This window comes from Elephantulus edwardii, unplaced genomic scaffold, assembly GCF_000299155.1.
Source record: "Elephantulus edwardii isolate Elephantulus edwardi_28Jun2011 unplaced genomic scaffold, EleEdw1.0 scaffold00176, whole genome shotgun sequence".
Classification (NCBI taxonomy): domain Eukaryota; kingdom Metazoa; phylum Chordata; class Mammalia; order Macroscelidea; family Macroscelididae; genus Elephantulus; species Elephantulus edwardii.
In genome coordinates this window covers 308530-368227 of record NW_006399926.1, presented here as the reverse complement: position 1 = coordinate 368227, position 59698 = coordinate 308530, and the positions used below count along the sequence as shown (strand labels likewise).

Genomic DNA, 59698 nt, shown 5'->3' with positions numbered 1-59698 from the left:
TTTCTGTATTAAGGAGCCTTGTGTCAGGCTGATAGGAAAAAACAAGAGGGAGAGAGAAGGGGAAGCCAGAAGAATGCAGAGCTCAAATGAGAACCGAGATAAAGCAATTACCTGATCAATACGGATGAAATTGAGTAATCTAGCAGATCAATACCATGGGCAGGAGACTGGAGGGGTGTACTCCCACTCTCAGAGCCTCTCCCCCACCTCTGCTGGTTCCTCCTCCTCTGCTCACACCAGCTCACCCCTCCTCCTAGAAGAATTAATCTCTAGATCTGTCTTCTACCTCAGCCTCCTTTGTGGCTCCCAAAAGTATCACCTGTTTCCCTTCTAGTCCCCAGTCTGCGCTCAGGCTGTCACCCCACCAGAGACTCCTTCTTTATCCCCTCTTCATTCATCCACTTCTGGCTGTTCCCTTCCCAGACTGATCTCACTGTCATACATCCTGTTTCTCTCTTTCTCCAGCTCCCAGCGTCCCTACTGGGGACTGCAGCATATGCCAGTTAAGACACCCGACTGCCCACATCCCCATCCTGGGGACACAGGAATGTGTATGTGAAGGTGGCTTCTTACCTTCCCTCCCTATCAGGCAAGAAAGAACTCCTTGAGGACAAGAATTAAGCTGGAGGGACCAAATCTTCCCATGCTGGAGGTAGGAGCTGTAGCTTTCATCTTACTCTGCTTTTGTTAATAAAAGGAGGCCTTGTAGTATACAGTGGTTAAAGCCATTCACCTGCTAACAGAAAATTAGGCAGTTCAAACCTAGTAGCCACTTGGTAGAAGTTGTGGCATTCTGCTTCTGTGAGATTTACAGCCTTGGGGATTCTACAGGGTCACTGTGAGTCATAACTCACTGAGGGCAATGAGTTTGATCTTTTGTTTATTGGTAATAAAACATAATCATTCCCTTTGTAGAGCATTTGCTAGGTAGTAGTCTCTGGGTGGTACAAATGGTTACGTGCAGGCTAATAACCAAAAGACTGACAGTCTGAATCCAGCTAGAATTACATGAAAATAAATGTGTGGCTATCTGCCTGCAAGTATAGGTTTCACATGAGCACAATTAAGTGTTCTGGGATTCCCATTCTTCGCAAGGTTAGCAATAAATTGTGATCCACACAGCCAAATGCCTTTGCATATGCCAATGAGACACAGACAGACATTCCTCTGGTGCCTCTGCTTTCACCCAAGACCCATCTAACTTTGGCTAGTGCCATGGCCCCTCCTAAACCCAGCCTGCACATCTGGCAGTTCTCTGCTAAGGTACTGTTCCAGTCATTTCTGGATAATCCTCAGCAGCATTTTGCTTGCCTGTGATATTAGTGATATCATTCAATGATTTCCAAACTCTACTGGGTCACCTGTTTTTGAAACTGGAATACAGATCTCTTCCAGTCAGTTGGCCAGTTGTTTGTCATCCAGATTTCTTGGCATAACCTGGTAAGCGTGTCTAAGGCAGCATCTGTTTGCTGAAGTATGTCAACTGGTATTTCATCAATTCCTGGGCCTTTTTCCCCCCAAGTCCTTCAGAGCAGCTTGAACTTCCTCCTTCATCACCATAGGTGATCATTAATATATGTGGTTCCATGAAATTCTTCTGTGTCACCCAATTCCTTTTGGTATAGTGACTCTGTGTATTCCTTCCATCTCTTTTTGATGCTTCCTGGGTCATTCAACATTCTATCTTTAGCATCCTTAAGTATTCCAACGCAAGGCTTGGATTTGTTCTTCAGTTCCTTCAGCTTAAGAAATTCCAACTGAGTTCATTCCACAAACAACACTCTCTACTCCAGCAGTCAGGAAATCAAAAGATGGATTGCACTGGCAAAGTCTGCTTTCAGGGACCTCTCTAGAGTACTGAAGAACAATGATGTCAGTCTGGTGACTAAGGTGCACCTGTTCCATGCCATGGTCTTCGCAATTACTTGCTATGCATCCAAGAGCTGGACAATAACTAAGGATGATAGAAGAAGGATCAATGCCTTTGAATTGTGGTGCTGGAGAAGTGTTGAACATACCAGGACAATAAACAGGTCTTTCCTGGAGAGGGTTAAACCAGGCTGCTCCTTGGAGGCAAGGATTTTGAGGTTCTGTCGACTTGAAGCAATAGAAATAGGTCTGTTGGAGATGAGATTGGATAGGATAGGTTAAGTTTCAGGGCTAATGTACATAGGGTCGCTATGAGTTGCAGGCAACTCGATGGCACATAACAACAATAACAACAATCGGCCTCCAAAGCCCTGTGGAGCAATTCTACCCTGAAGCATGTGGGGGTAAGGAGTTAACATGATTTGGAATTGACTTCACAGCTAACAACTACTGGTGACACAGTGACGGAGTACGTGCTGTGTGCCGGGCATTGATAGGGTACGGGGAGCCGGGAAGAGGACGCCGGGTCCGGATGGCCTACATCTGGGTCCTGAAGGTCCATTTGAGAATAGCTGAGGGTGATGGGAAAGGGGTGGTGACTTTTTCCATAGAAAAAAACCAGAAAGAGAATGAAAGTGGGTGAGAATATCTCCAGTGTTGTGGAAACACCTGAATTCCTGCCTGCCCAAGTCAGCACGGAAAATTCCATACTCAAAAGCTCAAACTTCTCTTGAGTCGGAACCAACTCAGAGCTGACCCTCCAGCAGATTTTTCAAGGCTAGAAATCGTATATGAAGATAATGTCTGTCTTTCTCCCTTGGAGCCACTGGTGGATTTGAATCACCAGGGAGGTGTGGCTTTTAGGCTAGCAGCACAATCCCCTAGGGACTAGGCCACCAGAGCTCCCTGAAAAGCCCATGGCAACAGGAAAAGTGACAGCTTTCTGAGCAGCTCTGTTGGCTTAGTGAGAAGGAGTTGTGCTGACAACCCAAAGCCAGATGGTTTGAATCCACCAGTTGCTCCAAGGGAGAAAGATGGGCAGTCTCCTTTGGTACAATTTACAGCTTCTGAAAACCCACTGGAGCTATGAGCTAGAGCTGACTCCACAGGACATTATAACAAGGGGAGGAAAGACGTGAAACTATGGAAAGAAGTTCATCCATCATCCAGTTTCCAGCTGGTTAAGACTTCATGATCAAGACAAGACCAGCATCTTGTAGTCACGTGGGAAATATTGGTTGAATAAATGAATGACTATTATACCTGTTACATCCGATGTCTGAGTTAATGATACTGGCTTGTTTCCCCCACTCATCTGTGAGCCCCTAGTGAGCTGAACCTCTTCAGTCTCCAAGCAAATGACTTGGCATTCAGAAGTCATTGGGTAAGTGTTTATTTAAAAATGAGGGACTGAGTAGGCAGATATATGACTTGGGCCCTTGCACCCCCAATTTTAGACTGCTCTACTTTCACCTTGAGGTTGTACAAAGGGTTCTATCACTGGTTCCACCAGGAGGCCTTTAGAAAAACCAGTGACCTCTTCAGAGCAACTCAACCTTGTCCCTTTTCCATCTAGACTTTGTATATCATCACTGGTAAACAGCGAGATGTTGGGAAAAATACAGACTTTGGAGTTAGCCTTTGTAGGTGAGTCCTAGCTTGGCTATTGCAGTGCAGTGAATTACTTGATGTGGCTTTTCTAGCCGTGGCCTTTGTAACTCTCATCAAATGATTAGGGGGAAAATTAGACCGGACTATGAAAATGTGAGATGTTTATGGCCCACCAAGGAGATGAGGCTTTGCCTCACATACTTTGGGTATGTTGCTAGGAAGGGTGGAGGGTCAGCGAAGGAGAGGAAGACCTCAACCAGGTGGAATGACAGGTGACTGCCACAATGGGCTCTAGGAAGTGTTAAGATGGTACAGGATAGGATGGGGTTCAGATCTGTTGTTCACAGGGTCCTTATGAGTCATACTCGACCCAATGGCACCTAATAACAAGAAGGAGATTGGATAGCTGGGGGTTGGGCCATGCAAATAAGGTATATGCAAATAAGGGACCATGCAAATAAGGTGTATGGAACCCTAATGTGGGGATTAGTAAATTTTGCCATGTCATTAATTTTTAAATAAGCCACCCCTGAGGTGTAAAAGGGGCTCTGCCATCAAGAAACAGGGGGAAAAGGAAAAGAAACAGGAGTAAAGCATGCCCTTTGAATTCAAGATTCCTGCTCTGAATTTTTTCAACCCAGGAGATAAAGAGCTGTAACACCTGAGAGACAATGAGAGATGAGGAGTATTGGAGGCAGAGATATGGTGGCACCAGAACCTAGAGATCAGTGTAAGATAGAGAAATAACAGCCTAGTTCAGAGAGAAAGTGAGAGTCTATAGGCAGGATGCTTACTGGTGGAGCCAGGGTGTCATGAGGCACTTGTGGGGGGTAGATATGTATGCAGACCCACAGACCTAAAGCCAAATTTCTTCAGACTGAAATTCACTACCAAAAAAAAAAGAAAGGTGGGTACTTTGAGGCTTATATCCGCAGAGCTAAACCAGCTTTGTAACACTTGCTGGCAGAGCTTAAAAGAGTTGTGACACTTGCCTGTGCAGGGCAGAGGTCAGGTTAAGGGGTCAAGGGCCAGAGAAAAGCCTGCCTACAGGCATGGCTGAGAGGCTATCCTGATCAAAGAACAACCCGTTACTTCCCTAATAAACTCCACAATCATGCATATGCACTGTGAGTTCTATGTGGCCATTGCAATGAATTAGTCATTCCAGATGAGTAGAGTGTGCTATGGAAGAAACAGCTGGTGCCAGATTTGGTAAAAAATGTTGGAAATCTGAGGCATATTTGACCTCACTGGAATCAACCTTGGAATGCTGATGCCAATGATGGCAATACTTTTTCTGCCCCTTTGAGAAGTCAAATGCCATTGCTACCATGCTGCCATTTTTATAGACTCTCACTGTGTTGGCCCTGGACAAATCACTGTTAAGGTTTGTTTCCTTTGTAAAATGGGAATAAAAGCATCTTCGGCAGAAAGTACCTTTGTGGACCAAGTGAGTTAATGTTAAGAGTGACAAGAACATGTAAGTGCTAGCTGTATTTTTTCAACAGAGTTGGAAAGAGCTGGTTAGCAGAGGGAAAAAAATGTCAACCTATGCAGAAGTCCACCCCCAACACCCCAAATGTGTTAGCTGAACTGATTTGACTTTGGATAGTGGACAAGGAGTGGGGTTAAAAAAACAAAACAGAACAACAAAAAAAACCAAAAATTTTTTTTTACCTGTTATTGACTGACATTCACTTGCCTCAGTTTCCCTTCCTTCTTCCTTCCTGTTAGTTAATGAGAGGGAAAGTGCGATACAAAGAAGACACTTAAATCTCAAATCACTCACAACATCAGATGACCTGCTTCCTCACTCTCTCACTTGTTGCTGCTACACTTTTGAGGACTCTGAAGAAAAAGAGAATGAAGTCTTGACTGTACACTGACTGGAACTACCCTTGCAGCCAGAATCTTGACTTCAAAATGCATCTTTCCTTCCCGGAGAGCTCTTCCTTCCTGCTGCCTCCTCCTCTCCCAGGCGAGAGGTCATTGATAGTGTCCCTCGAGCTCTTTCCAACTCAAGTTGAGCCTTGATTCTGCTGCCTCAGGTTGGGGTGGGGCACTGATCCTCAGCTGAGAGACATGACATCACTTCAGTACTTGGCTTGTGTTCTGCTTGTGCTGCATGCTGAATTTATGGCTTCCTCTTCATTGTCTGCTAGACTAGATGCTGAGAACCTGGAGAAAGGAGGCTGGAAGATAGTAGGGCCCTACCTCCTAGACAGGTTGGAGGAAGACTCATCAGCAACTTGTGCTATGCACATCAAACAATTTTGGGTTTTTTTGAAAGAGAAGACTTGAAGCCCTCACGGAACAAGATCAATGACTACAGCTTTCAATATAGATTACTTCTCAATATTAAGGAGATAAAACAATAGGAGGGAGCTCTTATGGCCTAGTGGTAAGGAGCTGAACTGTAATCCTGAAGGTACATGGTTTGAATCACAAGCTGCTCTGTGGGAGAAGGACAAGGAGTGGGGTTAAAAAAAATTTCCTCTTGTGAGATTAAGTGCCTCTGAAAAACCGCTGGAGGGTCTGCGATGGGTCATTCCAACTAGATGGTACATAACAACAAGGCCAATAGGTAACAACATGATAGATGGAAAAAAGTCTGAAGTTGCATAAACAATTAATAACCAAGGTAGCAGCAGTCAAGAAATCAAAGACGTGCTGAATTTAGAAAATCAACTGTCAGGACCTCAAGTACTAAAGAGCAACAATATCATTTTAAAGACCAAGGTGCACCTAATCCAAGCCATGGTATTTCCAGTTGCTTCCTATGCACCTGAAATTTGACAATGAGAAAGGACTGACGCCTTTGAATTCTGGTGTTGGTGAAGGGGCACAGAATACATTATGGGCTGCCAAAATGGACTCTGAAAATTGCACTAGGGCATTGTGAAGTCAAAACAAAGGGGAGAAATGACTAAGTAAAAGAATTAACAGAAGACTTCATAGGGCACTTCTAGAAGGCAAAATATCATAAAAAAATGTGCAAAGAGCTGGAGTCAGAAGAGCAAAAGGGAAGGACTTGCTCAGCATTTCTCAAGCTGAAAGAAATAAACAAATGAAACTGAAACCATGAGTTGCAATATTGAAAGCTGCTATGGGCAAAATCATGAATGATCTGGAAAGCATGGAAAGAAGAGACATGAATTAACACAATGACCCTAACAATGGGCTTGAACATGTAGTAGGTATAGTGAGGATGGCCCAGGATAGGGCAAGCTTCACGTCTGTTGTTTAGAGTAGTAGATCCAATGGCACACAACCATCATCACTACCTCCCAGCAACCTAATCCAAGCTTTGGTCCAGATTGAATAGGTCACGTCTTCTCAAAACGTTCTGCATACTGGAAGATTCCTTTAGAGTCTTTGATCTTTGTCAGCCTCTGCAGCCCTATCTCCTGGAGCTCATTTGAACAAGAGCTCCTTTGCCCAGGCCTGCCCACCGACTGGTGCTTACTCCTCTTGTCCTGAGTGCCTATAGTGTTCTCAACATTCTGAACTGAGATAGGTGGCCAAACACCTCGAGAAACACTTAAGGATGGGCTAGTTCCCCTGGCGGCACACCTCCCCTATTCTGCACATTTGATTTGTAGAGGTTGCAAAGAAGGGTTTCACCCTTGTCTCAGAGATTCTAAGCAGTGGTGGAAAGTGTGGGATTTGGAGTTGGACTTTATTTTCAATCACTGTCATTTATCCATTCTGGGTCTCTTCTCACTTGTAAAACAGGAATCAACAGTACCTCCTCCTATGAGGGGTTCAAGAAACAGACTTGAAGGCACAAAATCCCTCTTGGTCACTTCATTAAAATTGTTAGTGGTGTTATATGCCATCGAGTTGGAATAGCAGTGGATTAAAAACATGAGCCTTTCGGACTGCAGCACAGCTTCCTACTAGGAGGCCACCAGCGCTCCAAATGCTTTTAAGTGCGTCACCTCATTTACTACTGACAACCCTACAAACTAAGGAAACTGAAGCAGCGGGATTCTGGTACCTGTCCAAGATCTAATAGTAAAATGACAAGGGTGGGACTACGGGGTTAGAACTAGTTCAGGCTTCTTCCTTCCTTAGGGAGTTAATACTCTAGTTCAGAGGTCAAAAAGGCAGAGTGGAAGAGCAGGGATGGGAGGTTTGCTGAGCTTGCTTCTCTGGCATTTTCAACTACTCTCCTTCACCTTTTTGCATGATAAAAGGCGAAGTCAGTAACATGGAAAACTCTGGCAGGATCAGGTCCTATCAAGAGTTATAGTGCCAAAGTGCAAACTAAGGTATGTTTGAACCAAACTATAGTATTTTCAATTGCTTCCCATGCAACTGAAAAGTGGACAATGTAAAAGGCTGAAGAATTATTGATGCCTTTAAGTTGTGGTGTTGGTAAAGAGTACTGAATATACATACCATGGCCTGCCAAAAGAACAAGCTGTTTTACACAAAGTGCAATTAGGGTGCTCCTCAGAGGCAAGATTGGTTAAACTTTGTGTCATGTAGTTTGGCCATGCTGTAAGGAGGGACCAGTCCTTGGAAAGACATCTACCTAGGAAAGGTAGACAATCAGTCAGCAAGAGTAAAACCCTTAAGATAAATTGACAGTGATTGTAACAATGGGCTTGAGTATATCAGAGATGGTAAGTCTGGCACAGGACACGGTAAGGTTCAGATCCATTGTTCATTGGATTGCTAAAGAGTTGGAGTTGACTTGTGGGCACCGAAAAACAGCAGGGAAGGTGAGTGAATCTGGAAACCCAAGCAGGGCCTTAGAGTTCTATCTAGAGGTTTAAGACTTAGGAAATGCAATGCCAGATGAAAATCCCTTAAGGGGAGAATTTCAGTTCATTTTCTTCTTGTCCACATTCTATGTAATTACTCAGCAAACATTACCTGTGTGAACCTAAAAGGGTTTGAAGGATAGAATAGCTGCAGAAAGAGAGGAAGGAGACTGGAGAGGAGAAGGGGTATTGTAATGGCAGTCTGCCAGGGGAGAGGGCTGGTGCTAAAAAAGGCTCTGTCCCCACACCAAGGTTCAGCTCTTTCTTCAAGAAGCTCTACTGTCGGGTCTAGAAGCTTGTTCAGGAAGACCCGATACACAGTAGCAACCCACCACAACCCCTCACCAGGTACTCACATTCCAGACCTGCCACCTCCTTCCTTGGTTCCAACTGACAAGGGGCTTACATTCATTTATTCAATAAACAATTTACTCAGAATCTTTCAAGCTCAGACCAATGGGCTAGGCACTGGAGGAAAGACCAGCCAAACTCTGATAAGCCAGAAAAGCACAACAGTGTCCTGTGTTTCCCTCTGTAAAACAGGGAGCACTGCATCTACTTCATTGTCATGAAGATCAAGTAAGTTACACATAAGCCCTTCAACACACCTGGCACATGGTAACTGTTCTAAGGGTTTATGGATGTATGTATGTGTGTAAGGGTGAGGCTGGGCAGGTAAGCAGGGGCCAGATTATGGAATGTTTTTTTCAGCTATATTAAGGGCTGTCAAGGAGATAATGGGAAGGCTTCTTCCCATTAAGAGCCAAGGCTCTTTCCTCTATGGCATCCTCCACAGTCACAAAGATGTGCTACCATCATTACTTTCTAATTCCAGAACATTCTCATCATTCTAAAAAGCTATCTCATTCCTTCCTCCCAACCATTAACTTAATGTCAATGGATTTGCTTACTTTAGGTATTTCATATGAATGGAATGATACAATAGGTGATATTTTGTGTCTGTCTTGGCCATATGCTCTGAATGAATCATCATAACAGCTTTATAATAAAAGTTTTCCCAACTGATGCCCTTGGCTTTAGCTTTCTGTTATGGCTTTCCTGGAATGTGACAAAGGCCCAAGGAACTTCAAAACTGCTGACATACCATTCTGCAGATGGTACCTGTGAAAAGGATTAAAAAGTATGGGGTGTAGAGAATAGGCATGGGCTTAGAAAGTTGTCTTGCATAACCAATTACTTTCATAGTATGCTGTTTTTTGATGGCAACAAACCCAACACTCAACAAACATTACTTAAAAGTATTTTTTAAAATTTATTTAACTTTAATTTCTGAGGTAAAATACTTTTTTCTTTCAACTTCCATAACAAAATACAGAGCTATCAGATACCCCTGGAAAAAATATGTATATTATACATATATTTCTATAACATTACATCATATATATATATAATATATATATGCAAAAATTTGAAGGACTTTATAGAAAGTAGAACATCTAAAAGGCACTGCACAATGAAGTTTAGATTACTTACATTTTATGTACATATACACACTTTATTCTGCTTAAGTGGGTAACTAATGAAATCATCTTTCACGTGTGAATGTCTCAATCACAAATCCCTGCATCACAATTTCATAACTCAAAGAATGCCTAAATATTTGAAAACAATTAAGTGGAACTGCCCCATCCCCTCAATAAACGAAAACTGGAACAGTTCTTAAAAGATTGAATTAAAGTCTTTTTCTTTTAAACAAAATAAAATTTTGTAAATATTACCATTTACAAAACAAAGCACAAACATAATTATGGAATAAATTAAAAAAAAAAAAAACAACACCAAAAACGAGGGACAAACAATCAACTATCTACTTGGTGAGAAGTGACAGACTTAAATTTTTATTTTAATGCTTCTGAAAGTTTCTTGGCCCATGGAGGACTAGGGTGCAGCAACTGCTTGTAGTAGTTAATGAATTGGGTGTAATGCAATGAAGCTTAAAAGCTGGGGTGAAGGGACTTGAATGGTTTACATTTCATTATTTTTATTTTTTAAAAGAAAAAGGAGTGAGCTCAGTAGGGGTGGATACCATTAAGAGATTGCCATCTCTCCCCCTTGCTAAAGCTAAAAAAGCAAATAGTTTACAAGAACAAGATTTTGACTAGTAAAATTAACAAACTTCTGTTCACAAGTTTTAAAAAATTTGGCACAGCAAAATTTGGGGGAAAAGTAGGGAAGAGATTTGGGAAAAAAGTAGGGAAGAGAATGTAAGTCTGGTTTTGTCCTCCCTTTTCTCCACATGCTGATGGACAGATGATAACAAAATGATAACAAAGAGATGATAACAAAAGAGAAAGGCCCAGCTTTGTGCCACGTTGGTGACACTGCTGCCAGAAGTAGGATGGGGGAGAGAAACTACTCTTTTCCCCCAGGAAACAGCAGAACCTCATTCCCTGGTCTGCCTTCTGAGCAAGCACAAATTCAGCCTGGTGTGAGGATCTGTCCCTTACCCCAGAGTGTGCAGTGCAAACCCACCAACAGTTTACTGGTGGAATGGCAATTAAAGGAAACAAACACCAAATAAGTTCTTAAAAGCCAAAACACATTTTTTCATGGAGTTGAACATTTTCTGAGTGGTTTTGTGGTCCCCCCCCCCCTCAAGTGTAAAAGCAGTGACTTTTTTTTTTTTTCCCAAAACACAAGCAGCATCTAGGAATTCTGGCACTTGGGTTCTATGGGGTTACAGGTATGCATCATGAATTTTTCTCCCTCTTATTTTAAAGGCCTCATGTATCTATTCCTGAGTTCACACACCTGCTGGCCTTCCTTTCCCTGTAGGGGACAGAGGGTGGCCAGCGAGCCTCCCTGGTTAGATCAGGCAATGCCAAGCAGAGATCTCTCCTCCACCTGCCTGGGCCTGCTTTCTGATTCAGAGGTAAGTCAAGGTGCAGAGAAAGAAATCAATAAAAATACAACGACCAAAGGCAGCCTGAAAGCCTGACCAAAGCCTAAGGTGCTAGGGACCACTCTTCCACCCTCTTTCCTGAGGAAAGCCAAGTCACTTATGGGATCTGTCAAAGATGGGGGAGGACACTTCAAAAATTGGCATAATGAATGCAGGCCATCTAAGGACTCACTCACCTGCTTTATAATCTTTCCTTAGCCCCACTCATGCATGCAGTTCAGTTTAAAACCAAAATAGTGCCCTCACCTTTAAAACATAACCTTCAAACACAACTCAGTAGAGTTCACTTAAATTAAGGTAGAGCCAGGAATTTCTCCAATTCCTAGTCACTCTTCCCTTACCATCATCAGATCAGGAGCCTTTTTATCCCCTTTCCTGCTGTTTGGCCAATTAAGGCCACAGTCAACATTTACATACAACTAAATGTGGCGCAAGCACACGTCAAGCCCCCAGCTGGCTGCTGCTCTTTTTTTTTCATCTCTCCTTAGCCTGGGCCCCTTTTATATCACTTAGGATCAGTACTTTCTTGCTACTTTGAACCTCTGGGAGGGATTTATCCTTGAAGAGACAATTCCTGCCTATTGATTGTGAGGATCACAATAGTTTAGGGACATGAGTATGGCAAGAATGGCAACAGAGTAGGACACCAACTCTTACATTCATGTTTGACCGTCCCCCATATAGTTGTCTTCTGTCCACTCTCCCTTCCGTTTCAACAAATGTCTACTTTTACATCTAGCTACCTTCTTTGTTTTTAGATAACAACTGCCATTTAAATTTCATAATCCTATCTTTCAGATTTCCAGCCCAATAACATCAAGAGGGGACAACTAACCACCAGCTAGAAACTAAGGAGTGTCTCAGCATTTCTCGGTTATCTGAAAAGCTCTCCTTGCCTTTTACCACGTTTATGCTGACAGACCGTATCATGTTAAAATGTGTTCAAAGTTAAGGCTTGACTTAAGAAAATGGTAAGAAAACCAGACATGATGGAAAGACATTTTCAACAATGTTGCCACTCCTCTTAGTGAGTTTCCTCACAGTTATGCTTATGTTTGGCTCCCCAACTCACATGGAAAAGGAAAACTTGAAGGTTTTTGTTTTAAAGGCATTGGGTTACTTCCTCCTGCCCTCTTCTTTCTTCCCTGAACTAGAGTTTACAACTCTTCATGGCTTCTTTATAGGTGAAGTAGGTGAAAAGTCCATGAGACTCATACATAGTAGCTGAGAGACAAGCCAGCTTCCGGGCCCTCCTGCCCCATTCTAACTGGCGACACATTTCATGTTTCCAGAAAACATTTTTTTTTTTACAAGGAAAAAAAAATGACAACCAACAACAAAGGAAAAAAAAAGTTAAATAACCTTTCCTTCTCTCTAAGCATGACTAAGATTATCTTAATTTCCCCCCCTGAAATAATTATAAAGAAACATCATTTCAGGCAAAGTACTTATTAATGGTCTTTCACTGCTCAACCTTCTAATGGTGCCCTCTTTCCCTTTATGTATGTCTCTCAGAGCAAAAGTGAGGAACAAGAAATTCATCAATGGCTTTCTATATATAAATATAAAAGACGTTTGAAACCTGAACGATCATGGGACCAAAAAGTATCTTGGCCCTTTAGGAATTTCCTTGTCATAAAATGTAGGCTTCAATAGGAAATGGAGGTTCCTCCTCCTTTTAATTCAATAATCTCCCCATGTCCTCCTACTCACCAGGAAAAAAAAGTGTGTTCATATCCCACCTAATTTACAACAGAAATAACCCTTCCCATCCCCAAAACATAAAAATACAAGTCTATGCCCCTAGAATGATCAACCCAGACTAACTCCCTCCCTCCCCCCGCCCCACCCCTGAAATCTTGCTACATAAATACATGTATGTATCTGATTATAGTATAAACAGCTTTCAATCCACTTCCAGTTTTAGGCATCGGCGGCTGCTGCTGCCAAGCCCCGGGGTCCCGACCCATTCCAGAGGAACTTGCTATTCTTACTTAGCTCTCGGGACTCTGGGTCATCATTCCAGCGCCGCTTCAATCGAAGCTTGGGCGGCATCAGAGCATCTTCTTTCTTCTCAGGTGCACTGGACTCTTTGCCAGGCCTGTCCTCACTGTTTTCAGTCACCTCTAAGGGCTCTTCACTTGGGGTGCTAATGGGTACAGAGGGCCAAACAGGTGGCACAGCTGGGCGGGCAAAGATGGTGTCTTTCTCCTCTTCCGTGGTCCTGCTCAGCACAGTGCCCTCTTCTTGGGTGTGCTCTTCCTTATCTCCTGTAGACTGTCTAAGACTCTCTGGTTCTCTTTCAGAGGCAGGTTCCACCTTAATTCTTGTGGGAGCTGTGGTGGGAGCACTGACAGGTACTGACTCTTCACTACTTTCAACCCGCTCTCGGTTCTTCCGCCCAACTGGTGGGGGCTGTAACTTGATAGAAAACTGGGCTGACTCCTCAGGATGCATTTGGCACTGTAGGGGTGGAACCATGAGCCCCGGGTAACGGGGAAAAGTCCGGGGACTCAGGTGGTAGTTGAACACAGAACAGGCTTGTGAATGAAGGTAGTGTTTCATTTCCTCAGGGTTAAAAGAGAAACAGCTGCTGCTGGTGAAGGGGCTCAGGCCTGGTGATGGGCTATAGGAGAAGATGGTGGGAGTCAGAGAGAGGGCTGGTGAGATGGGGACATTAAGGACACCTCCACGGCCAGGAACTGGAGAGACAGCAAAGGGGCTATGTGGGTCAGGGTACATTCCTGGTCTAGTGAACAGAGGAAGCATTATGTCAGGCTTTCGTTTCTGATGACCAATCCCTCCACCTCCAACAGCATTCCGGGAGGACATGAGATTCACACCTCGACGCCAGTCAGTGGCTGAGCCATCCTCCAGCTCTGGAAGCTCTGCCTTTCTCTCAGTACCATCACTCAAAGCCTCTTGGCCAGACGTAGTTAGGGAGCTAGCAGAGAACCGTCCAGGCTGCACATCACTTGTTGGTGAATGGGTGTCCAGAGGAGGGAAATGGAACCTGGAGGAAGCTGTTGGCACTGGTGGTGCACTTTGGGGAACCACACCTGTTGACGGTGCAAAAGACATAAAAGGCTGTATTAAAGGTGTGGCTGTTTGCTCTCATTATTTTTACTTATTTTAAGTAAGTATGTTTAGAAGCAACAGGAAACAAACATGTTAGCTAGAATGAATCTCACAATTTTCTATCTTCCTAGTAACTACTGTTCAGTCTCCACTACTCAGTTTAGTGGCTACCTTATTTAACCTCTTAGTCATTTATTGTCTTCACAATACCATACCTACTTGTTTACCTGTAGTCTAAAATATAAATTCCACAAGGGCAGGAACCCTCTCATTTACAACTATATTCCTTGCAGTTCAAGATTTAATAACTTGAAAGCACTAAACAAATATTAGCTGAATGAATGAAAAAAGCCTTCTCCTTTCTAAATCCAAATACTGAATTGAATTGTTTTGCAATATAAAACAAACAAAAAGTAAAACCAAAGGAACAAACTGGAAATAAAAGCAATTCATTAAGTCACTCAAAGACTTTATATCTTACACACACACGTGGGCGCGTGTGCACGTACATATAGATCTCATACATATATATAAAAACAACACTGTATTTAAATAAAAATAGACTGAAATGCTATGTTTGCTAAGACTTTATGAAATAGTTTTTAATAATTTCTGGTGCTTTGACAGAAATTGAGAATATTTTTCAATTTCTTCAAATAGATATTTCATATAACAATTTCCATTTTTTTGGTTGTTGGTGGTGGTTGTTTTTAAGCACTAAATAAATTGGGAGAAAATTCAGGATCAACTACTCCCTTGGCCAAATTTGTTTGCTAAAATTTGAAGCTCTAAGTGGAAGTCAACATTGTTGTAAGCATATCAACTTCAGAGGCTCACAAATTCTCAACTCTTCCAAAAGGTGCTTCTGATAAAGAAGACAGAGAAAGGTACATCAAGTGAGGCCTCAGCGGTCTTGGAAGAATTCTATCACTGACATTCTAGGGCATAGCAAAGGGAGAAGAGAAAAAGGGAAGATGAGAAAAGTCAAAATAAGTAAAAGACATCTAGAAGAGGAAGCAAACAATGTGCAGAGTCAGGTGTGTTTAGGAATTCTATTCTTAGTGTAACGAAGTCATCCACATATTTGACTCTGTACTGGCTGGTATGTGCAAGATTGCCTTTCTAGGCACATGTGACTGAATAATACTGTGCCAGAGCAGCATTTTCTAAACTGGTATACCAAAGAAATCTGTTCTGTAGGACTTAAAGCCAGAGGCCCATTTAAATCTTACCATTAAGAAAAACAGATGATCTTGCACATGATTTGAATAGAGCCAAATGGATTTTAAGTATTTTCTATTACAGGGTCCACAATTTTAGTCTTTTTAAAATATTCTTTAGGATTTTACAAAAGCAAAACCCACTTCTTTGTGCTCTGAAAGAGTAAGTAAGTATAACATGGTGGGAGGAGGGAAAGTCTTGTATCTTAATTGAAAAATGCTTGGTTAAATGTAATCTTTTCCCTTTTTGTTAGAAGACGTTTCAGTTTTTATACAGGTTAAGGTAACACTATAAATCTGTAGGTAGGAGATATACATTCCTTAATATATTTACAAGAAACAAAGAATGGAGAGGTATAGGAAAAAATGTGTTCCCTTCACCTTAAGTAACAGCTCTACTTTCATTTTATTTGTTGGATTTTTCTTGGGGGAAGTTTTGCTGCTTTGAAAATCAGCCTCCTTGGTATTACTATTAAATCTGTTTTAGAAGTAGCAAATCTGGGTCCGAATCTCTGTTTTGGTACTCTCTTATGGTTTCTGCATAAGTCACAAATTAGAGTCTTAACCCTCAGGTAAAATTAAAACAAACTAACCCCAAAACAAAAAATCTCCATTGGCTTTGTCTAGGTCCAAGTCCAGGTTCAACACTGTAAACTTTGGGACTCTGAAGAACTATTCAGCAGCTATGCTTCTTTATTCTAACCTGTGAAAAGGTGGTACTAACATAACAAGACCACTCTTCACATTACAATTAAAGGAATTTTAATCATAAGGGTAATTAGCCCACAGCAAGCTAAGTATTTATGAAATAGCACTTTAATACTAAAAAAATAAGCATAATTTCTATATATTAAATAACAATTATTAACCTTTTTGGGTGTGATAATGGTACTGTGATTATGAACAAGAAAGTCTTTGTTCCTGGGTAGTGTATGTTCAAGTGCATAAGGGTGAAATGCCATATGTCCGTAACATAATTTCAAAAGATTTAAAAAGTATACAGAAGTAGAAATAGTTAAAGCAATGTGGCAAAATGTTAACAATTAGTGAATCTAAAAAGGGTGTATTATTGTTCTATTTTTCCCAATTTTTTTGTAAGTTTAAAGATTATTTTTCTTAAGCAAAAACCCCTAGTGTGGTGGGCAGGAGAGAGTGAGGAGGCATAGAGCAAGAAGCAGCCAATCTATCCTTGAACTGCTTTATCCTGACAGGTAACCCTTTTCACAAGTGTCATCTCTATGCAAAAAGTTTCTTCACAAATACAAGAAAATATAAATAAGTAATATACTTCATACTTCACTTTTAATGCTAAGATGAGATACTGTTAAGAAGTGCTTTCAACACCATCCAAATGTTAGTAGTCTATCCTAAGCTGATTATAGTGAGTGGAAAACACTCATTTTACTTTCTAAATTTCTAAACTATTTAGACAGATCAGAAAAAAAAATCTGTTACATTTGTTACATTCATTTAAAAAACTGTATCAACATAAACATGATCCTCTGGTTTTCAGGACCTTAATCTATGTTAGTCTTCTAACCTCTCCTGCTCAATCTCAATTTGTTAGAAGAATATGTAACTTTTTTTTGGTCTCTAGTGCTTAACACATTATCTACTAAACAAATGAAAGGCTCTTCCAGTTCCCTGGCTGGATGTCCTTGTCTATTTAATACAAATTAGATTTTAACAGCTAGTACCTCAGGAATTGGTGAAATAGGAAAATTATTCAATGGGTAACTATTTTCAATCCATAGTGATTAATCTTTTATCTTGCTATCCTCTATCATTTGTAAGATGTGGGTATCAAGACTTACTTTCATGGGGTTGGGAGGTTAATCGTAACTCTCCAAAACACAAAGAAATTTAATAAATATTCTATTCCTTTGTCTTAAAGTTAACCTAAAACAACTGGCCTATCTAGGTAAAAGTTCTCTATAAAACTAATAGATCCAGTTCTTTATGATTATCTGCAATTGGGATGTAAACAACTCAGGAATATGCCCCAAAGAAATGTAAATTATTTTGCTTTCCCTTTGACTTTTTGATTAAAATCTTGAGCTAAGTTAAAGATCAATGCTGGCTCAACTGCCTTCAGGCAGGATAGGATGCTTTGGCCACTGTTGAATTTGCACAATGAGTCTTTAGGGTGTGGATCCAGATTTCACTGCCCTTAAAAACCACATATACTCCCAGGGACTGATAATGCATCATTCCAGGTTGTCTTAAGAGACTAAATAGATAAAAATGGGTCAAAGTCAGAAGACTGTAACCAGCTAGGCCCTTTATCCCCATGTGTGTTACATAGAACAGCAAGACTTGTTGAAAACTGCTGGTAAATCCATGGAGAACACCAGTATCAATTCCTCTGCCAGGTGCAAAGGGAGGTAGCAGGAGTGAGAAATAGAGGAAACAAGAGTCCAGTGGCTAAAACAGGTTTGATTTCCTAACGCCTCTCCCCCAGGCACAAGGAAGAAAACAGGTTGTAATTAGAGAGATGCATTCCAATACCACTTTTTTTTTTTAAATGCATGCCCCAGGGACAGGAGGGAGTGGCTACAGAAGATGGAACTTGTAATGATAGCAGAGTCAAGCTAAAACTGCCCTAACTTGTTGTGTGTAGTAATTACCTATCTGCAATGGATCTCAGCATTATATTCTCTCAGCCACACCTCCGCTCTAATTTTTCAAGTTTCTTCCCAATTCTCCTCTGAGTAGTAATAGTATTGCAGTAGAAATCAGAACTGGCTTTCTTTGCTTAACACACAATGTAACAGTATTGACAGACAGGTCAGAAACTAGTAATTACTTATGATCAATTTTCTTGGGTAGGAATATGATTTCCATGGGGGGGAGACAGGGGACTCCCCCCCAAAAATACAAACTACACAGCAAACTCTTAAACCAAAAGACTTTTTAAGAGGTTGCTTTCTGCACCAAGACAAGCAGACATAAAATGTGAGGAACTGTGATGAAAAGCTGTAACCCAGAAGGCCTACAGGGGAAGCCCTCCTGTACTGAGGAGGTCAAGTAAACCCAGAGCCTTGTTCTCAGAGGACTTGTCGGTGAAGATCAAAGACAATGTTTTTCACTGCAAACATGTGAACCTCCTCTCCTCTGATCAAGGATGCTGTGGTTTTGATCAAATTCACTTGATAAGGGAGAGTTACTAGTTTCATAGAAAATCGGAAGTGTTTGTAGAAACAGGCTCTGGTGTATGACACTCACTGGGTGAGGCGTTAAAACTTTTGGTTCTAAGCTTCAAGATCAACAAAGACTTATGGAGCACCATATTTAAAGAGAATAATGCAATGATATCTAGGACATTATTATGAATAATATGCCAAAAAAATAAATTAAATAAAGAAATTTATCTCAGTAAGGTAGTTTACCACTCTCTTTTATAAGATGAATGAGAAACCTGAGCAAGAACAAAAGAGATGTCGATAGTATTTCTAAAATCCTCTTAAAACACGTTGACTTTTGGATTTAGATTTTCAGTCTCTTTTTCCCTTAACTCAAGGTTCATTCCCCATGAAGACAGTTTGCATCTTACCACTTGACCGAATGTTGATGAATGGGTAGTTGGGCATCACCAGCTTATTGAAGTTAAATTTGTAAGTAAATCTTTTGCCTTTTGTTTTATGAAGGATCCTCTTATTGTAATAGTATCTAACAAATACAAGACAAAATAAAACAAAAAATCATGTTAATGTATCTTTCAGTAACTGACAGTTTTTTTTATACACACAGGTTACCACAAAGACCAGTAATTACTGCTCTAAGTATTACTTACAGAAATCACTATCATTCTTTTACAGCCTGGCCTTCAGGCTAGGGTTAGGATATGTAACAGTTCAATTTCTCCATTCAATTTTCAACTAAATTTGGCTAAAGTTTTACAAAGACAATCTCATCTGATCACCTATCCTAGCCCTAATCACCATTTTTCACTAACTATAATTTTAATTCTAAAGCCCATTTCCTTTCTGTTCCCACTGTATAGTATATATCCCCCTTGCTGCCAAGTTTCTCTCTCCTGCCTTCCTCAAATAGAGGTAGACAAGTTTTTGGGTGACCTATGTGGTTGGCCTTGGGACCTAAGCTCTACCTAGATAAAGGAATGTAGAAGCATTTTATAATGGCAGGTCAAACAGTATACCCTGATCTGGAAAGCAACAGCCAGCTTGGCTTGTTTCACTTCAAAGACTTAAAGTGATGTAAAAAAACTCCAGCAAACCTGCTGCACAGATTTTACATTCAGGGTCACTAAGACTGAAGAAAGTCAGGGGTATATCAAAGTCAAGAGGCTCTTATCTATTTAGAAGTGCAAGTCACCAACTGCTTTCTGGTTTTCAGGGGGCTAATAGTTTAAAAAAACTTAAGAGACTGATGGGGTGAGGGGACACAAGAGAAACTGAGAAAGCTTAGTGCTCAATTGCTACACACATTGTAGGATGACAATCAAGCAATCTATGGACTAATGACTGACTTTACAGGTAAAGTTTTAAGTTTCTGAATAACCAGGTCATTGTCATTAACTGAGATTTGCTTGAGCCCTACTCTTTGCTTTCTTCACTCTTTTTCTGTTTCTTCCAGAGGAGCCTAAAGAAGAGAAATTCTAACACGGAGGTCTAAACTAATCCTTTGGACTATAAATGAGCTCTAATGTTTCACCATACATTCTCGCCCACTACAGAGCAGAATCAGCTGTCTGTCAGGATCCAGTGCCAACCATGTTGGAAATCCCTCCTACATATAACCAAAGATATGCCTTTTCTTCTCCTGTGCCTGTGCTACTCAGATTCAACTGTTCTCCTACTCCCACTTGAAAACTACACATTCACTAAGATAGTCTGTTTCTTATCACCCAGTACATTTTTTATCTAACATTCACCAACTGATCTGTCTCCTTCCAATCTGTTAAGATCAGGAATTTGGGAATTCTTTCCCTTACCTGAGGGCCCGGCTCAGCTTGTCATAATTCATCTGTGGTTTGCACTTCCTGCGGCCCCAGAGGCGGGCCACCTCATCTGGGTCCTTGATGACAAACTCCCCGTACTCGCCCTGCTGCCAGGCAATGACATGGCGGAACTCCTCCTTCTGTAGCAGCTCAAGGATGAAGTGCCACAGCTGGATCTGCCGGGAGCCTGGGGACGATTCCGTTTTGTATGCCCAATCAGGAAACTGATATCCTTTAATATGAAAAGGGCATGATAGGAGCTAAGTACATACATACCAGTATCCTGCCTTGATATTCCACCTAAAGTGCTTTACAAACATGCCATAAACAAGTCTTTCAGTCAGTGAAAAGTAACCACAACTGGGCAAAGGAAAGCATAGTGAAGTTACCTATTCAAAATTTTGACAACTGTTGAATTTGATACAGTTGAGCAGTAGCACCACAAGGTTTCCTATCCAATCTTTTATCCTCTCATGCATTACTTTTTCAATCCTATACCTACTTTCTATGGAGCCGTTACTGTTCCAAAGGAACAGACAGCAAAGGGAAATGAATGTTTCAGGAGAATAAAGCTGATACAGGGAACTCTACTGGCTTAGGGTAAGGAGTTGAACTGCCAACCCAAAAGGTATGCGGTTTGAATCCACCAGCTGCTTTTTGGAAGAAAGATGGGTTATCTCTTCCCATTCAATTTACTGCCTCTGAAAACCTGCTAGAGAGTCAGCTACAAGTTGGTTCCAACATGTCAGTATATAATAACAATAGCATGTATTACCCCAAAGATTAAAACTGTAGCTCTTACAGGGAAGAAAGTCTAAAATTTCCAATAAGGGTGTGGCGACCAGACAGATTAAATATACATACATCCACAGGAAAGAAGCCAACAACCATCCTAACTGGATCTACTCAGTAAAGAGGTTGTCAATCATGGCTAGGCACTTGGGAACAGAGCCCAAGGGGAGAAAAGAGGAACCACAGAGGAATATTCATGGCATATCAGAGATGATGAGATTAACTTCTGCTCACCTCCACCTCCTTCTGGCTTTTCCACGATGCTACAGCCTGCTTTCATTTTCACCCTCCTGCTGAAAGACACAAGTCATAACAATTACTTTAAGATGCTATTTATTTTCCTCCCAAGGTTTTCTGGTACAGCCTTTTCCTGACCTTCTTTTTCTCTATCTTTCCTTCCTTATGCAACCTTCTCTCTTTCAAACATGTCACCTCCAAACTGCTAATCCTCAAATCATTAAATGATGGTCCTCAGGTCATCAGCTTCAAAAGTCATAATTATCTCTCACCTGACTTTAAACCACAAACTGCAAACACTGTCTTTAATATCTGTCTTTAATATTTGCTTTCTTCCTCCTGACCAGCCCTTCAAATGTAAAAAAGGAAGGCTACAGTGAAACAGGTCCAAAAAGGCAGCCAAAACAAGTCAAACAGTTTGTCTTCTATTACTAGACAGGCCCAGATGCCAAAATACACAAGCTTGAATTCACTCAGATGTACTAGTTTTAAAACGGGTGGGTGGATGGGGTGTGTGTGTATAAAAATCTGGCAGAGTCCCACTCAAAAATGAACATTTAATTTTTATTTCTTTTACAGAATTAGGAGAGAAGAGAAACTCCTCCTAGTCAGAAACTGCCCCCTCTCCCTTGAAAAAATACCCTGGGATACAGGAAGTAAACATACCGTATGTATAGGCACTCTATACTAGAAACACACATGCTCAGAAAAAACATTTCCCCTCTTTAACAATAAGGAAAATTTTTAAAAAGCAAGCGTTTCAGAGACTTGAGTCGTGACACAATCCGAATTTACTCTATCCAGATTTATAGTTGAAGAAACTTACATCTCCCCACCCCCAGCAACAAAGAACTTTGTCAGTTAATTCTTTAGTAAAAAGGAGAAAGGGGTGAAACTGCAAGGTGGTGGTGGTGGGGGAACAGAGACAGGAATGGGCAGATCTGTCCTTATCGTTTCACAAGCACGTTGTCTGGAGGCAATGAATGTAGATGCCTAAGTTGCCCTAGGGTAAGGTGGTGGAAAAGCCCTAATCTTGAAAATTCCTTCTAACCCTAGAATCCCTTTGATCTACTGCAGTTTCTTCCTTACCATACACGTTAAGGAGACTGACTAGTTTCAGTCTGTAAACCATAGGGGGAAGTGAGGACGAGATAAGCATCCCAAAGGAATGAAAGAAACACACACACGCGCGCGCGCACACACACACACACACAAACACACCTCGGATATACAACAACAAGGCTGACCAGAGTTAAAGCAGGCGCTTCCTTCCCCCACCCGGGCTGATCGCATCTCTGTGACAATGAAGGAGAAACACTCATTTCCCCACTGATCCAGGAAACTGCTCTAGACGGTTCTGTTGGCTCTCCAGGCTTTGACCCTGAGGCTCTCACCCTGCCTCTCCAACCACTCTGGGGTCCAAACCCCACTCCAACGATTACCTGCCGGGAAATCCCTCTCTCCATACCCCAGTTTCTTCAGCTCCCCAGTTTCCCTCCCGACCAAGCAGCTCAGAGGCGCCGTTCCGAGCAGGGTCACTCGTCTTAACTCTGCAAACTCCAGGCCCCTCACTCAGATCGCAACCCTCCCCCGAACAGTGAAACACGCACATTCTGGAGCTGCGGTCCTCCGGCTGCAGCTCCGGCTCCCAGCTCCTGGCCGCCCCACAGCCTCCTCACCATCTCTCGCCTCCCGGCCAGGCCGCCCTCAGTGTGTGGCCACGGCGGTCCTCTGAGCCACCGCACGGACGCAGCCCCAGGTCCCCGTCGCCCCTCCGATAGGAGCCCCCCTTCACTCCCCCGCCCCCCGCCCTGTGTGAGGCCCGGCAGTCTAAGGACGTGGCCTGCAGGCGGCCCAGAAACCAGCGATGCCGGCGCCGCCGCGGTCCACGGGGGTCAGCCGCAAATGCCCGGCGTCGGCGGGGCCAGTACTCACCTCTCCCCGGCACGGTCCGTCTTCAGTCCGGTCTCCTCCGCGGCGTCTCCGGCTCCTCCTCATCCACCCCAGCAGGAAGTGACCTCCTCGGATGCTTTCGTCACTTCCATCCTCAGCACAGAGGGCGGGGGAGGAGGCGGTGTCTTCCCGCGGGTGGGGTCTCCCAGTCTCGCAGCGTTGCGCCGCACCCAGCCTCGTCTCCTTTTCCTTTCTCCTGTCCGCAGACGCCAACTTCCGCCCGCACTCCGCCCTCTGCTCGCACTCCTCCCGCCGCGCACCCCACTTATCCGCCCGGCGCGGCGCGTGCGTCACGCTGCGGGGGCACGTTACGCACGCTCGCAGCGGGTGGTCGGGCTTAGCCTCTGAATGGGGGTCGGTAGGAGCTGGAGGAGTGAGTCAGTGCGAGGGGGCGCTGGGCTGTGCTCGGCCCCCGTGCTTTCCTCGCCGGCCCCGCGCGGCGGAGGCGCGGGCGGTGCGGCTTCGTGCGGCGGCTCCTTGCTATGCAGAGCGGGTTGCTGAGCAGCGCCGGGAGCCCCATTTGTCTCGTGAAGGGGTCCCGTGTGCCTTACAGGAAAAGTCCTGGCGCCGGGATAAAGTCACACCCAGACCACATAGAGCAGCCCTCTTTCTCCAGTAAAGGGTTCCGCGACCTCCCAGGGAGGGGAGCCTTCAGTGGGAGGAGAGGACCGGCCGACTTCAGAGGGAGTTCCCTACACTCTTAAGAAAGAGCCCTTTCATATACTTTCAAACGCAGTTAGGTTTTCTCTGGAGCGCTTTGCTTTGACATTTTCCGCCTGTGAAAGTAGGAGAATGTGACTACATTTTCTCCATCCCTGCACGTAAGCCTTAATCACGCCAATGTCTTGCAAATCTTTCCCCTAAGTTATTCAGACATGTCTTTTCTAACCTTTTGTTCCTCTTCAAGGAATTAGAAGTCTTGTCTAAAACACCGGTTTTCTTCCTTGTAGGCTCAGTAATGGTGAAGAAAAAAAAAATCTCAAGCAGTTCAATTTTGTTTTCCTTCTCACTCTCGAATTTCTGAGAAGTCTTCAGGCTTAGTTTTACCTCAGAGGCAGAAGGGAGGAGTAGACAGCAGCAAAGGTTAAAGAAATAATAAGTGGGGGATAGGTGCAGAGAACAGATGAGAGTGAAGAGTTAACTTGAGATAAACGAGCTCGCTTCATTTTGCACCTTTGCTCTAATAACAACCATTTCATCTTGTCTGTCTCAGAGAACGTGGAACCCTCACCCTTGCTTGTTAGAAAAGTAAGATTTGCCATTTTGCATATGCTACTAACCATTCTCTGGTGAAGAAATAGTAAGTTGGTCCCCTCTGGGCCTAGAGATGCCTCACCTGTTTGTTTGGGTTTTTTTTTTTTTTTAAATAATGGCATGGTGATGTAAGGTCTTCTAGGTAAAAAAATCCTACTATAGTGTGACTAAGTTAAGCAAAATTCAGTTGCAATAGAGCACCACCAACATATGCAACTATACCACAGACTCTTTGAGTGTAGAGATAGTCAATACTGCACTTTTTGTGTTTTTTGGCATAGCATCCAAAACAGTATCTTACATGTAAATGACTGATATCTGACTATTATTTTTTTAAAAATTAGGGGGTTCAGTTAAAGGGTGAAAATTGTAGTTGTGTGTCCTGTTGTTTTCATCTACTAATGGTGTGATCTTGGTTAAATTCCTTAACCCCATTGCCAGTTCATTTGTAATATGAATGCAATACTTTTATCTTATTAGTATCTATTCATAAGGTTGTAAATATTAGTGTCAGCTCATAAGATTGTAAATAAATGTTGGCAAAACAGTATTCATAATCTTAGTAACTGTGTCAACTCAGAAACCAGAATGTCCAAGAATGAGCAACTTCTGAAAGTAAAATTGTCCGGTTAGAAGCAGCACCATTACCTTCAAGGATTCTGTGTTCTACAAAGGGCTAGAACTCAGAGCATAGGGATTTTTCCTGCTTATTCTTGTTCACTCTAGCCTCTTGGTGGTTCTTGGCTGTTAACTTCTCTACTAATTAGAGTCACAAAGGATGGCTTGAGTAAACACAATTAGAAGTGATAAATAGAACTCTCTTCTCTCTCTCTACTTGGCTACAGTTTGAATTGATATATATTGAAAAATATTGAGATCTTAGCAGAATTCAACAGAGTTTTTCACTGGCTAGAATGACAACTAAGTTTGAGTTTGAGGAATCAGACTGAAAATTCCTTCACAATCAGTAGGTCCCGATAAATGACTTGTACACTGGGAACTGCCCCTGTGGTAATAGGAGCTGGGGAGATTGGGATGACTAGGGACTTCTTGCCCAGTGTACCCAAGGTCCCTATCCACTATCTTTCACCACAGCACTCTACCTTCTCCACCCACTAAAAACAGCCTTGCACAACCTGAAGATTTGTCTTGTTCCTGAAATCAGGGAGAACTAAGCTTTCTTAAAACGTGGAGGTGGAAACACTTAGATACAACCGAGAAGCCAAGATAGACGGTGATCAGTCTCTCTTGGATTTCTACTTGCTCAAAACCTCTCGTAGTCCATTGATGTTGCCTACTCTCACCACTCAGATGCCTAGGATTAGTTACTCAGTCTCACACTCTGAACTTCACTGCCCTCTGGAACACAGCTACTCTGCTGATTCTTAAACTGAAGAGAAAAGAACTCCTAAAATAATCTTTAAAAAAAATCCTTCTTGCATTATATGCTTGTGTGTGTGCTACATGTGCGTGTGTGTATTTCTTAGTGGCTTCTTTACTGCTATTTAAGCATAGTCTCCACACCCCAGAATTTACCTGCTCATGTATATGATATAAATGCTTCCTCTTTCCTCTTATAGTAGATTTTTTATTGTTCTTTTTCTACCATCTGTATGCCCTATACTAGGAAGAACACATTTGTTCTTCTTAGTGTGTTTGTCTTCGATTTCAAGCCCTTAGAGGTTATAGCTGCAGTCGGCAGGTCCCCACAGTGCACAGAGCAGTTCTGTGTCATTATTTGAAACGCCTAATGATGATAATTTCCTCCTCTGCTAACATATGTGCCAGCCACTTCTTCCCTCAGTCTCCTCACAAAAGGAAGGAAGCCTCAAACTTTCCTCATAGCTTGTTCCAACTGAGCTTGAATTGAAAAACCTGAGTTTCAATCTTAATTCTGCCCTTGAATTTGCTAACTGTGTGCTTTCTGATAAACTTCTAAACATTACTCAGTTACAGCCTCCTCTTCTGTAAAAGGGAGGGGAGGGGGGCACTATTGATGTCCTTGATGAGGACAAGCTGTAATAGTGGCTGTGGTGAGCTTGTAATCTATGAAATCCTTTACAAAGGCGAAGGATCATGATTACCCTTGTTTCAATACTCTCATGCTGTTCTTGATATCAAGAACTCAAGCTTTCTAGCAGTTATCATCTGATTTCACAAAATGAGTGGACTTAATGTTTCAAGCTTGGGTAAGAATCTGATGAAAAGAGAATTATTCCTGAGAATTAGGATTCTTGAGTTTCTCATCTAGGCTATTTAATGGGTATTTCTTGAAGTGATACATTTTAATCACCATGTGCTTCAGTTTCCCCATCCTTAGTATAATCATGATTAGAACATCAAGGAAGAAAAGGGCTATAACATTAAAGTATTATTTATATTGAAGCCAACAATTAAAAGGTTATGTGAAATTGACTAGTTTCTACTCTTTCTAACTCAGTTTCCTTTTCTGTGAAGTGTAGAGAAAATATTAAGAGTCTAAAAAATAGTCTTTGAGTAAATAGTTATTTTTGAATCTTACCACATTGAATGAAAATAACTCATAAGCTCTTGTGTTTTGGTTTATTTTTCCCCACCCCATACATGGTTGTTGTGAGGATGGAGGAATTAATGTCAGTAACATGATTGGGGATCCCCAGATTAAAGGTTAAGTGAGTCCAAAGCAGAAGTAACTTTACCCAAAGTTACAGCTCAGCCAGAAGAGCCGAGACTTGGCTGTTTACTTCACAATGACTTGGGGACTCGAGGATTCTCCCCGATTCCACGTCCACACAGATCACAAATACCCCCTTCCTCTCATTTCCTCTTTTCAGATCTTAGTTCCCCCCTCTAAATTGGTGGAGTACAGAGGGTGATGAGCTATCATGAAGGAGCAGACCTGGAGGAAATTGTCACTTAACCCAAGGGAAATGTCCCCTCAACCAAATGTTTGATTACTAGAATTTATTCCAATGGTTCAGGGCTTGGCTTCTAAGCGAAAGATTGGCGGTTTAAATCCACCAAGTTGCTCCGTGGGAGAAAGATTTGACTATCTGTACCTGTAAAGATTAAAAGCCTTTGAGTACATCCCAACTCATTTTGACCCCATAGGACAGAGTAGAAATTCATAGGGCTCCTATGACTGTGTCTTTGTAAAAGTAGGCTGCCATGTCTTTCTCCTGTAGAGTGACTTGGTGGATCCAGACTCTGGTTACAATGCAAACACCTGACTTCTGTGGCAGCAGGACTCCTTTCTGAAAGGCTGCACCTAGGAAACCTAATGGAATGATTCTACTCTGTTATATAGGGTCATTATGCCTTAAAATTAGTTTGGACAACACTTAATAACATGTATTTCTCAAGCCCACTACTTTTAGAAATGCTGCAGAAGTTAACTGGAGCAGGGAGCCTATTTCTCCTTGTTTGAACTGATACAGGGTGGATTTTTCCCAGGCTCTGCATTTGTTCCCCGCTTCTATTTGACATACCTGAAACCTTGACCTTCTTACCACATAAATCTTTTTGCTTTCTTCTCTGTTATTCATTGCTCATATCCGGCTCTCGCTGTACTCTCTTTATGACTGTCCATATCATTTGTCATCTGAAGATGGCAGAGACCGTGTCAGCCTAATTGTTCTTCTTATATAATGGCCAGTCAAAGTGATAATCACTGTAATAGAGAGTTGGGGGATCATAGTCTAACAAACACAAATAAGATTGTAGTGAACAATGAAGTAAGGCTTCAAATAAAAGGAATTAAGTGGCTATCGCCTTAAGAATACTTAAGAAAATTTTTGAAAAGTTTTGCTTTAATATGTAATTGTCCACTTTTTCATTGACTTGTAGGATCTTAGAGAGGAAAGGAGGCAGAACTCATATATCCCACCCTCTCACTAAGCCTCTGCTGACTCCTTTTAGAGAGTCCACCAATTTGCCACAGCCTGTTTAATGTTAATTAGCTGTGGAATATACCTACAAAAGAGCATTTTAAAACACATCTGTATCAATTGAAGGATGATAATAAAACAAAACAATTTAGAACCCATGTAAGAAACAAAAATTACCATACTCTAGAAATCTTTTGCTCTGTCCCCATTCATTCAAGTTCAGTGTTAAAACAAACCATCCTAATGGTGGGAAAATCTGCAGTAGGGACCTCTCCAAATTATTGAGGAGCAGTGATATCAGTTTGAGGGCCATGGTGCATCTGTTTCAGGCCATGGTCTTTCTAATCACTTGCTATACATCTGAGAGCTGGACAGTGAATAAGGATGACAGAAGAATTGATGCCTTTGAGCTGTGGTGTTGGAGAAGAGCATTCAACCTCCCATGGACAGCCACAAGAACAAATGTGTCTTGGAGAGGGTGCAGCCAGAGTGCTCTTTGGAGGCAAGAATGTTGAGGCTTTGCGTGACGTTCTTTGGGCATATTGCTAGGAGGGGCTATTCCTTGGAGAAGGACATGATATTTGGAAAAGTGGAGGGTCAGCAAAGGAGAGGAAGACCCTCAACCAGTTGGATTGACACAGTGACTGTCACAATGGGCTGTAGTGTGTCAGGAAGTATGAAGATGGCACAGGTTAGGACAGGGTTCAGATCTGTTCTTCATAGGGTCTCTATGAGTCGTACTTGACTCAATGGCACCTAACAACAACCACAATAGCAGGAATTACAAGGATACTTCAGGATCGAGCAGGATTTTGTCCTGTTATACATGGAGTCACTATGAATTGGAATTGACTTGGTAGCAACTAACAACATAGCAATGGTTTAAAGTTCTTCCTTAAATGGAGCTGAACTCTGTTCACTCAAAATGTCAACCCATGACTTCTACTTCTGGGAGATGAAGCCTCACAGATGAAATTTAGTGTTTCTTCCAGGTGAACTCCTTGAACTTTTTGAAAACAAGTATTAGGCCTTCTGTAATAAGAAGTTAAGTGAACAACAAGAAGTTACCAAGAGAAACAAAACAGCTTTAGTTTCTTTTCTCTTCAAGAATGACTTTCAGAACCAAAATGTGTAGACTTTATCTGATTAGGAAATTATTATGTCTCCTGCTTAATTTAGATACTACTCCCACCTTTTAAAAATTTATCTATTTTTTTTAAAATGTTTATTATTTTTTTATTGTTGCACAATTTCTTGCCCAACTCCCCTCACTCTCCCCCAGCCTACCTGCAAAGCACCCCCTTGTTCCAGATTGCTGTTATACATATAATGCCTAATCATATATTCGTTTCAGACAGTTCTTTCCCTCATCGGTTCTCATGAAGTGTTCATTATCTGTCTTCTCTTTTTCCATTCTCTCCATAACCCCCCTCCCCTGCCTGTCCCATTTTATAACAGTGATGTTATGCAGTATTTGTCCTTTTGTGACTGAGATATCTCACTCAGTGTAATGTCCTCCAGGCTCCCACATATTGTGCGCCTTTTCTTTTAAAGATAGGTTTTGCTAGTATTGACTGTTTCAGAGGCCAAGTATATTGCTGGGTTGGCACTCAAAACTCCCATGGCTTTCTTATAGGGACTGTTAACCCAGGTCTTTTTTTGTTAAGAAATTTTAAAACTTTAAATGTCAGACTTTACTTGAATTCTTCTAAATGTTATTTTGTGGGTTCTGGTCTGCTCTTTATTCTAGTCTATCCACATCATCTTGATTTGTTAAAATGAACTGTATTAATTATATCAGATATTGACAGAGAGGTTCCACTTGAAGCAAGCATGAAAAGAACTTGTGCAGAATACATCAAAACACATGTCAGCCTGTTATAAACATAATCAAATATTTTCTAAAGGGTTCAGAAGACGCTGCAGGGTCTTGCAGTGTCGTGTCCATTATTGTACCTTTGATCTGTGGGATGCCTGTTGGTAGAGTTGCAGGTAATGAGATTCCAAATAACAGAGAGCTTAGTGCATGAGACTCTGGCAGAGAGTTAAAGCCACTATGGAAAACAGACAACATCAAAGTAAAGCCACTCATTATGTTGGCAGCAGGGAAAGGGGAGTGGGAGTTCATGTACAGTAGTTGGACATCATAAGGAACTGAGAATCTATCATTATTTTGGCATCAAGTCAGAAGGCGGAACTTCTAGATACATGTACTGCCAGGATATTTCTGTCCCAACAATAGATTATTGTAATGGGTTTGACTAATGTGTTTGCAATATTGTTTTAAGACCAGGTTCATTGGCACAATTTAAAAAAAAATGCACACTATCATTGTACTAACAGGTCTTGATTTTGCAGCGAAAATCTGGCTGCTAATAATTTACTCTAAGGAAAGGGGGAAATCTTGACACTTGGAAGAAAAAACACTCTAGTGTGCACCTCCTTCTGGCTGTGAGGAAAGCCCCTGGGGAGCAAGAACAGGCTCTGCAGAAGCACACACACACACACACACACACGCCATCTTGTCCAGCTCCTCCATTAACCAGGGGCTGGTTGCACACCAAGTCCTCTTCTGCTCCTGTATGCCAGCCTGGTCGACAACAGTGTTAGTTTCTTTAAGTTCCTCGTGGTAAATATTTTGCCCCGAGACTGCTCCTGAAGCCCTAAAACACTAATTGAACCTGAACGTTTTAATGGAGTCTCATTAGTGGGACCTTGTGAGGGAGCTGTGTGTCCCTTGAGTCTAAAATAGGGTGAGAGGAGATTCAACTCTGGGTTACACAGTTTGTCTCCTGGTGCCAAAATACACTGCCTCTGGGAATCCAGTTACTTGTGGCAACTTTGATTTTTTTTATTTTTTACTTCTCTTCGCCAAACCTTGCCTTTCTGAATCTTCTCACCTTGATGCAAAGAAGAAGAAAAAAAAAGTTAGACATTAGATGAAAACCACAAAAGTTTTTTAAAAAATTGAAGCTGACTTGAACTTGGGAAGTCATCATTAAACCCAAAAGTAATGTCAGTTAGCAGTTAGGTTTTTCCAAAAGAAACAATTGAAAATTTTTAATTTTGGTATAAGTATACAGTCATCAGAGACACCATTTCAACAATTTCTACACGTACAATTCAATGACATTGATTATATTCTTCAAGTTGTACTATCATTCTCTGTTCAGATCCTTCTTCCACCATTGTCTTAAACCTGTTGCCCTCAAAATTCTAACTTTCGAGTTGCTATTGTCCGTTTGATCTCACATAGTTATTTCTTTAAAGAATGCAGTGCTCAAAGCAGACTAATTAAGATACTTGGCCAACTGACTGGAAGAGGTCTATATTTGTTCCCATCCCAAAGAAGGGCGACCCAACTGAGTGTGGAAACTACAGAACAATATCATTGATTTCACATGCAAGCAAGATTCTACTGAAGATTATCCAAAAACGACTGGAACAGTACATCAGCAGAGAACTGCCAGAAGTCCAGGCTGGGTTTAGAAGGGGTCGTGATACTAGGGATATTGTTGCTGATGTTAGATGGATCTTAGCTGAAAGCAGAGAATACCAGAAGAATGTCTATCTGTGTTTCATTGATTATGCAAAGGCATTTGACTGCGTGGATCATAACAAACTGTGGCTGACTCTGAGAAGAATGGGAATCCCAGAACATTTAATCGTGCTAATGCGAAACCTATACTTGGACCAAGAGGCAGTAGTCAGAACAGAGCAGGGCAACACTGCATGGTTCAAAATTGGGAAGGGTGTATGCCAGGGATGTGTCCTGTCTCCATACCTTTTCAACCTGTATGCAGAGCAGATTATCCGAGAGGCTGGGCTCTATGAGGAGAAGCGTGGCGTTAGGATTGGTGGACGATCTATCAACAATCTCCGTTATGCAGATGACACAACCCTGCTCGCTGAAACTGAGGAGGACCTCATGCACTTACTGCAGAGGGTCAAGGACTGCAGCCTTCAATATGGACTGAGGCTCAATGTCAAGAAGACAAAAATTCTCACCACTGGACCAATCGGTAGCATCAGCATGGACGGCGAAGAGATTGAGATTGTTCACAGCTTCAGTTTGCTCGGCTCCACAGTCAACACTCTTGGCACCAGTAGCCAGGAAATCAAAAAACGTATTGCGATGGGAAAGTCTGTGGTTAGGGACCTCTCCAAAGTGCTCAAGAGCAACAGTGTCTCTCTGGAGACTAAGGTGCGCCTGATACAGGCCATGGTTTTTGCAATCACTTGTTATGCATCAGAGAGTTGGACAATGACTAGGGAGGATAGAAGGAGAATTGACGCCTTTGATCTGTGGTGCTGGAGAAGAGTACTGAATGTACCATGGACTGCCAAGAAAACAAATTGATTCATCCTGGAGAGGGTTAAACCAGGCTGCTCCTTGGAGGCAAGGATTCTGGGGCTTCGCCTGACATACTTTGGACATGTTGTAAGGAGAGACAGGTCTTTGGAGAGGGACATCATGCTGGGCAGAGTGGAGGGACAGCGTAGGAGGGGAAGACCCTCTATGAGGTGGATTGATTCAGTGACTGGGGTAATTGGGATGGATGTGTCAGAGGCAGTGAGATTGGCACAGGATAGAGCAGGGTTTAGGGCTGTTGTTTGTACATAGGGTGCTATGAGTCGCAAATGACTCGACGGCACATAACAACAACACAACAACAATTTTTTCCCTAAAAGAATCACAGAAGACTTCTGCAGACTATTTCAGTTAGGGGTGACAGTTTATTGCAGGCAGTAGTTTCTTTGGTTCATCCGGCCTTATTGGCTCCAGAATGTATGAATTACAATGAAAATTGAAATTCTTTTCTGTGTTCTTCTCCCTTTAGATTAGGGTTCTTCAACACTTGGTTATTTTTTTTTTAAAGTCAAAGCATTTCGTAATGGTAGCGGAACGCCATCTAGTTCTTCTCACTTCATAGTAAAGACGACAGTTGTTCACTGACACACATTTGGTTTTCCTTCTCCAATTCCTGATTCTCCTTCTTTCCCTGTTGTTTCAGGTGAGTAGAGAACAATTCTTCTCTTTTTGGTGACTGACTACTTCCTAGCTTTTACGATCTCAGCCACTATGGAAAAACTTAGAAAGTAAAAACAAAGGTATTGAGAAACAATACCAGACCAATTGATTGGGATGAAAACTTATAAATTAAGGAAACAAATCCTAGGACATGTACAGTTATATATGAATAGCCCCAGCAGCTGCTTTTAACTCTCTCTTGAAAACAACAATGAAAAACCCCAAGCCCCCAAACACAACAATTGCCAAATCAACTTTCTCTAGGTACAGCTTAGAGATTTCAATTAAATTAACTGGTTGTGCAAAACCCTGCTTTTCCTCTGGCCTACAGAACACCGGAGATCACACCCAGGGAGACCTGTGGGGCCAATGACACATGCTCAAACGCAGCAGTGCATTGTATGGATTTGTGACTGCTTCCCACAACTTTAACACCATTATAAACAGGGGAACCATAGCTCAATCTTAAGGTTATTAGTATATTCGACCAAGTTCATCAGGATCATTTTCACTGGACTAGAAAGCGCCTGTTGGTATGCATTCCTGATGTCATGCCACCCTTACAACTACCAACGGAGCAGATGTCCAGTTCCAAAACATATTTTCTAGGAAACATAACTCCTTGAATTTGTCTAACATTTTTTCAAAGAATCATTTTATTCATTTTTCATCCATTTATTTAAAAATTTCATGCAGCAGCTGCTACTGCCATGCACTAATGCTAGACTCTGGGGAAGCTCTGGGGGCATAGTTCGTAGTGAATTGCACGGCTAACCCAAAGGCCGTCTGTCTGCTGGGGTTCAAATCCCCCAGTAGCTCCCCTGGAGAAAGATGGGAAGTCTCCTCCTGTTGCAATTTACAGTCTCAGAAACCCCGTGGAAGGTCACTTTCAATTAGAACAGACTTGAAGGCAGTGGATTTCTGCCAGCTTTTGGGGAGCTTGGTCTCCTGTACTGTAATAACAGTTCCATCAGCAATTCTCCCTATAAATTATTTAGAGGTGTGAACCATAGGCTATGCAAGTCAAATACATGAACAGAGTTAAATGTTGTGATCAAATAGAACATAAACAGGTTTATCTAGCTCATTAAATTCTACTTGTTAATTCATTCCACAGATATTGCTTGAGCATCTACTATGACAAGCATTAGGGATACATAGAAGATTGAAACGTCTCTCCTTCAAGAAGCTTGGACTCTAATAAGAGAGGTGAACACAAAAGCAGACAAGTATGATGTGATGTGGGAGCAGTGCAAGATACACTATTCATTCCCCAGTATTTCCTTCCTCTTTCCATAAACTCTTGTATCAAATCAATTCCCATTTATATCAATCCCATAGATCAGAGTAGAACTGACTCAGAATTTCCAAGACTGTGTAAATCTCTGTGGAAACAGACCACTGCACCTTTTTCCCTGTGAACTGACTGTTGTTGTGTGCTGTTGAGTCAGAACTGACCCCTAGCTGTCCCTTCAGTGGGTTTTCAGAGGCATTAAATCTCGTGGGAGGAGATTACTCATCCTGCTCCTGCGGAGTAGCTAGTAGATTCGAACTGCATGCCTTTGTGATTGCAGTGCAGTTCCTTAGCACAAGGCTACCAGAACTACCTTCATGACGTGACTGGTAGCTTCAAATTGCTGACATCTTGGTTATAAACACTGTATCACCAGAGCTCCTTTCCCTTAAAAAAGTGAAAATGTTTTCTTAGCTTTCTGTTTGCTAGGAAATGAACAGAAGGATTCTGGGAAAGATTTTCTACCTTTAAGTGAGATTAAGAGAAAGAGAGAGAGTGCGCTATCCCTAGAGGAGAACTTCTATCACTTCCTGATTTGGATATTGTTAGAGTTAACTTGTGGCAAGGCCAAGAGAATTGCAGAGATGCTAAATTAGCACTCTGATGTCATTGAGTCAATCCAGGCATCAGACATCTTGCGAAGAGGCAATAAGTCCCTGTAGTTTAAACTGCAGTAGGTGTGGGAGTTCTGTTACTTACAACTCCAAGCATCCTCACTAAGACATGCAATGATAGAGGCATTGCAATACAGAGGAAAGGTGCAACAGAGGCCCCTAGAAGACATATTTAGGTGATGACTAAACTGAGATCTTTCCAAATGAGCAGAAATTAATTTTGTAAAGGGCCAAATGGCATCTAGGCAGGGGGGAAAAATCCTAGATGAGTTACCAGACATAATGTGAGAATCTTATTGGCTACGGGCCTTTGGTATTGTAGCCCCTAATCATGGGGCTGAGTTAAGACTTGAGGTTGCAGAAGTTGGCAGGGGTTGGATTGTGGAGTGAGGTCTTGGCTGATGCAAACATTACTTTTTCTACTGGTTTTGTCTGAACAATGTGAGTGAAGGGTAGATATAAGGGGGACCAAACCAGATATAGGGATCTTAAACATAAACTTTATAAAAATTCAATAAAGCAAGGGAAGATGCAAATATAAGGTAATGGAATAGAGATGAAGAGGAATAGGTTGTCCCAGGAAATCTAAGTTTGGATACTATCTAACTTGGATAATGTTGTTGTTGTTGCTTGCCTTTGAGTCAAGCACAACTCATAGTGACCCTACTAAAAAAAGGCCTGAAGACCCTCTACAACGATAGACATTTATTAAAGTTCATAGAATTTCCGGAGTATGTTGTTTAGGAAGTGGATGCCACTCCTGCTCTACCAATATTATTGTCAGAACTCTGGTGGCATTGTGGTATGAAGCTGTAATCCCAAAGTCAGGTGGTTCAAATTCATCAACTGCTCCAAGGAAGAAGGTTGGGCAATTTATTCCCATGCAATTTACAGCCTCTGAAAATCCTTGGAAGGGTTAGTGATGAGTCAGTCCCCACCTGATGGCACATAACAATAATGGCAATTAGGCATAACAGGTAAGTGATGATAATTTGTAATGTGGCCAAGAACAGAAAGCTGAACTTAATCCTAAATGTCAAAACTATTTTTGGGTGAAAAAATGTTAAAAGAGTAATACCCACTTCCCTGTCTTCTTCAACAGTGTTTACTAGATGTAAACTAACCTTTTCTTGATGACTCATAGCCATCATTATGAAATGGGAGGGGCCATGGTGTAGAGGAAAGAGTCAAGTCAAGGTATAGCAGACAGGACCTTGTTAGACATCCTACAATCTGGGTTGATCACCACCAGCTCTGCCTCGCACTAAGCTGTGTGATCGTGGAAATGTCACTAAGTCTCTCTGAGCACTTGTTTTTCTCTTCTACTGCCTACTTGATAGGCTTACTGTGTAGATGAAATGAGATAATGTGAGAGAGCTTGGCAAACTAGAAGGCACAAAACAATGAGGTATTATAATCCCTTTAGTAAAGTGAAGTGACATGCAGCAGGATACTGTGTCTGCTTCTGAGACCCATTGTTTTACTCCTTGATGTTAGCTTGTTTGTAGTCTCTGTGTTCTCAAAATACTTTTCTCTCTGGAAGGCCTTTCACCAAACCCCACCTCATTTTCCAAGGGCCATGCACTAGGAAACTAGAAGTCAACCCCTTGAAATACTTTGCTCAGTGTAAACCAGGAAGGTTTCATGCGGAGGCCTAAGGACTTGGCTTTTGTTCAAGAGATTTGTTTCAGCTATTTTGGGTGCTTAAAGGCTTTTTTCACTTCCGGATTTGGTGCTGTATTCCACAGAACTGAGGTTGTCAGATGTCTGACTTCCAGTTAAGTGAGACGTAACTCTGGTGCTTTTATACTGCTTAAGGAGCTGTTCAGTTTCTACTCTTCCTCCTTTATTAGTTCTCTTTTACCTCTGCAACTCAGTCTTCTATGATATCATATACAGATTTATCCTCACCACCAAACCACATACCATGACAAAAGTTAAGACAGAAATCTTGACTAACTTTTCCTGCATTTTCTCCCTTAAAGGTTTAAGGTCTCTGTGCTTCAGCTTTCCCTTCCCTGACATCTGAAGAGATTCTTGACTACTATAATGAGGGAATTCTAGTCCCTAACACTGTTTGTTGTTGAGGATAGTTAGATCCTTAAATAAGATTTATAGTATTGTGCTTAAAGTCTGTACTTTTGAGTTGGATTGCTTGAGCATGAGGGTATTACATAACCTCTCTGGGTCTTAATTTCCTCATCTGTAAAATAAGAGTAATAATGCCTTGTTGTGGAGAGTCAATGTAATAATACATAAAAAGCACTTATCACAGATTTTGGTACAGAGTAAATGTCCATTAAACAAAAGATGATGATACTGGTTAGAAAACTCAATCTTAGGATATAAGCTAAGCGGAACAGAGTCTGGATTCCTTAGGACAAAGGGAGACAACAGGAGTTGTAAGGAAATGGGGACTAGAAGATCCTAGAACATTGGGTGTTTGGGCAGCATCCAGACCCCCAGGGGGGTTTTTAATTGTTTAGTAGGCTATTCTAGTTCGTTTGGACTGCCAAAAGAATAAACAGATATGTCTTGGAGAGTGTGCAGCTGCAGTGCTCTTTGGAGGCAAGAATGATGAAGCTTTGCCTCACATACTTTGGGCATATTGCTTCAAGGGCTATTTCTTGGAGAGGAACATGATGCTTGGAAGGGTGGAGATGAACTGAAGAAGATGAAGACCCTCGACCAGATGGATTGACATGGTGACTATCACAATGGGCTCTAGTGTGTCAGAAAGTGTGAAGACGACACAGGATAGGGCGGGGTTTAGATCCACTGTTCATAGGGTTGCTCTGAGTTGTACTCGATTCGACGGCTCCTAACAATAACAACAACAATAAGCAGGCTATTCCTGGAATCTGACCTGGGTTAGGTTTGAGGTCTATGGAGGAAAGAGGCTGAGGTGCTCCATACTTTTTTCAGGAACCTCAGGCAAATATGAAATCTGAACCTTCAGAGCAAGAAATGTTTTCTAGGTCCTGCTCTCCCATACAGCTTCCCATCTGAGTTGTCACAGATTATTCTAGTGGATTAACAATGGTCACTAACTTTTTACCATGGCCTTTTGAGAAATGAGATCTATTTCCCCTTCTCCTGAATCCTGCCCAGGCTTTGACCAATAGAATATAGCTGAAGTGATGGTATGGAACTTCCTGGCCATTGCTACATTGCTCTCTTGTAACCCTGAGCCACCATGTAAAAAGTCCAGTCTTTCTACTAGAGAAATATGTACAAAGATTTGAGATTATATGGCAAGATAGAGGCACCCAGCTGAATTCCTTTTCCCTGCCAGCTCAGCCACGGGGCTAAGCATTTGAGTCAAGCCATTTTCCATTATCCAGTTCAGCTGAGGAGCAAGCGGAATACCCATTTCTCTTTCTTGCTTTTATTGCCACAGAGTTGGAGCCAATTCACAGTTAACCCTCCATTTGGTTTCTGAGGTTGTAAATTGCACAGGAGAAAATTGTTCATCTTTCCCCCTTACTGCTAGATTCAGACTGCCAGAGAGGTGTAGCTTTTGGGTTAACAATGCAACTCTCTACAGACTCTGCCACCGGAGCTCCCTGTGAATGCCACCGAGAGAGTCCCATCAGTGCAGCGAGAAACAGAAGAATCTCCTGCTTAAGCTCTGTCTAAATCCCTATCCATAAACATATGAAACATAATAAAGTGGCTCTTATTCTGAACAGCTGAGTTTAAAGGTGATTTATTATGTGACAGTAGATAACAGAATACCCTAAAGGACAAAATAAGGTTTATTTTCAATATTTTGGGTAGACACAAAGGAATTAAGAGAGATCCCTATGACTTCTCCATCAAAATATTCTTAGAAATATTTCAACGGGGAATATAGTCAATCTCATCATGGTTACTGATCAAAGAACTGATGTCAAAGACAGTTGATTAAAATTCACCTCCTACAAGGGTGAATTCTACTAATTAAACTATTTCATAGGGAGCTCTGGTGGTAAAAAGCTGCACTGCAATCCTGAAGGCATGCAGTTCAAATCCAACAGCTGCTCTGCATGAGAAGGATGGGCAATCTCCTCCTGTGTGATTAACTGCCTCTGAAAATCTGCTGGGGGGTCAGCTATGGGTCAATTCTGACTCGACGCTACACCACAACAACAAACTATTTCATAGATTGAAAAGTTTAGGGAAATATTTGGGAAGAAAAGCCATTGAACCTTGGACAAAGGTAGAAGAGATCAGAGCTGAAGGGACTGGGAAAGCAGTCTCTAAAATTTGATAGTCTTGCTGGGACCAGTATTGTTCTCTTTCAAACATAAGTGGACAAAAGCCACTTACAAGCCTGGAATGTGTAAGCAGGAGGCCCAATACTCAGAATCCCAAATTGTGAAAACTGTATCATGGTGGATCAAGTTTACTCAGGTCACCCACCATATTTGTCAGTGGTGGTGGTGGTGGTGTACCACCAAGTCGGAACCAACCCATAGCTGCCCCTCGGGAGGATTTTCTGAGGCAGTTAATCACAGAGAAGCGGTACCCCACCCTTCTCCTGAGGAGCAGCTGGTAGCCTTGAACCATGTGCCTTTGGGACTGCAGTGCAGCTTCTTACCATTAGGTCACCAGAGCTCCCATATTTGTCAGTAGTAGAGACAAAATTCAGGTCCTGGATCTCATGGGCTCTTTTGGGGGTGGGGGGGGAATTTCTCTTCTGCATTGTCATGCTTCCAACAAGCCTCGAGGCTCAGAAAGAGGCATTCTGTTGTGGTAGGAGAATTTCAAAGTCAGGTGTCTGTCTTCTGGCACTTACATTCTAGATGGGGATTTAGCATCTGCTTCCTCTGAGTGGGTGGAGGAAGGCAGAGAGCAATGACTAAGCAAGATCTAAGCAATTACAGGCTAGAGCAGCTCACCGAACCAGAGCACGCGCGGCACTAGTCAGAGAAAGCCTCTTGGTGGAGGTGATAGGCATGACCTGGGAAGGAGGGGCAAAAGAGGATATCCTGGGAGCAAAATTGGAGAGACGGAGACAAGCAATGTTCATGTTCAAGACGTGATAAGAAAATTGCCAAAGAAAGAGTACAGGCCCTTGCTGAGGAGGCAGCAGAGGTGTGATTAGGAAAGTAGAGGGGGGAAGAGGGAACTAATAAGGGAGTCAGGCCAGACTCCCTTCTCTGGATCTCAGCCCCTGATCCCAAGGCCAAGCCTCCATCTCTTCCCTGTTCCACTCTTGCGATCTCAATGCCCATCGGCTTCTCCTGCTCCAGCAATAATAACAGGAGCTTCCATTTGTTGAGGGCTTGCTGTGTGCCACATAATGCATGGAATGACTTGTGCATTTTCTTTTTTGACCTTCTTCAAAACACTAGGAGGATAGCCTGAACTTTGTAGGTGAGTGAACCCGGTAGAACCAGAGCTGGAGACAGGTGAGGAGAGGCTTGGTAACCTGCCCCATTAGTCCCTCATCACCCTCAAGTGGCAGAGTGTAAAGGAAGGAGAGGGAGTTGGATACTAGGCTGTGTTTCTGTCCGCATCTGTACTGACTCCTTTGTTGTGGAAGGGATTGCACCCAGGACCTGCTGCATAATTTGTGAGGCCCCATGTAAAACAAAAATTTAATGTTCCTTGTAAAAGAATATGGGTTAAAATGTCAAGGCTGTGACAGTGAACATTCAATCAAGTGTAAGGGCCCTTCTGAGGACAGACCTCTGTGTGCACAGGTTGCATCCCACAAAATGTGGCCTGATTGTGTGGGTCACCAAAGAGGTGCAGGAAGGTCATACATAGAACCGGCTTAAACGTTCCCAGCAGTGCCATATGGGAAGGGTGGGGTATAGCGGCTTCTGTGTTTATTTTTTCTCAAAAACAGCTTCTCCATCCCTCTGGAAACCCAAGAGTGCGCTGGGCTTAAGTATAGTTTATGCTGCATCCAGGGTACTTTTTACCCTATACCTTTTTAGTATATGGTTATGTACTCATACAGGCCATCTTTGGTGGCCTAGTGGGTAGGGAGTTACACTACCAACCCAAAGACATGCAGTTTGAAGCCACCAGCCGCTCCATAGGGGAAGGATGGACAATCACCTCCCGTGTGATTTATAGCCTCAGAAAACCTGCTGAAGGGGCAGCTTTCAGTCAGTTGCAACTTAACAGCACATAACAACAGCAGTGTATCCATACAGTAAATATGATTAATAATCTGGGGACTCATGGCTCTTCAGTGTCCTTTAAATCCCTAATTAATGAATGCACACTTACTGTGTGCCCAGCACTCTTCTCAGTAGTGAGGGTAGGGTAGGAGGCAGAGTCAGTAATAGGAAAGTTAAGATACTTGTCCTCAAGGAATTGTACTCTGGTGGGGGATATAAGGTTTCAAAATATCAAATAAGTTGAAGACAATGCTAAATAACAGATAATTACGTGATCAAATGACAAGGTGTTTGTCAGGAACATTTTGTATGCTGCCTGAAAGGGCTGACTTAAAGGCGTTGTTAGTATGGGAGAGCTTTTGTGAGAAGGTGGTACTGGACTTACTCCTTTAACTGTGAATTGTTGTTGTTATTGTGTACCATTGAGTTGAAACCGATCTATCACTGACTCACCAGTAGATTTTCAGAGACAGATAATCACACAGGAGGAGACTGCTCATCCTTCTCCTGTAGAACAGCTGTTGGATTTGAACTGTGCACCTTCAGGATTGCAGCACAGCTTCATACTACTTTGGCCAAAGAAAACCAAAAGCCAGTGGCTTTCAAGTCAACTCACGACGACTCCATGAGTGTCAGAGTAGAACTGTTTCCATAAAGTTTTCAGGGGCTGGTTTTTTTGAAAGTGGATCACCAATCCTTCAACCCTATGGCCTGTAGTCAGAGTCCCACACAGGAACTCTAGTATCAGAAGAAAGGGTGGGAGAAGCCCCTCAAAGGTGAGTGGGAACATTAAAAACACGAGCATGGTAGCTGAGTGAGCTGGGATGTGATTAGGACGGCTGAGCTGAGAATGAGTGCTGAAGAGAGAAAGAACGCTGCTTGGACATTACTTAATCTTTCAGAGTCTAGGTTTTGTTAAAATAGTTTCTGCCTGTTCAGGGCTCTGAGTTTTCCATTTATGAAGAACGGTACAAGGTTCAGATCAGTTGTTCGTGGGGTTTGTAGTCAACTCGATGGCACTAAGGACAATTAATGTGAAGACTGGGGGCTTGAACTCGCCCAGTGACCTGGGTATTTACTTCCATTATAGTGACAGCCAGGAAACCCCATGGGGCAGTCTTGTTCTGTAATTAGGATTACTACCAGATGGAATCCACTCTGGATATTTTTGGCCTCTTTAGGTTTGTTTTAAGGATTAAATGCAAGGAAAGCATTCAGCATAGAGCATGGCACAGAGTAATGGCCAAAAAATGTCAGCTATTATTACAATTATGTATTTTGAAGATACCGTTTCATGCATGAGCAGGACGGGGTTATGAAACACTGCCCCCATCAAATTCTGGCTCTAATTCTTATTTATTGAGCTCACTTGGACCGTTTACTTAACTTCCCTGAGCCTCAGTTTCTTCCTCTAAAAATAGAGTTGATAAAGCTGCCTACTTTGCAGTACAAGGATTAAATGACACAAACACGTAAAAACACTTAGGACAAGCCTTGAAATGCAATGAGAGCTAATAAATGCAAATTGTTATTATTATAGCTAATCTTCTCAAAATCCTATAGAGGATTTTTTCCAATCCTGTATTGTTGTTGAGGAAACAAAGACTCAGAAAGGTTGAGTAACTTGCCCAAGGCCATCCAGACAGTGACCAGGCAGCGCTTTGTCCTCTGTCCTCTCAGCAAAGGACAAACAGAGTCCAGCCGTTGGCTTTCCTTATGCTCCCAGCAGAAACTCATCTTTGGATTCCTAAAGCATTCTGGGCTCCTGGTGGAATACTCATTAGAATCTCACGCTGTGGTGACTTCCTTGAGGGTGAGGCCAGTGTCTTACTCATCCTTCAAGTCCTGACACCTAACATCAGTCAGCCCCTGGAAAGTGCTTAGGAATGTTTGTTGACTTGAAAGGTAATGGGGTGATTAGGGTCAGAGCTCTGGCACCCGCAGAACTTGGATGTGAGCCTGTGTTCACAGTGTTAGAGGAGAGAATCAAGGATGACTCTGAGAGAATGGAGAACGTGGGGAAGGAAACCAGGAGAAGCTGATGACTTGGGTTTGAGAAGAATCCTGGGAGCAAAGGTCAAGTTTAGGTAGGTCACAATGGAGCGAGGAAGGTCATTACATTCCAGAGCTTCAATGCTCTGGAAACCTGTGCCTGCTGATCCCCTTATCAACTGGTGTAGACTGGCCTGTGACCTGAGTCCAGGTCCCTGCCCTAGAGTTGCTCCTAATAAGAGACACACCCAGGAAACCGCAGTACTTAGGACATTTACACAGTCACCTATCAACACCCAGAAATGAAGAGTGTTTGGTTACTGCGGTGTGGATTTCTTAGTCCTGGAGTGTGAAGAGGGATCAGTCTAGGAAAGCTTCTTGGAGGAGACGACTTGGCTTTGGCCAAGACGAGAAAACAGATGGTAAAGAGATGGGAGTGGTCTTGTTCACCGCAGGGAAATTGGGGGCTTCCTGCCCTTGGTTGGGATCTGGGACTGGTCCCCTAATCCATCAGTGGGAGTGCTGGAAGGAGAACAGATCACAGCTGCTGTGAGGGGGCCTGGAATGAGATCTCTAGGGAAACGAGGACTAGAATAACCATATGAATGCCCAGAATCATTCCATCACTTAGCTGCCGCCTTCTCTCACAGTGCGGGCTTCTGCTTTCTCAATGTGGATTCCCCTTGGTCCTATCCTTTCAGTCACCCATCCACCCATCCATCCCCTTCCTCCCCACCCCAGCTTCAGGGATCTGGCCATGGGTACTCTCCCTTGACTCAGCCCTGTTCTCTGCTGGTTGGGGCCTCTGATGGTGACTGACACAAAACTTTGACACTCAGGAAGTAAATAAAGAGATGGTCGGACTCCCAAGCTCCCTGTCCCATCTCCTGCCTCCCAGTGTCTACACCCCTCCCCCATCTCTCAGTATTTCCTTTGAGAGTTGTAGCCCTTCCTGGAGTGCCCCTCCCCCACCCTCTGTCTCAGCATTCCCCCCTCCTCAGGGCCCTGGCCTGGCCAGGCTGGGGAGGGGCAGGGGCAGGTCAGCTTCTGGGATTTCCCCAGCCTGCAGCCAGCAGGAAGTCGGCCTTGGAGAAGGGAAACCTTAATCTTGGCCTCTGTCCAGTTACTAAGCAAGACCAAAGTTCAGGGGCGGAGCCTGTTTCCCTGGTCAGCTGGGGACTCCCACTGACCTCTACTCATGGGGTTTGGGGTTTAGGCCTCAGAACCGCATAGCAAGGTCAGGGGCTGGGGAAGAGGAGAGCTGGGAGGGAGCTGGAGGGGAATGGAAGGGAGAGAGTCACTATGCTAATCATTTGCATGTATCCAACCCCTGGGCCTGCTTTTTCCTATCCCCAACACTGCTGGGTGGTAAGGGGCTCCCTGGGATGCCTCCTGGCCCTGAGTGGGGTGTGTGTGCCAGGAGGGTGTGTCCTGGGCTGACGGGGTGTCTGCATCCTCAGGGCTGATAAGGGGACTGCAGCAGCACCACCCTCCCACCCTCATGGGAACCCCAACTGTAGCCCTGGAGAAGAGGGTGCTTGAGTGCACAGATGGTGTCCATGTGATCTTATCCTGAGACATGAGGAATTAGGGCAGAAAAGGGGGCTGGTATGTTAAAGCTGGTCAATTTTTCAGTGTCTTGGTTTCCTCTTTTCTGTGAACGGGACTGTGAGACAATTGTCCCCCCCTTTTTTAGGGGCTCTGGCCCAGGAGCAGCTTTCAGTAAGTACTGCCTCTTCTCCCTCCTCTCTGCTCTCTCCCCTGCTCTTACCCCCTTGTTGCCCTGTTCCCTGGCTCCAAATGAGCCTCCCGGGGCCCCTCAGCAGCAAACACAACAGAGAAAGAGCAAGAACCAGCCTCCAGAGAGGACAACATTGGTGACTGTGCACATTCCACACCCAGCTTCACAGCCAGCCTTTCACTGTCTCTTTCCCTTTTTGCCCCTCAAACGCCAGCCTGGGATCCCTTTTACAAGGCTTCAGGCTTCTTGTTGGGGGCTAGGCTCTTCCACTGCACACCCTGGGAAAGAGAGAGAAACTGAGGCAAATAGTTCGGCATCGATGGGAAGGACTTGCTGAAGGAGCTGGAGTCTGGGTCAGAGTGAGAAGGTGAAGGGTGGTCAAGAACAGGGTTAATGAGGGCAGTAACTGCAGCCAAGCACAGGGAGTTACTGAGGTTACAGAGAAAAGTTGCATGGTGAGCTCGCGCCGCCTGGTGGAAAGTGTCACAGCGACAGTGGCAAAAGCTCTGAGCGGGCCCAATCCTGGGGTTGCTACAGTCCTTTCTGGGCACCTGCAGGTGATACAGGTCAGAAAATGGTGATGAAGTTCAGTATAGAGATCTGCATGAGTCCAGGCGAAGTCAGAATCTCTATCAGTCGAGTTTGAAAACTATTCTTCAGAAAGCTAGCGGTCTGTATTCTATTTCAGGTCCCTTAAGGGAAATATTTCCATAATCTACTAACTTCAGTTTCCCCAACTGTCAAACAAGTGATGGGCTATCACGCCATTTCCAAGATCCTTCTGTTTCTATGTCTGAGGTTCTAGGTGAAGGTGAACTTGATTTTAGCATCTCCTACTCCTCTTTCTAGTGTTCTCACGCTGCTCCAGCCTGAAAGAGCCTCTGTGTACTCACACCACAGGGCCTTTGCACGGACATTATTCCTTCTGCCTGGAAAGCCATTCCCCCAAATGTTCACATCCTCACTTCTCGTCTTTTCTCAAAAGTTTCTGTGATAGGGCCTGTGTTGACTACCTAATTTAATATTGAAACTAACCATCTCCCCTTCAATTCTTGATCCTCTCTCCCCTTGCTCTTTTCATAGAGCTCATATCACACTATAATGGGCCATGCAATTTTTTATTTATTAGGATTATTGTATAGTGCTTGGCTCATTCTCACAAGTATGGGGATGTTCATTGATACGTCACGTATAGATCTGAAACACTTGGAAAAGAGGTTGAGGTTCATGTAATTACTTGTTGTGAAAATGAGAATACCACTGAAGGCTAGGGGGCAGATGGGGCCACTCTGACTAGCTCGTATTTAGTGTGTAGATGTGTTTTTACTACAGTGAGCAGAATCGGATTTTACTGGAAATGCCCATAGTGCTAATGTGCTATCTAAGGTGACAGAGAGCGAGAAGAAGGTGAGAGCCCTTAGGAGAACAGAACATCATTTGATTCTTGCCATTTATTTTATCACAGACTAATGACAGCAATTTTATCTGTATCAGCAATTTTCAGCATGATCTAAAATAAAAATTTGTGACTGTTGACATGATTCTGACTTTTGGGAACTCCACAGGACAGAATAGAACTGCCTCACTGTGTTTCCAAAGCTGTAAATCCTTGTATTGGAAGCAGGAGTGGCATCCACTTCCTAAACAACAGGCCTCTGGAAACTCTATGAACTTTGAGAAATGATGATTGTTATAGAAAGGCTTCAGGCCTTTTGTTCATAGGATTGCTATGAGTTGTGCTCGACTTGACACAACAACAACAAAACCTAGTAAAGGCAGACTGCCATATCTTTCTTCCACGAGTGACTGGAGAATTTAAATTACTGACCTCTTGGTTAACAGCCTAACATTTAACCTGTTGCCCTAGTTGGGCTTCTTAGCATGATCAAGGGAGCATCAATTCTGAGAGATGCTCCTCAAAGTAAAAAGAAACAGAGAGAGACAAAGCTCAGAGGAATAGTAACACTGGAGGCCATGTAATCCCCTTCTGAGGTATTTATAGTCCTGTAAGTTGGAATCTGGAGCTCTGGAGGCGTCATCTGTACGGTCCTGTTGATCTGAAGGCAGTTGCCTGTCTGGCAGCTCAAACCCTCTAGCTGCTACTTGGGAGTAAAATGGGAAATCTCCTTCTGTGCAACTTACAGCCTCCTCAAATCCCACTGGCCAGTTGGCACTGAGTTGGTTCTGACTTGGGGCCAAATGAGTTGTTTTAAGAGAAGGAATAGGAGGCTCTGGTGGCCTAGTCCATAGGGGCCTGTGCTGCTAACCCTCTCTGACAGTTTCAATTCACATGTGGTTCTTCAGACACAAGACTGGCAGTCCCTTCCTGTGAGACTTACAGTTTCAGAAACCCGTGGAAGGTCATCTATGAGCCTGTTCCAACTCAACAGCAAAGGGACAGAGAGCAAGAGGAGTTGGAATGATGACTCTGTATTATTTCTTCTTTTCTTCTTCCTCTTCCTCCCCTCACCCCAAAGCTTTGAACTCATGATGAATTAGGGTTCTTCTTGCTGAAACTGAGGAAGACCTGAAGTGTTTCCTGCAGAGGGTCAGGGACTGAAGTCTACAATATGGATTGAGGCTCAACATTAAGAAGATAAAGATTCTCATCATTGGGCCAATTAGCAGCATCAGGTTGGATGGAGAAGAAATTGAGGCTGTTAACAATTTTAGCTTGTTCAACTTCACAATCAACACTCTTGGCATCAGCAGTTAGGAGGCCAAAAGACGAATTACATTAGGGAAATCTGCTGGCAGGAACCTGTCCAAAGTGTTAAAGAGCAATGATATCAGTGTAGAGACTAAAGCACACCTGATTCAAACCATGGTTTTTACAAGTGCTTGCTATGCAACACAGAGCAGGACCATGACTTAGGATGACAGAAGAAGAATGGATGCCTTTGAGTTGTGGTGCTGGAGAAGAGTATTGAACATACTATGGACAAACAAGTCATTCTTGGAGAGAGTAAAACCAAGCTGCTCCTTGGAGGCAGAATTCTGAAGCTCCGTCTCATATACTTGGGCATGTGGCCAGGAAGGATGCAATCCTTGGAGAAAGACATTGTTGGAAAGGTGGAGGGACAGCATAGGAGAGGAGGACCCCAAATGAGATGGATTGACATGGTAATTGGTGTAGGTGTGTGTGAGAGTGAGATTGGCTCAGGATAGGGCAGGATTTAGAGCTATTGTACATGGGATCATTGTGAGTTGTAGGTGGCTTGACGGCACTTATGTTGTTATCAGCAACAACAACTACTGGAAAATGTAGTCTCACAAAACAAGGCTTAACTTTTAAGTGTGGCATTTAAGACCTGAATTTTTATATTATTATTTTTTTTTAAAATGGAGCTCTGGCGGTATGGTCCATCATCTGGAGGGAGATGTGCTGCTAACTGAAAGTTCATACCTCTTTGGTGGTTTGAATCCACTATTCGCTTCTCGGGAGAAAGATAGGCAATCTTACTGCTTTGGAAGCCAAATGGAGGGTCACTTCGGAGTAAATTTTTACTATATGATGATGAGAGATGCTCTTTAGGGTAACTGAGAGAGAATTTGATACCATGAAAGTGGGGTGGATGCTGTTCTAAAAGATAATGAAAATTTGGATACAGGTTTGGAACTAGAGAAGAAGCTGAGTCTGGAAGAGTTTCAAGGTAACTAACATTGAAAGGTTAAGGCCCAAATTGGACCAAGATGGACAATGACTAAAGACGACAGAAGAATCATCAATGCCTTTTAAGAATTTTTATATAGGTTTGCATACAAAATTTGTAAACATTGTGTTTCACACTTTCCTTCACTCACATTATATTTCATACAGTCATTTCCATACATTGTGTTTTAGAAAATTAATTCCCATCAATTTATGCCCACCATGATCTTGTATTTTCAGATCCCCACCTGATCTTTCCCATTTCCTTTACCCCTTCCACCCATCCAACTGTGTGACCCTGTGATTTCACCCCTGCCCACTTTCAGCCCTCTGCTCCCACTCCTTCCCTTCTTGGACCCCCATACATAATTTACTAGTTATTTTTCTATTTTAAAAATAATGGTTATATGCAGTATTTGTCCTTATGAGACTGAGTTAGTTCACTCAACATAATGTTCTCCAGTCTTTTCTGAAATCGTTGCTCTTGAGTGCTCTATAGTATTCCATTGTGTGACTATACAACAGTTTTTCAATCCATTCAATTGTGGTTGGACATTTGGGCTGTTTCCACAGTCTTGTGATTGTGAACAACACTGCTATTATCACTGGTGTACAAATCTCCATTTGTGTCTCACTGGTGTACAAATCTCCATTTGTGTTTCAGTTCTAATTTCCTCAGGGTATATTCCTAGCAGTGGAATGTCATACGAAGTTTCTATGTTCAACTTTTTGAGGAAATGCCAAACTGCCTTCGAGAGTGATTTTACCATTTTACAATCCCACTAACAGTGTATGAGAGTTCCAATCTCTCCACATCCTCTCCAACATTTATTGCTTACTGTCTTGTTAAACTTTGCCACTGTTCCTGGGATGACACGGTATCCCACTGTGGTTTTGATTTGCATCTCTCTTATTGCCAGTGATTTTGAGCATTTCTTCATGTGTTTTTTGGGTATCCAAATATCTTCCTCTGTGAAAAGCCAATGTATTTTGTAATTTTTAAATTGGGTTATCAGTATTTTTCTTGTGGAGGCCCAGGAGTATTCTGTAAACTTTTGTTATGAGACCCTTGTCTGAGATGGTATTGTCAAAAGTTTTTTCCAAGTCAGCAGGTTTTGGAAAAAGTTTCTGATGTACACAGATATTTAATCTTTAGATTATTTATCAGTCCCATTTATCAATTTTATCCTCTCCTAGATAGCTTTTCAGGGTATATTTTCCAGCCTCTTTATACTATAGGGTAGGCCTCCTAATCTTGGTCCCATTTTGTCTCATGATCTTTATGATTTTGGGCTTTACCTCTAATCTACCTTAAGTTGATTTTTTGGATATGGTGTGAGATGTAGACCCTCCTCTGGATGCCAGCACCATTTGTTGAAGAGGTTTTTGTTTCCCATTTGATAAGTTTTGTTTCCTTGTAGAATATCAGTTGACAATAGACAGATGGGTTAATTTCTGGGTTCTCAGAATTAATGCATTTGCGTTGCAGTGCTGAAGAAGAGTGTTGAACATTCCATGGACTGCCAAGAGAACAAATCAGGTTGTCCTGAAGAGGGTGTAGCCAAGTTGCTCTTTGGAGGCAAGGATTTGAAACTTCGTCTCATATATTTTGGACTTGTTACCCAGAGGGACCAGTCCTTGGAGAAGGAGATTATGCTTGGAAGGGTGGAAGGACAGAGCAGAAGAGAAAGACTCTGGATGAGATGGATTGATACAGTGATTGGAGCAGTGGAGGCAGGCATGTTAGAGACAGTGCAATTGGATCAGGATACGATTGGATCAGAGCTATTGTGCATAAGGTTGCAGGCAACTCTATGGCACATAACAACATCGCAACAAGGCCCAAAACATATACAACTCCATTCACTCACTCATATTCACTAGTTCATTCATTGTCATCAAGTTAAGGCCAATTAATAGTTAACATTCCAGTGGGTTTTCAGGGGCTGCAAAATTGTACAGGAGCAGATAGTGTTTCTCTTTCAAAGCAGCTGGTGGACTTATATTACCTGCCTTTAGGTTGGAAGCACAACTCCTTACCACTAGGGCAACAGAAGTCTCAAAAGAACTGGCATGATAGTTCCTTTGGCATTCTCACAAGGAATGCTGAGATAATATTGCTGAACAGATTTTAAAGTGTTCCTTGAAAAAACAAAGTATTATGAGAACATATGTAAGTAGCTAATGTTAGAAAACCAAAAGGGAAAAACACACTTGGCATTTTTCACGCTGAAAGTACTTTTTTCTAAAATTTATTTTATTATTTTTTGTGTGCTTGTACCGTCAAATAAGATCTGACTGGTACAGGAGGAGATTGTCCTTCCTTCCCCGGCAGAGCATCTGGTGGATTCGAACCATGCGCCTCTGGGATTGTAGTTGCAGCTCCTTACCACTAGGCCACCAGACCTCCCCTTGAAAGTACTTAAGAACAAATTTAAGTCTTGAGTTGTAATCCTGAAGGATTCTATGAACAAAATCTTGAATGATACAGGAAGCATCAAAAGAAGATGAAAGGAAGATACAGAGTCACTGTTCCGAAAATAATTGGTCCATACTGAATCATTTCAGGAACAATTATCAAGAACAAATGGTCATGAAGGAAGATAGTCAAGCTGCACTGAAAGCATTGACAAAAAATAAGGCCCCAGGAATGGATGGAATATCAGTTGAGCTTTCAACAAACCGATGCAGCCCTCGACATGCTCACTTGTCTCTGCCAAGAAATTTGGAAGACACCTACCTGGCCAACTGACTGGAAGAAAGCCATATTCTCATTCTAAAAAAAGATGATCCAAGAGAGTATGAAAATTATCAAATAACATGATTAATATTACATGCAAATAAAATCTTGCTGAAAATTATAAAGAAAATGGATGAAACATTGATAAGAAATTGCCAGAAATTCAAGCTGGATTAGCAAGAGGCCATTGTTTTGTTTTGCTTTAAAAAATTTTTTTTTTACTATTAATGTTAATGAAAATTTACAGAGATTTTGGATTTCTATTAATTCACTTTTGCACTTTTCTCCCTGCCTACTCCTCCTGTCCAGTACAATCTTTGAAAAGTAAAAGAAAAATTCTTTCATTGTTATACAATCCCTCCCCTCAAGTTCACTCCACTGTGCAGCCTTCATTCTAGACTCCAGTCATGACAAAAAGACCTAATCATATATCCCTTTTAAACAGTTCTCTCTCTCATCTGTTTCAATGCAGTATACATAATTTATCTCATCTTTCTCAGTCTCCCCCCCCCCGCTACCCTGATGTCAGCCTCATTTTACAACAATGGCCTTATGCAGTATTTGTCCTTTTGTGACTGAGATATTGGCAAGAGGCCATTGTATGAGGCATATCATTGCTAATATGAGATGAATCTTGGCTGAAACCAGAAAAGACCAGAAAGTTGCTTGCTTTTGTTTTATTGATTACACAAAAGTATTTGACTATGGGAATGATAATAGCGATGGCTAACATTAAGAAGAATGGGAATCCCAGAACCATAATTGTGTTCATGTGATGAAAACTATACACAAACTAAGAAACAGTTGTCTAAACAGAGCAAAGAAATAACACATGGTTTAAAATCAGGAAAGGTGTGAATCAGGATTGTACCCTTTTCCCATACCTAGTCAATCTATATGCTGAGCAAATCACTCAAGAAGCCGTACTCTGTGAAGAAGAATGTGGCATCAAGATTGAAGGAAGAATCATCAACAGCCTGAATTATGCAGATGAGACAATCTTTCTTGCAGAAAGGAAAGAAGACTTGAAACATATATTGCAAAGGATCAAAGACTACAGCCTTAAATGTGGGTTATAACTAACAATAGGAACACAAAAATCCTCACCAGTGGAGCAATAGGCAACATCATGAGAGATGAAGAAAAGGTTGAAATTGTCAGGGACTTGACTTGACTTGAGTCCACAATCAACACCCATGGTAACAGTAATCAAGAAATCAGAAGACATGTTGCATTGGGCTATTTGTCTAGGACCTAGCCAAAGAACAAAGATGTCAGTTTAAAGACTAAGGTGCACTTGATCAGAGTTATGGCATTTTCAACTGCTTTCTATATGTCTGAAAGCTGTACAATGACCAAGGAAGACTGAAGAAGATTATATGCCTTTGAATTATGGTGTTAGAAAATGAGTATTGAGTATCCCATGGACTGGCAAAAGAACAAACAAATCTGTCTTGAAAGAAGTACAACCAAGGCGCTTTTACAGGCAAAGATGATGAAATCTCATCTTTCTTACTTTGGGTATATTTTCAGGAGAAACCAGTCCTTGGAGAGAGGGGGACTTCCCTTAGAGCTGGCATTCTGAATTTTAACTTCTAGCCTCCTAACTATAAAAAATTTCTGTTTGTATAAGCCATCCACTTATGGCATCTATTATAGTAGTTCTAGATAATAAAGAAAATAGAATACCCAGGGCTTTCTGTAAAGAAGGTCAGTATTCTCCATGGAAGATGCAAAGTGGAAGGCTTTTTAGCTTTCTGTTTTCCAGCTTGGTTTTTCTTCTATTCAGCTCTTGCCACTGAACTTCCGGTAGATTTGAACCATGAGAGAGGCACTGATCCCTCCAGACTACACCACCAGAGCTCTCTATCTATATAAAGGAATAGAGAAGATTTGATCTGTATTTTAGAGACAAAGGAATATTCAGCATTTTCTGGGCAGTTTGTTTTCAAGTCAGCTGAAAGAAGATTTAGAAAGGCGAGCCCAGGTGAAATGTATGAGGCAGGAGGCGTAGGGGGAGCTGAGGAAGTAGAGCCTGTCCTGGAGCTTACTAATAGGGGAAAGGCCTGGGGACCTAGAGAAGTCTTGGTTCCTGGACCATCCCCTTTTTCTTTACCCCTCCTACTTGTTCATTGTTGCACATTTTCTCCCTCTCTTCCCTCCTCCTCCCCCCCGCCCACCCGGCAAAGCACCTCTTGTTCCAGATTGTTCTCATAATGCAGAATCATATATTCCTTTCAGACCATTTCCCCCCTTTCTTTTATACCATGTCCTTTATAAGATTACCTTTTGTTTCCAGCTATGGTGGGAACAACAGCAGAGTGAAATGCCATAGATTGTATTGTGTCCATTTTCCAATGTGCAATGTTTGCATTGTTTTGTAAGATGATCACCATAGCTATGTAGGGGGTATCAGGAAGATTTCCTGAAATTTCATATAGATTAAGGAACAGGCTTTATTTGGAACATTTACTAAAAGAGGTTGGCAAGGTGGGAAGAAGAATGTGAACTTGGTTCTCTGGCTCATGGAAAGGCAGGCAGGACCTCAGGGACTTGCAGGACACTATGAAGGGGACTGTGTTTCAGGAGGGACCTTGCTCCCAAGTTGTTCTCCCTTCTTAGAGAGCAAGGAACGGCTGAGAGGAACTTATGTAGCAAGGAAACAGGCAGGTCACTGGCCACAAGACGCCTGGCTAAGGGTCAGCAATTTTAAGAGTTGTCTAGGAGACCAGGTTTTCAGTACCTGGGATTTGGGGCAACTGGGTACATTTCCCAACTCTCTAGTCTAGAGAATATAGATGGTGATTTTATAAGGTATCTATTTGACTCACCCAGGAGGAGGCAATAACCATCAGTAACAATTGTAATGGTGTCCAGGAAAAAGCCAGATAAAGATCCAGAGTCCTATTTGCTCATTTATCCTCCTTGCTCCCTTGGAGGCATGAGAGACGGTGAACCAGTGTTCATGACGTCTGTGGAAGGACAGTGTGCCAAAGTTTGAGAGAAACAGTCAATCCTCACTAGCAGTGGGTTCTGTATTTGGAAATTTGTTGTCCTTAAATGTCGGTGGGTGATTTTAATCTGTGTTCCTCAGGCTTGCTTTTAATTATTTTTGGTCAAACACTCTTCTAAGTGGTATAGCACTGGTCTGTTGATTTGCTGTACAGAGGTAATTCGTGGTTGCTGTGATGTTAAACTGTGACTCTGATGTGTCAAATGCGATATTGGTTACCATGATGGACAATGTTTGGTGGAGCTCTCTGATGAAATCAAGCTTGGAAGCAGGAATGGCATCCACTTCTGAAATAGCTTGCCTCTGGAAACCCTATGAACTTAGAGAAATGAAGAAAGTTATACAAGTGTTCATTCAGGTCTTTCATTCATAGGGTTGCCAAAAGTAGCAAATTTACTTAAATATAGCACTATTGCTGTCATTCTAGACATGCATATGGTATGTGCAGAGCAGTAAAACATTTACAGCTGAGGTCAAACAAGGCTAGCTCAGGATTCACAAGGACTTTATAGGAAATAAAACCAAACCTACTGCCTTGGAGTCAATTCAGACTCACAGCAATCCCATGAGTTATAGACAAGAACTGTCCCACAGGTTTTTCTTGACTATAATATTTAAAACAAATGTTTTATTTTACTTTCCCCCCTCATCTTTGTACATTTTCTTCTCCCCTTCTCCTTTCCCCTCCCCATAATGCACCTCTTCTTCCAGATTGTTGTCATGCATATAATAATGCCTAATCATATATTCCTTTCGGACAACTCTTCCCCTCATCTGTTTTAATGCAGTGTTCTATCCAATTATCTATCCAATCTTTCCCCATCTCTCCCCAATGCCCCTAAGTCTGTGCTATTTTATAACAGTGGTGTTATGTAGTGTCTGTCCTTTTGTGACTGAGATATTTCACTTCAATGACTGTAAACTTTATGGAAACACATTTCCAGGCTTTTCTTCTCAGGTGCTTCTGGGTGGGTTCAAACTACCAACTTTAACTACCAACTTTTAGGGTTATAGTTGAGTGCAGTTCGCATGCCCAAGGATCTTTATAGAACATGTTGTTGGGTGCCATTGAGTGAAGCATAACTCATAGTGACCCCATGACCAGACTCCGGCCCGATCCCGTGCTGTCCTCACTATCTCTTCTGTGCCCAAGCCCATTGTTGCAGTTGCTGTGTCAACCCATCTCACCGAGAATCCTCTTCTCTTTTGTTGACTCTCCTCCTGTCCAAGAACTTTCCTTCCTTTTTCCAAGAACTGGTACCTCCTAACAACATGCTCAAAGTACTGGAAATAACAAGAATTTGCTGTATCAAGCACATGTCCTGTGGTCTGTCTCTCAGCCCAGAGTTCTTGGCCTTGGCCAAGGTCACAGAAATAGGAGGTACAAAGGTAAGGAAAGGCTCTCTGTGAAGAGATGCTGAATAGAAGATGTGATCTATAGGAATTGGGTGGCTGGAAGGCAGAGGTTCAGAGTTCAAAGCAGACAGGGGCCTTTTGAGCATTGATTGAAGTCTAGATTACTTTCCAGGAGAACAGTTCCTTCAAATCCCAAGGCCCCTTAGCTTCCGTGATGGTTTGTCAGAATCCCCTGCTTAGGAGAGGTGGCACGTCACCACTTAGGAGCTTAGCATCCAGAGAAAACAGTTTCAATTCCACAGCCTTACACTTCAAGAGCTTTTGGTAATCAAATGTCCTTATATCCAGCAAATATTTACTTGGCATTTGTCAACTGAAGGGCCTGTGCAAGGCTTGAGAGCGTAGAGTTGAAAAGACTGTTCTTTGCTCAAGAGTTTCCATTCTATGGAGGCCAGAGAACCTGCCACATGTCTGAGGGAGATCAGAGTCTGCTGGGCAGGTGTTCTCTGTTACTCTTGTGTTTTGGGGTGAAATATTCACCCATATTTACCAGGGTGAACCGGACGGTGAGACTGGACTTCTATCCCTGTTTCCTGGATTACGCTGTCTTTGCACTTCTTGCCTAATTTCATTTGATTTGGTCATGGTGTATCATAGTCCATCTCTTTGCTGCTGAGCCTTGTCTTGAATTCTGATCATCACTATTATCATTAGGCTTCTGTCTTCAAACTACCCTAATCTTAAAGCCTAGTCATATGAGTAAGGGTCCCCTTCCAACATACCAACCCTTTGGGCACTGATCAGAAAAGCTGGTTTTCCTTGAGGACAAGGAAATGGCAGCAGAGGGAGGGAGTAAATCCTTTCCTCCACACGCTTGTGGGTTTTATTTTATTTTTTTACTTCCACTTCCTCTGCTGAGATAAATTAACCAAACAAAATACAACAAACCTGTTTGCTCTGGAATCAACTCTAACTTATGTTGATTCCACATGTTTCTGAGCAGAACTGCACTCACAGGATTTTCTTTCTATTTTCCCTCTACAGCGTTTTCCATGGCTGTCTTTTGTTAGTTGCTGTTGAGAAGATTCTGGCTGCTGGGGACCCCACGTGCAGGGCAGGATGCTCCAGAGGGTTCCCCAGGTGTGGCCTTTCACAAGTAGATTGGCAGGTTTGTTTCCTGAGGCGTGTCGGGGGGGGGGGGGGGGGGGGTGGGGATTTGAACCACCAAAAATCTTTTGCCTAGTAATTGAATGCTCAAATGTTTGTGTCTCCCAGGTTTCATCAGCTATAGTTAAAGAAGGTAAAGTGCCTCTGACTGTCATGCTATTGATAGTGTGTACTTATGAGAAGCTCATTTTGTGATTAAAAAATAATCTTAAGGCCATTTTATGGAGGTAGCTTCTAACACCTCTCAGAGCACTGGATTTACAACCCATTCTGATAAGATTAGTAGCAGACTAGTTACCAAAAGGCGAAGTCAACAGTGTCCTAAATGGTTGATCTACTGTATCACTCCCTCATTTCTGACATTGACTGTTCCTCTTTTGTTCAGTTTCCCCCACTCCTCTATGTCCCTTGAGTTCTATGTTTCCACAGAAGGTCTCACAGAAACTCAAACTTATCAGGGAAATGACTCATGTGACTGTGGGTAGTGGAGGCCAGCAATGCAGAGACTGGTGAGCCAAGGGCCAGGATCCTGTAGACTGTCAGTTTTGACCAAGCTGGATGTGATGCTGTGTCCCTGGAGAGTGAGCGTCCCCAAGGAGCAAGCACTGAGCTTCCATGAGTGTGCCTCTAGTATGGTGGGGCTTGTATCATACCCTACTCCTATCCCTTAATACAATAAATACTTCATCCCAAAATAAAAAGGAAATCAATGGCTAGGAAAGCCATTTTGAACTATAAGCCCTTAACTCCACGAACACTTAGATTAGGAGCATTTATTTACATTGGGTGCTTGAAATGGTTTGTGAGAGAGTACAAAAATAAAGGTTGATGATACAAATCTACCCAGCAGTGTCACAGAAGAAAGGGTCGGTGATCTTCTTTAAGACCGCAACCGAGAAAACTCTCTGGAGCATTGCTTCTCTAATACACGGGGTCACCAGCCATCAGGATTAATTTGATGGCAACTTTTTTTTTTAAAACCCAACCAAAACTCTCCAACATACTGCCTCAGCCTCTTCCACCTTCACATTTGCTTTGGATTTTTCAGAAACAGAGACTTTGTCATGCCCCCACCCCCAGGTGTATCTCTTTCCATTCCCCAAACCTCTTCCCATGCTCGTAGCCTTGCTGCCTTCCACTTGCGCTCTGTATCCTGCACAGTCTCCAGGAAGCCTTCCTACTTTCTGTTTTCTTCTATTATTTTGTATGTGTGTGTACCATCAAATCAGATCTAACTGATAGAGGAGGAGATTGTTCTTCCTTCTCCAGCAGAACATCTGGTGGATTTGAACCATGTACCTTTGGGATTGCAGTACACCTTCTTGCCACTAGGCCACCAGAGCTCACTTTATTTCTGTTTTCATAGGCTGCTTTTTCTTCTTTAGTAACAGGAAACTTTTACTTTTTTTTAACAGCCTCTGTAGGTAGTTGTACTAACATCTTCCGCTGAAGTTATTCCTGCTTCTCTCTCCTCACTAGACCAAGGGCTTCTCAAGGGCATTGACTTTGTCTCCTCATTTTAGTGTCACAGGGAGCTCTGGTGGCCTAGTGGAAGCAGCTGCGTTGCTATCTCAAAGGGAAGTGATTCAAATCCACGAATCGCTCCTCAGGTGAAAGACAATCTACTCACATGCCATTTCCAGCTTCTGGAAACCACCTGGAAGGTCAGCTATGAGTTCCACTCAACGCAACACAGCCACAACTTAGTATCTCAGCAGTGCTGGCACACAGCAGGTGCTCATTAAATGCTTGTTGAATGGTGTGCAATGTCATTGATGGAAAGTTTGTTTTCAAAATAATTTGATGATATGTTGAAATAAATGACATTGATAAATTGTAATTAATCTCAAAAATGTGTATTAATAATTGAATGAAAAGAAATTTTAAAAAGAAAAAGACAATGCACAAATCACAGTAACAAAATCAGCAGCAGGTTTATTTTAGCCACCAGGTGGCACTAGTGACCAGGTGTTGCCTATTGGCGGGCAGGAGGCGAGTCCGTGAGGATTGTAGGCCAGTGCAGGCTTTACAGGTGGTGCTGGAGAGGAGGAGAGGGGGAGGAGACAGTGTTGTAGTGGAGTCAGATTATCTTTTATTTTCAGAATGACCCTATGGGTAGATAGGAATGGTTAGCGTTTGAGAATTTGGGAGGGGATGACAGGTTGATTACTGCAGTGGGAATTCAGATCCAATAACTGTGGCTTGGGTTCCCCCCCCACCCCCCCAAACGTTCTACCAGGTTAGTGTTGATGCATTTGCCTTCTATTTTATTAACTCTGTGTTCTGTTTCTTCGATTCTGTTCTTTTGGCTTTCCCATATGTTACCTATTTCTGAAATTTTAGCCTTAATATCCAGAATTTCAATTTGGTGTTTCTTTATTGCTTATAACTTTCTAATTATTGTATCTATTAGGTCTTACAAAGTTGTTTTTGTTTTTTTTTT

The 59698-nt window shown here is 42.5% G+C and overlaps 1 protein-coding gene across 1 annotated transcript; it reads right to left on the bottom strand.

Moving 5' to 3' along the window:
• Positions 1–12917: 12917 nt before the first annotated feature.
• ETV3 (ets variant 3) lies at positions 12918–23686 on the bottom strand. Its single transcript, XM_006895739.1, has 5 exons — positions 23398–23686; positions 21460–21518; positions 20428–20665; positions 19027–19142; positions 12918–14234 (listed from the first exon to the last, which is right to left on the bottom strand). The coding sequence occupies exons 2-5, from the start codon at positions 21503–21505 to the stop codon at positions 13099–13101; spliced, it is 1536 nt and encodes a 511-aa protein (XP_006895801.1). The 5' UTR covers positions 21506–21518; positions 23398–23686; the 3' UTR covers positions 12918–13098.
• Between the last annotated feature and the right edge of the window lie 36012 nt (positions 23687–59698).

Bases quoted from the DNA above. Each gene is read 5' to 3' on its own strand.
- ETV3 (XM_006895739.1), bottom strand. From the start codon at position 21,505: ATGAAAGCAGGCTGTAGCATCGTGGAAAAGCCAGAAGGAGGTGGAG. The intron at 19,143-20,427 runs GTAAGGGAAAGA...TGTATTTGTTAG, and splicing joins AAGCTGAGCCGGGCCCTCAG to ATACTATTACAATAAGAGGA. The intron at 14,235-19,026 runs GTAAGATGCAAA...CACCGTCAACAG, and splicing joins CATCAACATTCGGTCAAGTG to GTGTGGTTCCCCAAAGTGCA.